The 72,089-nt window shown below is 45.1% G+C and overlaps 1 protein-coding gene and 1 pseudogene across 1 annotated transcript; one reads left to right on the top strand and one right to left on the bottom strand.

The window, feature by feature from the left end:
• Positions 1 to 26,190: 26,190 nt before the first annotated feature.
• LOC118782896 lies at positions 26,191 to 28,234 on the top strand (annotated as a pseudogene).
• A 10,289-nt stretch (positions 28,235 to 38,523) lies between these two features.
• Positions 38,524 to 67,980, bottom strand: LOC118783164 (WSC domain-containing protein 1). Its single transcript, XM_036536880.1, has 9 exons — positions 67,645 to 67,980; positions 50,763 to 51,389; positions 50,281 to 50,395; positions 47,581 to 47,765; positions 43,683 to 43,804; positions 42,240 to 42,411; positions 41,327 to 41,491; positions 40,176 to 40,376; positions 38,524 to 39,810 (listed from the first exon to the last, which is right to left on the bottom strand). The coding sequence occupies exons 2-9, from the start codon at positions 51,133 to 51,135 to the stop codon at positions 39,458 to 39,460; spliced, it is 1,686 nt and encodes a 561-aa protein (XP_036392773.1). The 5' UTR covers positions 51,136 to 51,389; positions 67,645 to 67,980; the 3' UTR covers positions 38,524 to 39,457.
• Between the last annotated feature and the right edge of the window lie 4,109 nt (positions 67,981 to 72,089).

Here is a 72,089-nt window from a genome sequence, read left to right as displayed (position 1 = left end):
AGATATGGTCCTCAGATATATATTTTCTTTAACTGCTGCCTTTGCTGGGTAGTGAGAGTGGCCTTTGAAATGCAGCGGAGCTCCAGTCTGATCTGCTCTCAGTCATCCTGGCTGTTTACTTTTATGTCCCATGATACATCACTGCGATCATATGTGTCTCGCCCTTGGACGCTTCACATGCCAGCCTATAGCATAAGATTGCCATCACAATTAGTCAGTTTAAGTGAGGAGTTGGGTTGAGTTCAGTGGGGCCTTTTGTGAGGCGTTGTGAGGCAGTGGCATCTGGGGGCCAAGGTGGTGTGGGATGCTAATGTGTTAAACCTGGGGGATTGTCCCCTGCAGATAGAGTTTTGAATGATTTATGATTTTTATGCATCACATGCGCTATAAACAGGGGCCTGGACCTGTTTTACACTGGTGATCAAGCTGTCAGGTGGAATGAAATATTGGAAATCTCTTAAGCTATACAGAGGAACTGGGAAAAGCCTGCATTCAAAAGGAGAAACAAATTCTGGCCAGATGTGGATCTGCCATCATCACCAAACTCTTCTCTTTCTACTGCCAGGGGGTGAGATTTGCAAAGAGTAGAAGTACAGTGTCCTGCTGTGTGAGTTTAAGTCTAGCGGTGAAGTTCTGGGATTTGCTGTTTGTGAGTAGATGCCTCTTATCCACTGTTAGGATGGTGGGGGACCATGAGAGAGAGGGGGAAAGCCTTACACACCAGCAGGTAATGTCTGTCTGTATTTTTTACAATCGCATTTCCATTACAAAATACCACCAGTTCAGTACTCTGCTAAAATGGTGTGTACTGTCGAATGATGAGGGTTCAGTACCCTGCTAAAAGGGTATGTTCTAGAATAGAATGGAATAGAATAGAATAGAATAGACTAGAATAGAATAGAATAGAATAGAATAACAGGGGCTCAGTAGGCCACTGAAAGGATTTGATCTGTAGAATAATGAGGGTTCTCTACCCCACTAGAAGTGTATGTACTGTAAAATAATGGGGTCTCCATACCCTGCTAAAAGGGTATGTACTGCTGGCAACAGCTGTCCTGGCCCACCCCACACAGTGCCACTAGGTCCCCTCCCTGCTTTGGAAGGCATTCAGCAATGACGCCCATTGTTTCCAGGCTCATTATTAAGAGCATTATTTGTTGGCATCCTGAGGGTGTGATGGTACTTAAAAAGATGAAACGGGGAGTTTCAGACCAGACCCCCGACGGCTTTATAAGAGCTTCTGGGTGAATTATCTCTGCAGCTGGATTTGATTTATATCAAAGCAATGAAGCAACAGGGAGAGATGGCAGCTGAGGTCTCCTGCAACAAGGACGAGGGAACAGATTCAGCTGGTTTCTCTCCCCCAACCTAAGCTTTGAGGCCTGGCCTTTTTCCAGTGATCCCAATGACACCAGGATGCAGAGCAGGGTAGTGGCTGGAGAAAAGAAATCATAACCAGAGGGTCGTTGGTTCAAATTTCCAGTGAGGTGTGGCAGTTCTTCCTTTGAGTGAGGTACTTGAATTGCTTCAGTAAATATCCAGCTGGCTACTTTCATAGCACATTAAATGGAAGCTGCTGTTTAACAAATACATGATATATTATGAGGTTTCCTATGAGTGGAGGGCCGGCTCCCTCATAAACACTGAAAGGGCCCTCTCTTTTTCTCCCCTGCAGTTTCCAGGGAGCCTCCTTCTCACTCTCTAATGAGAGTGGAGGGGGGGGGGGGGGGGCAGGCATCACATGCAAGACATCACACTTGAATAGTAACCTTTTGGTTTAGGGTTAATGGTTAAGTTTTTATCATGTGGTCAGGTCTGGGCACAAATGAATGTACGGTGAAAAGTCATCTCACTCACTTGGCAGGAGTCTGTTATTTGAATCGTTCTGTGGCAGTTGCTGGGTGGTGATGGGTCTGAAGGCTGCTCTTTGGCTGGGGAGTGGGTTTCCGGAAGCTTGGCTGTGTGTCGAAGGCTCGGGTACATCTGAGAAAGAGGGGAATGACAGAGCAGGAGCCTAATCCAGAGATCACTGAAAAAATGCAGTTATATAACCAAATTCATTCAGGGTGAGAAGGAAGATGATCACTAATATGCTGTAGGTAGTTTTTTTTTTAATTACTGTATATATAAAGCTTGCAGCAGGGAGTGTAACTCAGAATGGAGCTGGGGATGTTCTCACTACCATTTCATCTGTGAAAATCCAAAATGAATGAGACAAAGTTTTAAAGCAGCATGAGTTAGTCAACCGTGGGAATAGAGAACGGTTCTTGCTTTGAACCTTATGAAATCTGTGTCAGGTCAATGTGTCTACCCTTCCCCTCAAACAAACATTAGAAGTAAAAAGATTCATGGCAACTTCATAATTATGTGACCTGTCTGTAAATGCTGAGCACCAGATTCCAGTTTAATGGAGGCTGTGTGTAAACCCTGAGGACCAAAGTCCAGTTTAATGGCAGCTTTGCACCACCTCACGTCATTCAAGTCTTACATTTCTCACACTCCCACCATCCTCTGGGAGTGAAGGGAAGTGACAGTGCAAGGGGGTGGTGATGTCATCGCACCTCCATCCCAGTGCCCCTGACAGTCCCTGCGGCAGCAAGGGAAGGGTGCTGACACATCCAGGCAACGAGGCGAGGAGGTGGGCTGTGTCTGTCACTGTGTGTCAGCTACAGAAAGTCCCCTGGCAGGTCTGAGCCAGACCTCAGAGCACATTTTTATCCATAACCAAACTCCCCATGAGAACCAGTGAACCACACAATGCAATGTAGATACACACCCGAGAGAGAGAGAGAGAGAGAGAGAGAGAGAGAGAGAGAGAGAGAGGGAGAGAGAGAGGGAGAGAGAGAGAGAGAGAGTGTATGTGTGTAAGTGTGCTTGTGCATGTATGTGTGTGTGTGTGTGTCAATGTACTTGTGTGTGTGTGTGTGTGTGTGTGTGTGCATGCACGTGTGTGTGCGTGTGTGTGTGTGTGTGTGTGTGTGTGTGTGTATATATATATGGGTGGGCAGGTGGAATATACCTCTGGAAATAGACTCCTTTAATGAAATGTCAGGTCATGTGGGATCATTCCTTTATTAGATCATTACATCTTTGGGGACAGTAACATGGCCATTAAGAGCATGACCTTTCACTCCCCAATTCACTGTCTCCAGTCTGGACTCAGGCAGAATACCACATACAGCTCCACTGGACTCAGACAGAGAATACCACACACAGAGAGGGAGGATTCAGCTTATAAATAGATAACATGCACAATGTAAGTTATGGAAGTCTCCCTGCAGAGGGGAGAGAGAATAATAACTGTAAAGATGACCAATCAAAGGGCTAGGTGGAGGCAGTTTGTTAGAGGACATTATAATAAGAGGACAATAATTCCCCTTTTTCATTTCATATATTTTATCTTATCCTACTCATGAGTGTTTGTCATGTCCTGCCAACTGTATGAAAGATCTCCCCATGACACAGCTGTGCAGGTAGTCATACATGCTGGGGGTTAGACTACCACCTGTCAACAGGTAAAACTCAAGGCAGCGTTACAGCACAGCTGGTGAGTTCAGACACATCCGAGGAAGAAAGGGGGACCCTCTGTCACACACCAGCACCGCTGGTCTTCAATATGGGTAAACAGATGTTTGAGTGTATGCTCTGTGGCTAAGCCTACAGCATTTTGACTGGATCTGTCAGTTACAGTGACTACATTTAGAACTGTAGATGTCAGTACTCTCAGTCACAGACCATGATGCAAACTGAGCATTAGCTACAGTGAGTGAGGCTGCTTAATGCGGCCTGGCTGAAACTGTATTACTTCCCTAAACACAGAGAATTCACTCTCCTCTTCTGGAGCCATTTTCAGGTAACCATCCCTTCTTTGTTCACAGGTAAGGAGAAATACCCCATTACATTTGACTTCCATCAGGCAATTAAGGGCACTGTCACCGTGCATGTGTCACCACCATTTCATCTGTGTTTCACTCTGTGACATGTGTCTGTGGGAGGCTATGGAAGATGACTGGGTGAGTATGTGTGTGTGTGTATGTGCGTGCATGCATGTGTGTGTATGCATATGCGTGCATGTGTGCGTGTCTATCCACACATTTTTCCACTGTCAGTAAGAACACTTTAACTCCTTTGTCTTCATTTTAGAGTGCATAAGCGTCTGACTTGTACACAAAAACACCAAATGCAGCTCTGTGTAGGGATGGCCCCTGCACCCCCATAGCGGTGGAATGACTAACACCACCCGCATTTTCAGACCACATATTGGGAGTCTAAGTGACACCAACTTAACCTCGGCAGTACTGCAAGCATTTTAACACTTATCTGCTCCATGTCTTTGCATTGTTACAGTTTCAGGCAGTGCAGTCTGCATTTAATAACCTCTCCCATAAAAAGCTGCCAACAGTCAAAATCATTGGCACATACTGGCACATTATGAAATATAATTAGAAGAGTATAGCTCAAGATCTTACACAGACACCTCCAGACTTTCAACACTGACATAACGCAACAAGCCGGACACAGGAGACCAAAATCAGGAGGCTGATGAGTTGAATTTATTTGCATATCCTGTTCAGAATCATGACACAAAAAGCTGGGTTAGGAGGTGAGAGGTGAGGTGGTGTGTGGTTTTGAGCCTGTAGTGAGAGAGCTTTACAGGCTGAGATGGGGGAACAGCAGGTTGGAGATTAGAGCGACAGACAGTGCACAGATGGAGGGGAGGAAGGCCGGAAATGTGTATTCATTCATTCCGAGTGGGGTTATAATTAGCTTCCATTGTTCAGAATGTTTCCAACATGAAACGAAGCCATTTTTTGGCACATCAACTGTCCACGTCCAGTTTACTGGAGACTATATGTTTATTGGATATTGGAGTGTATATGTGCAGTGCATGTCTATACATATATAACTATTACATGTTTTACACAAATAGTTTCTCTTTGTGGCTATTGATTAAATGATTTGATCATTCATCACTGACCTTGGATATGTATCAGGAACGCTGGATGTTTGTATATGTGTGCATGTTCTGTATGTCTGTGTATGAATTCAGACTGATGTAATCAATCCTGAGTTCAGATGTAAACAGTGAGAGTAAGAAAAAGAAAAAAAAAATCCAAAAACTTTGAGTCATTCTGAGCATGAGCGGAATTAAAATTGTTCTGATAGATGAATTTAATCTGTGTTTGTAAAACATTATCCATCTATTCATTCAAAACCCATGAGATTTGTTCCGATAGGTGGACTTAAATCTATTTGTAAAATGTCATCCATCCATTCATTCATAAAATCACATGAATTAACAACGGCAATAATGTAAGTATAATTTATTTTGATGAACAGCAGTGAGAAAGGTAATAGCACAGTGAATAGTGTACCCATCTTTACACAATAAACTCACCATGATCCCCATTAATGAGATTTCTACTATGCTGCCATTAATTCTTTTATGGAATAACATCCAGACTTGTGACACGCTTGGATCTTACCCCTGTTTATAACATTGAATTAAAGGATTCAGCTCCCATCTGTATGCTTTCTGACAGGGTTTTCAGGAACACATTGTTTTGTAAAACCGGGAGCCTGTGTTGGGTTAACGTGATTGGCATTTCAAAGAGCTAAAAACAATTCCCAAAAAGTGCATTAATGGCAGTTTCTGAGGAACAGGGCCTATAACATGAGGTCGCAGATTTGATTCTAAGGGGCACCTCTGCCTCTATGCCTATGAGTAAGGTACCGGATCCTGAGTATGTCCAGTAATAGACATGATCCCTGTCTGTACTGGTCTGTCAGTGGTGGAAAGAACTCCCCACGGAGGTTAGGAAGCGGAATCACTGGCCATCTTCCGACACAGATTGAATACCCACCTCTTCACACTGCATCTCAGTTCCACTTCAATCCTTTCCCCCCAACACCTGATACCTCTAGTATTTGATACTTATTTTACATGTAGTATTGTGATGTATTTTGGATTCTGTGTTCTAGGGACTGTTGTAGTATACTCGGCTGTCAGATTGCACAAGTTAACTTGTGGTAGGGCTTGAATAGTGTTATGTTCACACTCACTGGTCTGGGAGTGTCGTTCAACATGGTCTCCTGAGGAATCGGAATACACACACCGATTGTTCATGCCCTGAAAATCGGTTCACATCCACCTGGACAAGCACCACCAAGGGGCTATTAGGGATTTAACAACCACGATAACGCAAAACAAGAACATGCCAGGCTATGGGTCTTGTCTAGGAGGTGGCTTAAGTTGACATGAACATGACAAATTTGTTACTGAATATCGCTAGTGAGCCAATCTAACAAGCAAAACAAAACAACCGAAACGGTAGCTAGATATGTTAGCTAACTAGCTAGGTAAGTAGCTAGCTAACCAAACAGTTCTGTTTTTTTCATAATAAAATATTCAATGAAAAGGTTTTCTGTAAGTTAGCTTCTTACCAGTGCTTTAGCCAGCTCGTCAGATCGAACACCTGCTTCGTTTCCGATGGGGTGTAGATTAAAGGAACCATTGACGTTTTTTTTACATGCAATTGTATCATTGGCTAATATGTTTCGGGAGTGGGAGTAAAATGTACGACTGTTAGAGAGTTTGGTTGCGCTTCTCCGCTTCTCTAAAACCATCATTTTTAAACCATTAAATGCAGCAGTAAACTGACTCATTACTATTATATTCTGTTCCAAAGGCCGAGATCAGATTAATTCTAGGTCAGTTATTGCAGACATTTACGATCTGAAGCTAACCTGCACGCTAGCAGGTTTACTTGAACTAACCTGGAGTTACTCATCAGAACACTTACCGAGCCTGCAGCATTTAAATTTATTGAAGCCCGAATAATTCGCAGTGCTTTACGTCAAGAGAGGGTGATTAGACCCCGATTATATGTTTTCAGAGGAGTATCTTTGCTAACTTTTTTCTGTGCAATGAATAATTTATTTGAACAACATTCTCCAGCCTCACATTTGAAATATTAAACATCGTGGATTCACCCTCAGTTTGAAACTAATTTTAAGCCTCAGTTTTGGTTGGGGAATTAGAACGTTTAATGTGAATGAACCTCCTCCCTGTCTACCTCGCCACAGCCCCTTGCAGAATAGTTCCTACGTCCCTGCGCTATGAATAGCTGGTATGCAGTGAAAAACAAGTACTGTTAACTTCAACCGCTAGGGGTGGATGTTCAGATCTTGGAACACAGAGGCCATTTTCAGTGGTCAGAACATTCGGTCACCTGTCAGCAAATTAGGGTTGTGACCAGGCTCTGTCGTTAGCCAGGTCTGACACCGTTTCTCATTCAATTTTAATGGACACACTTATGTTCTATTGTGCTGGAAGTTGCTCTGTACAAGAGCATCTGTTAAATGCATGGAATATAATGTAATGAAATATCAAGCTTCATAAGCAGTTAATAAATGTATAATACATAAAGCAAAGCACATCAGGCTTTATAAATAGTTTATTAATTGATAAAATGTAAAGCAGAATGGAATATCAGGCTTTCTTATATTACTTACTTTATGTCTTATGTAATATAAGTTAAGAAATCTTAAATTATTAAATTAAATTAAATGTCTTATATAGATATTGTATATGTTATATAAATAAATGAAATGGTTTATAAATGGATAATACATTAACAGTAATGTAAGTTGGCACTGCAACTACTGCTGTTTCTGTTAATGTATGCCCTCTATATTGTTAATGATGTGTCAGAAGGTGTTCTGTTGCTATTTACAGTCACCATTTTAATCTTCACAACAGTATTTTGCAGTGTATTACCCTTTAAAGGAAGTTGATAGGCCTTTATATTAACCTTTGCTTTTTATAGCAGATTTATATCTTATATCTGTTTCTCAGATAATTGTGTTTTTGGCATATATTATTTTTAAGTTTAAGTTCATATACGTATATTGTTTTTTTTTCTTTTTGATGTACCACATATTTGTTAAAGTTCTGAAATAGTTCATTTCTTGGCACCTTCATAATTCCCGTTTGAAATCTCACTCTGATGCAGGTGTTTGCAGGGTCGTCTCTCTGCATTGCTGCTCAGTCTTTGTTCACTCCGGCAATCTTCTGTATCTGAATTCGCTTTTGAACTGCTCGGACCATCTGTCCTTCTGTGATCTTCCTAACAGACAGTTCAAACAGCGGATGGTGCTGATGAAAGACAGCAGCAGCGGAACATCAGCGCTGCGTGTGGAGAGTGTTTGTTTGCCCTGATAAGAATGCAGGCCCTTCCTGTGTGAAGATGCCAGTTTAAATGGTAGCAGCGATGGTAGTACCCAGTTAGGGCTTGTGCAGGTTCATCTCAGGTAGGCAACAGGAGATGGCTTCACTCTTCGACTGAATGGAAGGAGAAAGCAAACATTTATGTTTAATTCTGAAGGAAATACCAATGATGTGTGTAAGAACTCCCCTACACAAACACACACACATAACATTACTGGCATTTAGCAGATGTGTTTATCCAGAGTGACTTATGTCAATTACAGCTGTTTACAATGTTATCCATTCATACAGCTGGATATTTACTGAGGCAATTGCAGGTTAAGTACTTTGCCCAAGAGTACAGCAATGCCCCCAAGGGTAACTGAACTGAACCTTTCAGTTATGTGTTCTGCTGCTTAACCACTATGCTACACTGCTGCCCTGTAAAGTTCACTTGCCATATTCTACTAACATAGGGACACATATATTCATTCACACACAAACATACACCCACTCATGCCCATGTACAGACAAGAACACAACTCCCTTTCTCTCGGTCTCTGCACAATGCACAAACTGTCACAAACACAGTTGCATGTATACACACACAAATAGAAACAATATCTTTCTCACACACACATATGCATGCACATGCATATGCACACATACATAAACATATGCACATACTACATACACATACACATGCACAAAGGCACACATACATACATGCGCATGTGCATGTGGACACACACAGACAATCTCGCTTTGTCTCTCATACAAAAGTGCGCATACACACAAACACTCTCTCACCCTCCCTTTCCCTCTCTCTCTCTCGTGCATACACACACACACAAACAATCAAAAACTCTGTCTCTCAGACACACAAACACACATGAGCACAAAAAACTCTTTTTGTCTCTCTTTCACACACACACACACACAATTTATTAAGATTCCAAGTGTGGAGCATCTTGTCGGTCTCTGGGCAGTTGTGTGTGGAGGTGGTGGAGGAGTAAAGCCAATAACCTTTGTCTGACAGAGTGGATCTGTCGGCTAGGAAAACACTTCCACTATTTAATTCAGACCTTTCTCAGCCTACTGCGGAAGGCAGCTAATCAATTAGAGGCCGGAGGCTACCAGCCGAGGGACCCGAGGACTTGTTTGTCATTGAAAATGCTGGCTGGGCTGCCGTAAACAATGCCTCAAATGTGCTGTGTTCAATTTTTGCTTCAGCTGATTTAGCTTGTTTGTGGCCGTTCCCCTTGTTTGTTTGTTGTTTTGTGGATATTCCGCTAATCCATACGCTCTGCATCAAGGGGTTAGCAGAAATCAAGCTTTGTGTTTGTGTTTACTGGGATAGAATATTGTATTTCTTGTGGTGCTCAATAATGCCACGAACAAAAGGTACATTTGGTCCAATTTTTTTTCCAAGAAAGATGGTATCAATTTAATTGTAATATAAGCCTATATGAGTACAATGTATCATTTATATTTTCTTGGCAGATGTTATACTTGATGTAAAATACCTTGCTCATGGACACAGCAGCCCGACTGAATAAAGCTTACCAGAGGGGTTCTGGTTATACTTTCTCAAAAACCATGCCGCGTAAAGATAGCACAATGTTGATACTTTCTCAAATTTGGTTTGACACTTTTCGTGTTCAGAAATTTTATTATATTTTGGATATAATGAAAATTTGCAAAAACACAGACATGAAACAGAAGTAAAAAGAGCAACATATTAGATACCATTTTGTTGTGCTAGATAACCCTGCCCACCCCTGCACTGTAGGGTTAGACTTTATTCAGTCTTGCTGTGGTGCTTATTAATTGACAATAATTTTGGAGTCATTTATCCAATAAGCTTTTAGTGCAAGATCTACATAACCTAACATATCACCCTGTCCCCACAACACTTTGGGCTTGTAACTCCTTTTATTTGAAATTGCTTGTATGGTGTGGAGTACACTGAATTATATTAAAATGAATGAGCTGATGTGCTAAATTTCTAGATGATGGATTCAAATTGACAAATTTGACCACATTGTGTCCCCGTCTGGAAACAATCCCACCCTCCCAAGCTTCCTCTCCCATGTTGTTTTAATGGACAATTCATGATTAACCCTTTTCTCTGAGAATATTGTAAATATGTGTGACCACCCCTTGTGAATTCAGAGCAGGGTCAATCCAATCTGTCACAGAATGTCAAAGCAAGGGCTCATTCCAAGCAACCCCATATGCCCTCATGGCTGATCTTAATTTCAAGTACAAAAAATATGAGAAGAAATTTGGTTTAGTTCTTCAGTCAATAGGCCACGTTCCTCTCTTTTGGAGTCTTTGCCAAATGAAATTACTCTCCTTCAGATTCACAGCAGAATTATTAAGAAAATTTCAGGGAGGTTAACCTCGTACACCCCAGGTGTATATCTAATATCTAAGACCAGACCCATGCCTGCTTCTTATTCCAAAGTGATATCTCTCCCCTGCTCTTCACCAGGAAGATGTGAGAACATTGAATTCTTCCTCGAGACATGAGTTTTAGTGGAAGAGCAACACTAAATTATGAATGAGTTTCTCCATTAGGATATCATTTGAGAAATGTACCTTTTTGGTAGGCAGTCGTTGTCTGTTTTGATAAAATGGTGAACTAATCACAAGATAATTGTTACATTACATTATTGGCATGTAGCAGATGTTCTCATCCAGAGCAAATTGCACAGGTTACAATTTTTTACAGGTTACAGGTTACAACGTTTAACCAGCTGGAGATTTACTGAGACTATTCTGGGTTAAGCACCTTGTCCAAGGGTACAGCAGCAGTAAATATCTGGCCATTCAACCTTTTGGTCATGAGCCCTGCTTCTTACCACAGTGCTACACTGCCGCCCTATTATTGAATGAAATGCAGAATGGAGGCCCTGATGCATCACTCTGGGCAATGGCCACCAACAGGTTCCCTTCCTTCTCAATGGAGGAATGATGCAGTGTCGGTCACTGTTGGATCACTGTTGGATCCTGGTCACCACTGGCTGATGACACTGCTGGGCTGTAGTGCTCAGCCTGCACTCCAAATGAGTGCTTTGCCAGCTGAGCCAGCCGAGCCACCCAATCTTACAATTTATGCTGATTTTGAGGGCTCTGGACGTACTGGAAGTGGAAGTGGGCACAGAAAGTCCCAGGCTCTTCCAGCGGTCAGTCCTGATCAGCCTCTGTAAGGCAGTGTTATTTTGTGTTCTGTATAATTTTCTCCATTACGCATGAAGGGAAGTGGAACCCAAGAAAGTGTCCTCATATATACTAACTCTAAAGGGATGCCATCCAGGGCATGAGCAGCTTATGGAAATGCTCTCAATATGGATAGCCCTGCATAGCTGTGCATGTCACTGCTGGCCTCTGGTGTGTGTGGGACAACACCAGTGAACAGGGCTTTTAAAAGCACAGAAACCTGACCTGTTTCTGTCACATTTCCAGGCGTGTGCTCCAGCACACTGGCTCCTGCCCTATCCTGGAATGCCACAGGTTGCCGTAGTGTTGACGATCTAATTAGGTTATCATATGAGCTGCATATAGGAAAGTGTTCTACATGTTCAACTCTTCTGTATCTGACAAGAGCAATGTTTCTACACGCTAAATATTTTCCCCATAACACAGCCCCTCTGAATGTGTTCTGACCTCAGACTTGAAACTATGCCAATTGTAATTATTCCTCTGAAGGGTTTTTGTCCATACCCAACAAAGCTCTAAAGCCTCTGACTACACCTGATGGAGTTTTCATTTTCGTTCCTTTAAAAATCCCAACAACCTTTTGGGAGAGGCTGCCATGTTTCTATCTATGTTTAATTAAGGTCTTGATGGAGTGAAACGGTTACAGCCAGCACATGGTTACAAAACTGAGCAAACGAGGGTGGGGAGTGTGAGCCACTGGGGGGCGGGGTTTGACAGAGAGGCAGGGCTGTGCGCACCCCTCACGGAGCTCTGCCCTCCAGAGGAGTCGTTAGTCAAACTAACGCTTTCCCTCCTTGATGGGAGTGAAAAATGACCCAGTGCTTGGAGCCCCAGTTACCCACGAGGTGACTCCGGCAGGTTAACCCCGCCAGATGCTCTGTCTCGCCGCATCCATTAGGCGGGGGGTTCGCTGCTAAATTCTCTCGCTCCTGACCGGCAGATCAGAGCCCGCGAGGCTGCCTTTCAGGAAGACGGGTGTGCCGGCTCTCTTTGGGAAACACTTCAGCTAATGGTCCTCATCCAAAAGCAGTTACTTTACTGCGGCAGCCAGATTCCGGATTTCACGGCCCAACATGGTGCGCAGACCCCCATGCCTCTGTCTGGAGTATGCACTTGCGTGTTGGGAGTGCGTCGTCTTCAATAGCGTTAAGAAGGGGGGCTGTCGTCAGGAGGTCTCGTTAGCACACACTCACAGGCCGAGCGAGAGGCCATCAGATCACACGGCTCTGCTAATGGAATATTCATGAAAAGGTTGTCATGGTGTCCAGTGCAAAACAGTCCTGTTAAAAGGTCCTGAAAAGCTGCATGAGTAGACCTAATGAACGGTGGATGCGGACAGGTGCGTGTTTTAACAAAGACCCGGCGGTGTCCCACAGGAACATTTGGAGTGGTGCGTAGGCCGTGTTTTATCACGGTTACAGCAGTTAAGTTAAGATGGAGGTGAAGACTGGGAGGCAGCTGCACCAAGTGCAGTGATGGAAGGGCCTTTTTTTGGCACTCCTTCAAACCCAGAATTGAGGGCAGGAGGGGTCAGAGCAGGGCAAGAGGCTTGGAGAGGGGGGCCAGCTCATGATTTTCAGCCTCTGTCAGGGAAACTTAGCGTCCCATTACCCCCCAGAGTGACCGGCGGGGGGAGCCTTGTTTCGGAAGAATTTACGGCCGCTCCCCGAGCCACCACACTGCACTGCGTGGCCTGCCGACGGGCACAGCTGGTGGGTTAAGTGGCGTTGTCATGGAGACCATGGCAGGACTCGTTCAGAGCAGGAGGGCTATGCTGGCTGTGTTTGACGTGGCCGTGATTTAGAGGTCAGGCGTGACTCAGTATGATGTAATAAAATCCTAATACCTTATTATTCATTTTGACATTTTTCAGGGGTTTGGGGCAGGAGTAGTAGTATTTAAAAATGCCAGTGCCTTCAGACTTAACCCATCTGTAACTCGTATGAAACTGAGTTTTTCTAGCTTCATACAGTTCATAAATCCCCTTGTGTTGTTTACAGTTCATTGGTAATGGTGACGGTTGCATAAACAGATCCTTCAATTGGGAAGCATTGTGATTTTAGTCTACTTTTCCTACGCTGCTCTTTGGTTTGCTGTTTTTTGAAAAAAATGTTGTTTTTTTTTAATGAAATCATATTTTGTAAAAGAGGGCAAATTATAATATAACAACATATTAATTAAATTAAATGTTTTATTGTGTTAATAAATTTTATATCCAGTAATGTACTCTTTCTGGTTATGAATACCTTTTTATTTTTGGAAAAACCATTTCCTCCACTTTATGTACATTACTGCTGGTAAGCACATGTGAGGCCTGTAATCAGCAATTAAATAGGCTGGCAGAGATTCAGTGAAAGCTCTGACAGGGCTTGCTTTACATGTCCTGGGATCCCATACAGCAGAACAATGGAGCCCTTATTTCACCTGTTCAGCTGGATATGACTGCATCAGGATCAAACCTGTACCTATGTGCAGCTGGGAGGAAAAGGGAACAGCATCACTGAGGACAATGAAGAGCTGAATCGCCACTGAACCAGCCGCAATCGCATAATCAATGTTTCCACATTAATAAACCGGTCAAGTTTTCCAGTTCAAAAATTTAAATTATTTTACCATATGCATAGAGTATTAATTGATGTTTACTGCAGCTCATTTAAGAATAAAGCCTGATTTATGCTTCTGCATCGAATCGACGGCGTACCCCCGCAGAGCCCTCTGCATCGCCGCGTACCCCTCCGCGTCACCTGACATGCACCTCCAAAAAATTGTAACTTCGCGTTGAGGCGACGCAGACCACAAGGGCTGTGATTGGTCCACTCAGTACATCATTTCCGGCATTTAGCTTTTTCAATTTCTCCCTCCCGCTATACCGCCATTTTTAAAGTGCTCATAGCGGAGTTGTTTTCTGTGCGATAACCATGGATCAAGTTGAGGAGCGTTTAACCAAAGAAGTACAAAAATACAAGCACAAATAAAAGCATTTGTTGTTCTACATCAATCATCTCCAGCTCCAACAACACTCTTTCCCTTTCGGTCGCCATTGTTCACTTTGAGCGGAAAAACGAAGCGGGAAGCTAAACAATCAACGAGTTTCGCGATTGACCCTTCAGGAACCACACATCCCCTAGCGTTATGGTGGTGAATTGAACAGCGACGCAGAGCAACGCATTCAACCCCGACGCAGAACTTTGAAAGGTTCACGACTGAAGCATAAACCAAGCTTAATTTCTATGATTCTATGAGGTGGTTATTAGGAATGCAAAAAGAAACCCCGACTCTATACAACCTGTGTGGATGTACTTGAAAAACAAGAAATGTTTAATCATCTCAGAATGATGAAAATACTCTGTTTGACCACAGCATAAATAAACCATTAAAACAAGATCCTATGGAAAGGTAATTTGTACATGTACCTTCAGTACATTCACATATTCTGGTGCCTCATTGGAAGGGAAGGTAAAGTCAAAGGACAAGAAGGGAGTAAATCATATGAAAATGCCATCTAAATGAGGTTTAAGTTTCACAGCTCCAACAAACTTGCTTCCATTTTATTTAATTGCAAATATCCTCTAGCTATGATAAGTAAACAAATTGGACAAACCGTAAACACATTTATTTCCTGCATGCAGATGAAAGTGTTACAGAGACATTCATGTAAATTAGAAACCAATACAGTGGTCTGCAAATCCTGCCTTGTGCCGTTTGAGCATAATTGGGAGGACGCTTTGCGCCACATGCAGATGAACGTTGGAAAGCTAATATTTTTTCTTTTGTCTTTGAAGGGGTATGCTGAAACCTCGAGGTGCTGAAACATACAGTGAAAGCTGTTTGATATGCTAGACTAAAGCCTTTGTGTGTAGGAAAACTGTCTTGTGTTAATTAGGACTGATTGGAACAGAGGTTCATCCAGAAAACAGATGTGCGACTTGGAATAGATTTCAGTGTTTTCCTAAGAACTTCAATAGCTCATGCCTTGAATAACCTCAGTAGGAATTTTAAAATCAATTTGTGAATGTAATTTGCTTGTGGTGTGGCTCAGAGAAAAGACAATCTCATGGTGTCCTTAAGTAGAAACACCAGACAGAATCACTGTGTCTTCATGTACAAATACTAGACAGTCTTGCAGTGTCTTCATGTAGAAATGCTAAGGAGTCTCATGGTGTCTTCATGCAGAAATGCTGAGGATAGTCTCACGGTGTCTTCATGCAGAAATGCTAAGGATAGTCTCACAGTGTCTTCATGCAGAAATGCTAAGGACAGTCGTACAGTGTCTTTATGTAGAAGCACAGAGAGCAGCGAAAGAAAACTGTTGGCCAAGTAGTTGAAGGGGTTCATGAAAACTTCTGGCTCCAGACGTTTCCTCTACAACTTTACCTCCACCATAATGTTGAATTTATGTGTCAATGTCTCATGCACAGTCAAAACTGACTGTCTGAAGATATCTTCATTCACTCGTAGCTTTCTGAGACTTACAGGCATGGGGAGACTATGGTGCACCACATGGTGCTGTTAGGACGAGCTCTCCAAAGGGGTGAGGGTTGTTGCACTTCTGCTGTCTCCAGTATAGCATAGGTTCAAGTCCCTACACAGAGAAGGATGTGTTGTTCTGAAAATGAACTATCCCGCTAGGCTGTTTTCCAGTTTTATGGATCATTGTATTTTCAAAATGCTCTTTCAGCATTGCAGATGATTCATACCCTGCCCACCACCCCTACCTCCTCCGAGGTTGAATGCCTCATCGATTTTCATGTACCGTCACCCACGTCTCCATGGAACGTGGACAACTCCACTAGAAAGATGTCTAAATGTGACTGTTTTGTTCATTTCACTCCTCTTTTCTGAAGACATTTCCTCTGCCCAGTATCATGTTATTATGACTCTAAATAGCACACAGTAAGGCTCCTTATGGCATTGAATGTTTGATGGATTACAGGGGTACTGCTTTTGCTCTGTCTGGTAAAGACTAATGAAATCCAGTTTGCCAGGGCTGATGATATCATCAACAAGCTTTTACAAGGGGAAGCAATTGGATATACACAGTAGACACTTTAGAGCCAAACAGTATATGAATAATGATGTTTTCTCTGTGTTTTCGTTCTCAAAATCACTCAATAACTCTCCATCGCTTTTGAGTATACTAATAGCATTTACCACTAGAGCTGTGAGGGCAGTTAATTAAACAGCATTCACTTCTTATATTTACAGTAAATTGCCTGTTCGTGACATTTCCTTCACAAGTGTGCTTAACACCCCCATGCTAGAAAAGCAGGAGTGCAGAGAAATAAAAGTACTCATTTTTCCATCTGTCAGGTGCAGTCAGACAAGAGACAATTATTTTCTGTCTCTTCTGTATGTTCTGTTCTTTCATCTTATGAAATAACATTCTACCTTTTTGGTCAATTGTCCAACACAGGAAAAATTGGAAAAAGAAATATTCCCTGACCTCTCTTTGGGATATTGAGTTCAAAATGTCATGAATACAGTGGGATGGCACAAATCTGAAATAATCAGAGGCGGTGGTATTAAGAGGAATCTGTGACAGAGTTGGTGTCCCTTCCCTACACCTCTAAGCCAGGGTTCTCTGTATAATTATGTCAATCAGTCTCTGACAGCTGCCCGTATGAGATACAACACAGCTGAAAACTAATGTGTCTCTCCATCTCAGTCCTCCCTCTCATTTCAGACCCAATAAATGGAGCACTGAGAGAATGGTGTCAACTGTTTCCTATCTGATATTCTCTAGGTTATACATAGTGTGTGTGTGTGTGTGTGTGTGTGTGTGTGTGTGTGTGTGTGTGTGTGCAGAGAGAGAACCCAAAGCACACTGAGTCACAACGGATACTTCATTTCCTCTAAACTGGCGAATATCTATAGATCTATAATCCAGCTAAGATGTGCACAGTACTCCAGGTATTACGTATGTATCTAATATTTCACTTAATTTCAGTTAAAAACATGGACAGGTCCAGTTTGAAGTATGTCTTATATAACAGGACTTCAGTTATGACTATGCAACCCTGCAAAGTCTGATGAGATGTCACCTACCTCTGTCATATTGAGCTCAGAGAACAGCATTATGCTGAAGTGCTGCATTAGCAGTGGTTTGTGAATGGCTGCACTGAGCCTGGGAAGAGTGTGGAAACGTTTCTGGGGCGATGATGTGGGCTCCAGCCGTTGCACATGTCAGAGCTTGGCCGGGTGCCTTACTCCATCTGTAGATTGGAGGTGAAACGCATCACTTTTCTATGCATTCATACGCGCATGTGCAGGTTTGAAACCTAAGAGAAGGAAGAGTCTGATCTTTGAAAACATCCCACTTTTGAAAGTCCCACGGTTTGACTTTCTGAATCACAGGTCAAATATGCCCCCCCCCCCACTCCTATTCTCTGTTTTATTCCTGTTTTTTTAGGTTTGCGTGTGTGTGGTCTGCTGAGAGCACTTGATTCATGTGTTTCTGCTATTTGAATGGCTGCGTGTTGCATGTAGAGCTGGTGGGGGATGGTAGCACTGTTGTTCAGGGTGTCCCTGGGGTCCTCACTTTGAGAGGGTAATGAAGAGATGGTTCTCTGACAGTGCCCCATGAAGTGGACTAAATGTTCTCTCCAGCTGTAAAGCTCATTAGATTAGAAGCGGGCACTCACAGATACACACACAGAGATGCCATTTGTGACAGAGAGAGACATGGAGTCTGTTCTGCAGAAGCACTGTCTACAAAATACCATTAACTTCACTTTATCAACTTTACCCTGTCTTCTCCCCCCACAAATGAAAACTTTACTCTGTCTGCCTCCATCCCTTACCAACCAATCAACACTTTACCCTGTCTTCCTCCATCCCTTACCAACCAATCAACACTTTACCCTGTCCATCTCCATCCTTCATCCCACAAACACACACACAATGACTCCACCCCCACCAACTCTTTGGTCTTTGTGTCTCTGAACCAGGCCAGGCCTACCCACAGAGACAGACATGACCATAAACAACGCCCTTCCAAAACTTAGTTTCTGGTGCCCTTGAAACAGGACTTTGTTAGGTCAAGTCCTGGAGTTGGGTGCTCCTCCTACGGTCCAGTCTTAATGGTGCTCAGAGTGGAATAGCAAAGCTATCAACGCCCATTAATTCTGTTACAACTGATCTGCTCCCAGAATTCATTTGCGCTTTGTTCACAGCGGGGGATAAATTGTCACGCCGGTGAGCCAGCGTGGGCACCATCGGAATGTCATCTGTTTTCAGCAGCATGCCGCCTTCTGCAGTGTGGCGTCACTGACCCCTGAAAACCTCCATGTCTTTGGGAGACATCCTTCTCCTCCTCCTCTGAGCTGCAGCCAATGTCTCATTTGGCCCCTGCTCTGAAGAAACACACTGCAGTACCAGCATTTATCTGCATGGAGGATGCTCTTATATAGGGCATATTGCAAAGCTTGCATTTTCCAATTCAAATGCAAAACGAATTTATTGTCCCTTAGATAGGACATGGAATGGAAATTTGTCTCTGGTTCCTATTGTGGTCCAGTATAAAAGCCGACACATATATTCTACAAACAGCAGCAATATCACCAGTAAAACCATTCTTAGATGACACACCACCCTGTAACTTTCCATCAACATGCCTTACTATGCCAGCATGACATTTAAATACATATGCATGTATAAACACGGACGCACACATACACACACACACACGCGCACACACACACACTTGCGCGCACTTCAAATTTGAATCTGTAACTTGAAACTGACACCATGCTGCTACCAGCACTGCAATAATGAAGAGAAACAGGTCAACAGCTGGGGACATGTTGGCTGAGTTCTGTGCTTTGGGGCTCTGAGGGGCAGTGCTGACCTGTGGTCAGAGACTGAGGCCAAGGAGAGGCCATCGCTCCACAGCTAATCAGAGCGGCAGATGCTTTAATTAAGCCACACCTGCTAAAGGAGCAGCTCTAGGCCCTCAACACCACATGGCAAGCCATGCGACCAAGGGCTAATCCCCCATCACAACAGCAAGCAGAGAGGGGGAGAGGGGAGAGAGAGGTGTGTGTCTGTGTATGTGTGTGTCTGTGTGTGTGTGTGTGTGTGTGTGTGTGTGTGTGTGCGTGTGTGTGTGTGTGTGTGTGTGTGTTATCTTCAACACATCTCTGTATTTAACATATACATACATGTCTTATTTTACCCTATGTAGCTGCATTTACATGTACTATTGTTCATTACTGCTTGGCAGCACTACCTCTGTTTCTCTTGACAATAAAACACTACTGAATTGAATTTAAATGAAACAAGGAGAGTGAAAGAGGAAAAAGAGAGAAAGGATGAGAGACAGAAATAGAGTGAGGATGAGAGAGGAAAGGAGAGAGATGATGAGTCTAGGGAGTGAGAGAGAGAAAAAGACAGTGAAAGGGAGAGACAAGCGAAGAGAGAGAGTATGAGCGAGAGAAGAGGAGAGAGGGTGAGAGAGAGAGAGTGAGAGGGAGAGACAGATAGAGAGGGAGGGAGGATGAGAGGGAAGGGGAGAAAGGATGAAACAGGCAGTGAGAGAGAAAGACAGCGAGAGGAAGAGACAGGTAGAGAGAGAGTGTCTGAAGGGCACCACTGATGATTCACCGGCTAGAAATCTGTGTAGTCGACCTGTAAATATTTCAGTGTTTGTGCAATTATAAACACTTGTGTTCTTTTATATTTGATTACGGGGAGGAACATTCAGTTAAGTAATGTTTGCTTTATCCATTATATGTGTCATTCTCTGTATTAAACTGCTATGTGAATGCAATCCTGTTCATCGTCATGCTAGTAAAACCCCTCTGAATTTAACTGAACTGTGAGATACAGAGAATGAGTGAGAGAGAGAGAGAGAGAGAGAGAGAGAGAGAGCAAGAGAGAACCTAGAAACTGCTGATAGTGGTAGTGGTGGAATAGAGCATCCTTTCTGCTGTTCACCCCTGCATGATCATGCAATCAGTCAATGCTTCTTGAATCCATCTCTCCATAAAAAATTATATATTCAGTAAGAATATTCTGTAACAATTCCTGTGTAGGATACTATGTAAGAGCCTACATAAACATCCACAGAAATGTATGAAAACCCATATGGATCATACAGTATGCTGTATCATAAGCAGAATTAATATAACACTGATTATGCAAGATACAGTATTCTCACTTCTGACACTTTTGTCAGTTTACCTAAGTGTTAATGGATGTTAATGTGAAAATCACAAAGGTGTTATGCTTCACAGGGCTAGAGGATAACTCACAGAAAGCATTGCCAAATGCACTTGAGCAGTTGTTTACAGTTGCTGTAAATATTGTTTTTGAGTGGGGCGGCAGTACAGCCTTGGGGCGGATAGATTTTTCACTGTTGGCGCCAGCAGCAGTGCGCTAAACTGCACCAGCACCCAGTAAAGTGGTTCACACCAGCCTCTCTCCACAGGTTGAAGGTGTAGATAACTCCGTATTGATCTATCTCCTCAGGCAGAAATGGCCAAGGGATCCCCCTCTGTGGTGCTCTGAGGCTCTGCTGGCAGACAGCTGTGAGCTGTCTGCCTCTCAGATACAGCTATGGAGGCTACTCTGGGCCAAAATGCTCCAAGCAAGCTTGATTACATAAACAAAAAACAGCTAATTCATCTTCAGGTAAACATCCATATTGTTCCTTGTAGGCTCATTGTGCTCTGGTAAAGAGGTATTGTTTCAGATAATGGGAAAAAACAGAACAATTGCTATTCCTCAGAGTGCAGTTATTTTTGTGTTGCTGTTTTTGTGCATTTAAAAAGGAGGTTCTATGAGAAAACAAAGCCCTAGGAGTGTAATTGGTGCCTGAAATCACTTAAAAGTTTTCTGGAGACAGGTTGAAGTTTTTGAAAATGGACCCCAGGGAGAGTGTTTGTTTGGACGTGCCAGGCATTTACATGGGCAGCCCTGTGGGGGGCCTACGTGTTGGCATGAGCCTGGCACAGGCTGAACTGAACTGAGCTTTCCCCAAGGGGCTCCTTTCAGACACTTGACTTTTTTCCAGAAAACTTCAAATTATGCAAGCTCCAATTAATGGCAGATATGAAAGTTATATAAAAATGATAATTGTGAACCACTATTAATTTGCACACACTGGTGAGCAGAAACTATCTGGGGCTGTTATGAAATGAGAGAGTAACCTCTTTATGAAATGGACTAAAATAAACTACCAGCATGAAGCCCCAGAAATCCCTGAGGGTAGGGGTATAGGGGGAGGGAAGGGTGAGTGGTGAAAGGGGGGGTTGCTTTGGTGCTCTGTATGGAAAATGGCAGGGGTTCCTGCGCTTGTGGGATGTCTGTCACTGCTTCAGCTGTTAGCTGCAAAACTCCTAGTCAACAGCTCCTCCCCTGAAGCACAGCTCCCCAAGAGCAGAAAGCAGTGACCCCAAGGCGACGGGTTTCCCACTCCCTGCCCCTCGCTCTACTCTGCTCCGGAGAGTGACAGGATTGCTCATCTCATCACTTCCTGCTCACTGGCCAATCACACGCTGTAGTCTGCTCAGAGGAAGAGCAGTGTTTTCTCTCCCTGTATGTGTTCCAGCAGTACAGCGCTCTACCAGCAGCCAGACCACATCTCACAAACCCATCGGCCTCACAGCCAAAGAGTCCTGACTGCTGTAGGTCAGCGCATTGAGTCTCATTATGATCACAAAGCTCACTGCTGGAGAATCCTGTATTTCTCTCTCTTAAAGACCAAGTGCTGTCCTTGGTGTGTGTGTGTGGTTAGTTGTCTCAGATGGCATATCTCCTTTGATGGTGTGACAGGGATAGTTTCTGTGCTTACGGTAGATGATGCTGGGAACTGTAAGGTGGGAATGGGAGACGCCTGACAACATACGGACTGTGGCACACTAAAATAAGGGACTGTTGCTCAAGTAAGCAGTCTTGGGCCATAAAAGACAAGGAATGTGTCCCCACTCCTCCACACCAAGGAACTATACGACAGGATGGGTCACCAGGGGGTAAAGAGAGTCAGAGGGCACGGGATCTTGATGATCCCAAAACTCTCAGGGACCCTTCCTCCTGACCAGTGGTGAAACCCCAACCTGCAACTATCAGCTATTATGTCTGTATATTCTGTTTGGTTCAAGGTACACATGTCTTGTTTGGTCTCATTTTGATCCATACAATGCGAGTAGCAAAGGGGTGATAGTTCTATAACAGTAAAGGGTCTCCTAACCCTTAGTCTAAAAATCCGCTCAGCAAGATAATGAACACTAATGCACATGCCCCAAATAACGGGACAAGAATAAACACCGGCACCAATCAATAGCCAGATAAGGACAAAACCTAGTGGGGCTCTGTCCATGACCCCACCTCATGTGCTGACCAACTCCTTATGGTTTGGGTATATAAAGGGAAAGATTTCTTCACTCAGGGAGCCCGTCAGAACGGCCTCCTGCGCATTCAGCGTATAGCCATGTCACTCCGTGTAGGGAGCCCGTCAGAACGGCCTCCTGCGCATTAAGCATATAGCCATGTGACTCCGTATAGGGAGCACCGTTAGCACGGACTCCTGCGCATCAAGCGTATAGCCACGTGACTCCGCATTGGTAAGCTGTGTATATTTGCCATCATTTGCACTCTGCCATGCTGTTTACTGTAATGTGGGAATTTCTAATTGATTGGAATAATTTTAATTGGAACAGTTTGGATTAATAAAAATATTAGCCTTAACCTTTGTTTGTGATTTCTCATTTGGCCATTTCTAACGACGCACGTAGCAGGATTCGAGGTTTTTCCGTATGTTCTTGCCGTACCGCTCGAAACCCACTGATACTTACGCTCATAGTCAGTCTTAAGTATGGCACTATTCTGACGAGTCTGCAGTCCCTAGGTGGGCCGCCTAATGTATATTCTATAACTTAGAATATAATACGGCAGCGAGTTATATTAAATGTGCTGGTACGGTATCCTACGTCGTGGACTATGTAGCCTGATCACCTACAAGCCAAAGCGAACTAAGAATTCCTGGGATGCTAAGTAGAATTGGGAATTGGGGAACTAAAACGCAGGTTAGAACAAAATGGAGTCAGATTTGAGATATTTGATAGGCAGATTTTAACATCACTACTTCCAAAGACGCAAACGCACGCATCTGCCTTCAACAGCCACCACTTCCCTCATTGGTTGTGACTGGCTGTCCTACAAAGTGGTGACCCCGACGTGATCACTTCAACCTGATTGTCGCTGTCTGCAGCTCCAGTGACCGGTGAGGTGATTGCGTAATCTCTAGCATGTCTTTGGAAGGACATGTGTTGTATGTTGGCGAGCGCCCTGTTCTGGTCTCATCTCCTGAGGTAAGTGGTCTTTTCTTACTCTTTAGTTGGAGGTTGAGGGACATTCAGGGACTCACACCACATACAGACACATTGGTAGAACGGGTCGACATACCCAAGCTAGCTGGGGACCGTAGAAACCCGGAAATTTATTACGAATAATTAGGACTTTGATTGCCTATATAACATGGCAGGTCAAGGACTCAATAGGGAAAGAGTAGAACAGGAAGTCATGGAGACCCTGGCACTCTTTGTGAAAGATGTCCTTGTTAAAATACAAGGCAAGGGCTTAGCTCTTACGGCAGATAATAGCCAAATATTACATTGGTATGCTTCGGAGGGCCGTGGCTTAGCATCCAAAGCTAAATATAAAAACCTCCCTGCAGCCATTGTGTATTTGCTCCGCCGAAATGACCTTCAAACTCTAGAGGAACACGAGAAAACCCTCATTAGCATGCGTAACCTAGAGAAGATAAGATCGGAGGAAATGCAGAAACTTCGCATGCAAATAGACAGCTTCGCCTATGAAAAGCAAAGCTGGGCTAGGCAGGGTGAAGCAATGGCAAGTCAGATTGCTAGCCTCCAAAATAGGTTACAGCATGGCCAAAACTATGCCTCGACTCTTGAGGAATGCTGCGACAATGCCGGTTTTCCTGTCGCCGCAATTCGACAGGCTGTCATGGAATCGGTTAGTTGCAGGCCACAGGACGAGAGTGATGACGAAGAGGCCTTTGTGGCCTCTATAAATAATGATGTTGCGCGTGCCGCTCGGGCTCGTACCCGAGCCCAAGCGATCAATAGCCCGCGTGACCTTGCCACACGGTCAACTAGTCGGAATCGCTCGGTCAGTCCCCAGGACGACCCACACTACTGCCCATCGCATACCACCCGGCGGGAGTGCAGCCCGATAATGGCTAGGCTAGAGTACTAGCGCAAGACCACGGGGGCAATCTGCGCCCAGTTGCGTATTACAGCCGGAAGAAATCTCCCATCGAACAGGGGTTTGACCCATGCACACAGCATGTTCTGGCGGTGCACTGGATGCTTACAACAACGGAGCCCCTTGTAGGCTTTCAACCCATTGTTGTGCATACAATGCACACCCCGGTTCAGATGCTGTTGCAGGGCCGAATTAAAGGAGTGTCAGCTCAAAGACTGGCCAGGTGGCTAACAGACATTCAGGCTCGAGATATTACCACAGTTAATGATAGGATTCTCCCACATTTACTTGGGGATATCGAGGGACAGGCGCACACCTGTGAACCGGGGCTAGAGACCCCGAGTGCAGTCATGGACCGAGAACTTCCCGGGCAGCTCAGAGTATATATTGATGGCTCCCGATTTTGGGAAAATGGTCAGTTCCATTCTGGGTGTGCTCTCTGGACCCCTCAACCTCCGAATTCGGATGTTGGCCACCAAGCACTATTCAAGCTACCACCCTCCATGTCGGCCCAGGAAGCCGAACTTGTCGCATTGTTAGAAGCTATAAAAACGTATTCCGAACCGTTATGCGTGTATACCGATAGCTATACATTCGGAGTTGTGCACGATTTTATAGCCCAATGGCAATTGCGAAAATGTCTAACTTCTGCTGGGAAACCCATTAAACACTTCGGAGTAATCACAGCAATATGGGAAGCAGTTCAAGCCCGCGATAACCCGATCTCCGTAGTCAAAGTGCGGGCACATATCAGTAAAGATCCAAACATTCACGAAAGCAATAACAACATTGCAGATAACCTCGCAAAACAAGCAGCTCGGAACGGAGAGCCTTGGCACCGCATTAAACTATCTGCGTTTGCCGTAAGTGCCGTCCAAGCTACCCCCATAGATCTCAAACAATACCAACAAGATTTATGGGTCTCGGACGGAGAGCTTGCACCGCACTTAAAGCAGGACCAAGCTATCTCGGTAGCTGAAGGCATCGCAATGCGGGACGGTAAATACGTCGTGCCAAGTGCCCTCCAAAATCCTATCACTAAACTATATCATGAATATGCTCATGTCTCATCGGAAAAAACATTAGAACTAATTCAACGATATTTCTGGTGGCCCCGAATGCATGCTGACATTAACCACTGGTGCAAATCATGCTCAATATGTGCGGCGGTTAACCAAGGGAAGCCTGGTCGCACCAAACTCCGCAGACCAGAGCCCCCTAAAGGTCCCTGGGAATCCCTACAACTAGATTTCATTGGGCCATTGCCCAGTGCCAGAGGGGGGTATCGCTATTGCCTCGTGATAATTGACAAATTCTCCAAATGGGTGGAGGTCATCCCCACACGCAATAATACGGCACATACCGTAGCACGAGTACTAGCGAACCAAATAATTCCTCTCTGGGGGGCACCAACCCAAATCGAGTCAGATCAGGGAACCCACTTCACAGGGCAAATAATGAAAGATCTGTGCAAAATGCTAAACATCCAACAGAGATTTCACATCCCGTATAGACCCCAGAGCTCCGGGATGGTTGAACGCGTGAACCGCACCATCAAAGAGCACATTGCTAAGCAGGTAGCGCAGCATAAGAGGCAGTGGACTGACGCCCTGCCGACGGTACTAACAGTGTTGCGAGCTACTCCCTCTAAAGCTACAGGCATTAGTCCTTTTGAGCTAATGACTGGGAGAATAATGAAATTACCCATAGACCCAGAGATCTCACCCGCAGACCTGGGGCCTCTCATACTCGCAACACAGCAAACCGTCTTAACCAACCTGCAAGAACGGCTCAAGGTGCTACACGCGCATGCTGCCCTAAAGCAACAACAGTCCGACCGGATAAATGATACATTGTTTAATCCGGCCACTGAAAACAAATTTGCTGAAGGGGACATGGTCATGATCAGAGTCTTCGTCAAAGAGAATGCTTTTGCACCCCGTTGGCACGGACCTTATGAAGTAAAGGCCGTATGCAACAGCTGCATAGCAGTTCAGATAAGACGAAAACTAAGATGGTATCACATGACCCAATGCAAATTATTTCAGAGGCCATCCACCACATAGCGCATACATGTAAGTCTATGCGCCCATTCTGTCTTACAGACTGGCTGCTGCGATCCCATGGACACCAGATGCCAGAAGGGTCTTCGGGCCCACGTGTATCGAATTGGGACAGCAAGTGCAGCCCATGCACAACCTAGGTTGTGGAAGATGGGTGTGGAGGCATTTTAAGGGGCCAATCACAGAAAATGCAATCACAATCCCAACGAGAGAACCAGCTTTATGGCCTCCCGGTGTAGCACCGGACCCCGATTGCATCGCACAAATCTGCTGCAAATCAGGTTCCACCCGTCTTCCCATCCAGACAATCACAGGGCACACATCAATCGACAAAGTTAACTCTAACCGCACCCTCTGGTACCAGCTAGAGGAGTATAATGATAAAGGTACTGGTGGTCTCACTGTCATACACGACCAAAACAACAACGGCCGAGATCCTAAGAAATGTTATAACACAAAGGACCTAAGGTCAGCCCTATATAAATGCATTCATACAGGACCACATAATTCCACACATATGGAATACACCACACTACTGTTCAACCTGACTTCTTCCCCTACAGTTGAACGCAACTTAATTTGGTCAACATGTTACATTTGCATAGGTGGTTTGCATCAAGCCAGATGAAAACCATCTACTATGCAGAACTCTTTAAGAACTATAATGCTATACAATGGTGATGAATGCAATGGTTGTATAGGATTCTATGCAACCTTTCCCTTTATACATCCTGATCAAGTATTTCTGAATTCAACAACCATACGCTCCCTAGGAGTGGTGATAAAAAATCAGATCATTAAGTGGGATCATCTTACTGGCTATATTGCTATAAAAGGTACGACATCCCTCTTTACTACTCGCAACTGTTGCCATGAAACATCCAGTTATATCATATGTACTTGCAATACCTTACAACCTCTGTCATACAATAACACAAAATTGCTCAATGTACGATCATTGCATGGGTATGCAGATGCTGTACAGGTGTCACACACACAGTGGTGTGTCGTCAGTGAAATGAACTCCTTCTCCTACGGAGGGTTGACCTGCCCAGCCAACCACACGTTCTGCCTCGAGGTGACTGAAGACTTCACCATGGGACAGATAAACATCCTAGGGAGAGTGCCGATGGACACTGAGACCTCCCCTTGGTGGGAGGACACCTTTTATGAAGAAAGTACCCACATCCTAACGGACGCCATGGAGCTTGTCCAACGGATGGTCCAAGAAACGGGCTACCACCTTTACCAAGCGCAGGTTGAAATAAACCTGGCCAAACAAACAGCCAAGATTCTGACCAGCGCTTCCACCCTCTCTGCCCAATACGCCTACACCTGGTGGGATTGGGTGTATAGAGGGTGCGTCATCGTCAGCATCCTCATCCTCTGCATCACAATCATCCAATGCTGTTACTTCAGGCGACTCATCCACTCCGTGCGCACAGCTACACGCACCACCTTGGCTCTAGGTCCCCTACAGCTACCACCACTGTCGCTGCTGGGTTCCTGAGGGGGGACTGTAAGGTGGGAATGGGAGACGCCTGACAACATACGGACTGTGGCACACTAAAATAAGGGACTGTTGCTCAAGTAAGCAGTCTTGGGCCATAAAAGACAAGGAATGTGTCCCCACTCCTCCACACCAAGGAACTATACGACAGGATGGGTCACCAGGGGGTAAAGAGAGTCAGAGGGCACGGGATCTTGATGATCCCAAAACTCTCAGGGACCCTTCCTCCTGACCAGTGGTGAAACCCCAACCTGCAACTATCAGCTATTATGTCTGTATATTCTGTTTGGTTCAAGGTACACATGTCTTGTTTGGTCTCATTTTGATCCATACAATGCGAGTAGCAAAGGGGTGATAGTTCTATAACAGTAAAGGGTCTCCTAACCCTTAGTCTAAAAATCCGCTCAGCAAGATAATGAACACTAATGCACATGCCCCAAATAACGGGACAAGAATAAACACCGGCACCAATCAATAGCCAGATAAGGACAAAACCTAGTGGGGCTCTGTCCATGACCCCACCTCATGTGCTGACCAACTCCTTATGGTTTGGGTATATAAAGGGAAAGATTTCTTCACTCAGGGAGCCCGTCAGAACGGCCTCCTGCGCATTCAGCGTATAGCCATGTCACTCCGTGTAGGGAGCCCGTCAGAACGGCCTCCTGCGCATTAAGCATATAGCCATGTGACTCCGTATAGGGAGCACCGTTAGCACGGACTCCTGCGCATCAAGCGTATAGCCACGTGACTCCGCATTGGTAAGCTGTGTATATTTGCCATCATTTGCACTCTGCCATGCTGTTTACTGTAATGTGGGAATTTCTAATTGATTGGAATAATTTTAATTGGAACAGTTTGGATTAATAAAAATATTAGCCTTAACCTTTGTTTGTGATTTCTCATTTGGCCATTTCTAACGACGCACGTAGCAGGATTCGAGGTTTTTCCGTATGTTCTTGCCGTACCGCTCGAAACCCACTGATACTTACGCTCATAGTCAGTCTTAAGTATGGCACTATTCTGACGAGTCTGCAGTCCCTAGGTGGGCCGCCTAATGTATATTCTATAACTTAGAATATAATACGGCAGCGAGTTATATTAAATGTGCTGGTACGGTATCCTACGTCGTGGACTATGTAGCCTGATCACCTACAAGCCAAAGCGAACTAAGAATTCCTGGGATGCTAAGTAGAATTGGGAATTGGGGAACTAAAACGCAGGTTAGAACAAAATGGAGTCAGATTTGAGATATTTGATAGGCAGATTTTAACATCACTACTTCCAAAGACGCAAACGCACGCATCTGCCTTCAACAGCCACCACTTCCCTCATTGGTTGTGACTGGCTGTCCTACAGAACCATGAGAGAAACACCATGGTTAAAATTTCAACATGTGATGGATAACAATACCCATCATGCCTTAGCATGGTTCTTCATAAATACCAGTTTATGTTTAATATGCATATTAGTTTGCATGCTGTATCATTCTAACCCTCACATGAATTGCAATTGCCTCTATTCAGTCAAACCACATCACATTTAGTCCTTGACTTTGATCAGCACAGTGATGCAAGCATGACTTTATATGCTTATCATACCATGACTGAATTCTTCCTGTGTAAGACATGAAGTGGTAGCCATACTCTGGTTTAGATGTACAGAAAACCTGCTTGTGCAGAGAGGTTTGGGGGAGTTTTCCCTTCACTGTGTTGAAGGCTTTTTGCAGCATGTGGAGAAACATTTTCCTTGATATTGTACTTATTTTTCCTGAGAGTTTCTTCCTGACTGATATTTTCACTGATCCCCAAATTGCTGCTGTCAGGCAGAGACGTGAGATCCTGTGCTTTTCTCTTCCTCAGCACGCTCAATAAACACACGCACTCGCACAAACAACACATTAGCACATTGTGTGCAAATACGGATGGATCCTCTCTCCCCCTTATGAAAGTAATTTAGAGCACTTTCCGAGGCAATTTATATTTGTAAGGCAAGTAGAGTTCTGGCCTGTAGGCGTAAACAGCAGCATACAACATTAACGCTCAGGGAGGAAACGAGCCTAACTCCCTACATTAGACAGGCCCCCAGGCCCACACCACCCTCTCCTTTACCCATCCCCTGCTCCTCTCACGCCTCACTGAGAGCTCTGGGGCTGGTAATGTGCCTGAAACCTTACACGCCCCAAACCACCAGCTTCAGAGAGAGTTGGATTTTACCGTGTCTTTTCTTCTTTGATGTCTGCCTTATTCCATTTTGACTTCATATCACCAGCTTCAGAGAGATATTGTTTCACCATCATCCTCAGAAAGAGGTTATTTCATTGTCATTTCTTTTTTTACCTTCACCTTCTTCTACATCCACCTCAAACCACCAGCTTCAGTGATTATTTCACCACCATCTCCAGTCGTTATTTTACCACCAGCTTCAGAGAGAGATTATTTCACCACCAGCTTCAAAGAGATTATTTCACCACCAGCTTCAGAGAGAGATTATTTCACTGTGCTGTTTCTTCTTTGACTGCCACCCTTTAACATGTCATTCTCTGGATCAGCATCAACCTGCTGGCTGCATTCTTGTGATTGTTCGCCTGTTTGTTCGTTGTAGTGGTTAGGCACCCAGACTTGACCACAAAGTTTCAAGGGCACTGACATAGTATCCCCTGAGCAAGGTACCTCACCTTCATTACTTTCAAATGTTTAGTCATATAAATGGATAATATATGGCTAGACATATTGAGTTACATGTCATGCTGAATGGGCGACATAGGGTGTCTGCTGTGAAGAGAAAAACATAATACATGAGGCTGTGGAGTTTAGAAACAAAACTCAGCCTGTGAGTGATGGATATATCGCCCCCTGGAGGGAGAGTATTACTAGTTCCCTTAACTGGGAACCTTGGTCTTTAGCTCTGGGAGTTAACTCTCATGTAAATCTTTTGGTCTTCAGTTTGCTGTCAGAAACCTGTAGCATGCTGAACCCCGTTAGAGTGGCACCAGACTCCCTCTTGAGATGAACAATAGCAGTTTGCTTTGTACTTGCTTTGTTTCAGCTCTGCAGTAGCTATTCTGCGCTGTTTTTAATACCCTCAATTGCTGTCTTTAAAGATGTAATCTGAATGAGATGACACCAGACCCACTTTGCCAGCCAGTTATTTTAAATTACAGGAATTGTGATTTCTAGTTCAGGCCTTCGGATGAGTGACAGCGGTGGTTTGTAAGCATTATTATGCAGTGCCTATCCACAGAATGACCCAAAAAAATGGACTGAGGATGATGCTTCAGCATTTCCTTTTGGCTGGACATTTGTGCAGGCAGAATGTCTTGGCTTCAACAATATGTGCCAACAATATGTGAAGTATGTGCTGTTCTTTTTTTTCAAACTAGAGCTTTACTAAAATGATGCTAATCTGTGCAGTGTGCCAGTGTCTCCTTAGGGCGCAGATTAGTGTGGAGAATGGCCCTGTCTGTGTTTGGGCTGGACCAGCCAACACCCTATCATCACTGATCTCTCACATTCCACCTCCTGGGGCATTACCCTCTTTTTTTCTTTTGTCATTGTGAATCATTTTGAAGATCTCACTTGTCATTTTCGGAGATGCCAGAGCCAAATGAGCCAATCCAAGTATAGTCTGATGTGTGTAGTCCTGATGAACATAAATCTCAGATGGTGAATGTTTACAGTGTTGGTGGAATTACCTGAACTTAAAGTGGGAGTGGAATTACCTGAACCTAAAAAGTGGGCAAGCGGAATTATGATTGCCTGACTTTACTGAAGGATTTAAACAGTCTATTACCATATGCACATTATTGGGCTTGTTTGAGAAGAGAAGGTTCCTTTTGGCCCACTTGTTCCCACTTGTGAAAGTAATATTTCAACCCCTTGATTCTCCCGTTACTGGCACTTGAGTATATATGTGTGAGTGTGTAATTCTGTCTGCGCCCATGCTTATGAGTGAACATGAGTGTGTGTGTCTGTGAGTAAATGCACAATCTCTGTTTCACATTTTGATAGTCATTCCATACCAAGCCCGATTCTGAATGACTGGATGGGCTGCCTTGTCTCTCCCACCTAAACATCCCATTCAGCCATGTATTTTTACCATAGTTTGTGTAAGTCTGTTTGATCTTTGTTTCGTGTGAAACTGTGCTGGAACTTCAGATTAAATCCATCTATATCGGTGACAAAAAGGAAGTTTTCCAGAAGTCACAAAATGAGTCAATTAGAAAAGGTATTAAAAACTGCATGGAGGATAAAACATTACTATATTTTCTCTGGTGCAAAACCCAGTGTGGATTGTTTTACCATTGGAACAGCAGAGCTTTGTAATGTTTACAGCACTCATCTCTTGAGATTTAGTTTTTATTTTCTTTTGTCTGGAAGCAATGCTTTTTTTTCTTGCAGCATCACACTTTGCAGTAGGAACACTAAAATGCTGAAAACACAACAGCATGCGCGTACCACAGAGAAATTGCCTTTTAAATATTTCAGCCTCTCGATATTTCCATTTGACAGCTCAGACATTCAGGCTGTTCTTTTTGACGATTGAGACTGAAAAGAAAACAAAGAGAAGCTGTTAGAGGGCTCCACAGAGCAGAGTCTGTCTGTGTGCTGTCTGTTTGAGGCTGTGATGAAGCCTTCCTGCAGAGTGCTTATGTACTTTGGTATGGAGTTGGGGTGTCCAACCAAACACTCATTGACATTTCCAGATAGTATATAATTTTAATTCCAAGATGACCAAAATGGATAATAAGAACCTTTGTTAGTGAATGGTGCGGGAATTAGTGTGGCATGCTGGGAAAGCAGGTCTGCTGGTGGCTTTGGCTTGACTTGGAGTCCAGTCCTCCTGGGAAGCCAGTACATCAGTGCAGCCATAGGACCACAGTGAGAAGCTCCCCTTTGGAACTTGTGTAGCAGAAGGGGCCAGTCCTGGCTGAAAGGTAAGACCTGCAGGTAGGAGGAAAGGACCAAAAGGCGAAGAGAGGAGAGAAAATGGGATTTTCAGGCAACTGATGCAGTGGGAAGGAGAGGATAGTAGGCAGTTTATATACATCATTTGCTGGTCTGGATTTGTTTTGAGGAGAGTAGGTGTGGATATAGGAATTTCCTGTACTCCCTTATCAAGTTCAGTTAACCTCAGTATGACTTCCATTTCAAGCTCCAGTTAGATAAATGCTAAATAATTATGTAAACTGCTGATGCTCTTTCAGGGAGCAGCACCAGGTTAACTGGTGTGTTTAACTTATGTGTTAAAAGAATATATAGTAACTACTGCTATGTCTATGAGAATCCCTATGTTTGCAAGGGGTTTTGATACAGATCTCCTTGAGTATTTGATTAATTATGCCTGAAACAAATTGAGTGGAATGGATGAGGTAGAATATGCTTGAGTGAAAATTTGGTATAGAGTTTTTCTGATATTTTAAGGGACACATTACATATAAGCTATATTTATAGCACACTGGATTTGCTTGAGCTAGATGTGTAGCCAGGAGCGGTTCATAAAATTGTAATGATCTCCATTTATACATTTTAAGGATATTGATGGCTACTAAAATGTGAATGTAGTTATGTCTTTGAGTGTTGCTAATATTCCTGTTTGTTTGTAAGGAAGCACACGTACTACTGAATGTGACCTATATTCTATTTCCCTGGATTCATCTGGTATTTTGAAAACATACTCATGAACATTTGTTTTCATTTGCATGACTCAAATCATACTGAAATCATGTCAAATTTAAATCAGGCCCTTTTTTAATGTGAAATTGAGAACGAATGTTGAGACCTTGCCAATAATGCCAGAGGCGAATTTGGCTATTAAGAAAAACTACATGTAAAAAAGCACTTATTCAGAATGCTAAAATTCATTTCAGGAATTGTCCATATTTTGCCTCTGATATCGAAAGGGGAAACTTTGCCCTCATGATGCTATGATTTATTACACAGTTCTAATGTTTTTCATAGGGCATGTTTCCCGCCTTTCTGAGTGCACTCATTAAAGTCCAAGGACCAAGGTTCAGTGCAGCCTTCTCAAAAGACACACTAAGCTTGCAGGTCCATAAATGCTGAATTAACACACAATGTTAACATGCAGTTAGCCATTAGCACTGAGCTTTACGAGGTACTGAACTGCAGGTATGACATCCAACATTAGTCTTACACATCCCTGATAACCTGCTGTCCTTTAACATGTCATATGGCCATTTTGAAGACTGTTATAGGTCTTTAATGATCAGTGAATAAGGATGAGCTGCTATGATGAGCGTGTTCGGTTACGTCTGAATGCCCCTGATGAACGCCAGTGCTTAGTCTTTTTCTGGGAGCCAGATGCAGTCCGCTATGAAAGGGAGGGTGGAGCCGGGACATCAGAGCTGTCAGATTGATGGGGTCCCCCCCCCCCCCTCTGTACATGACAGCTCAGAGCATGTGTCACACACACTGAAATCTCAGTGAGGTTTTAAAAGATTTGCCAAAATGTGTGCAGTGCCTGCACCCAGCAAACAGGGCTGGTGATGGGCACAGATCTGAGGCTTTACAGAGCACCACAGCATCTAAGGAGTGGTGTACTGTAGAGTGGTGTGCTAGAGTGGAGACCGGCCCATTAATGCAGTATAGCTTCCTCCCTGCTTAGAGGACAAGCAGCACGAAAATGCTTTGAGATGCTCTGGGATTCCCTCATCTCTCCCATTTCTCAGAGTGACACACACATGCAGACAAATGCAGAGCAGGCTCTTAAAAAGAGATGTTAACAGACACATGGATTTAGTGACTTATTGTACAACAGACTGCTGCTAAATGAACCGGAGCCCTCCCCTCTTGGATTCGGTGCATGTGTACAAGCAGCATTGGGCTTTCCTCACACAACAAATCCAGTTCATCTGAGCTTCCAGGGAAAGCAGTGGAATGGTAATAGGGTTTGGACACACACCATCAGCAGATCTCAGAGCGGGGCTGTTGTCCCGTAACATCTGAATCAAGTGAGATCTGAATTTTTGTCACTGCGCCCCCTGCTGATCAGCTATTGCCCAGGCTGGAGGGGTGGATGCACAAGCTGTGGCATTTCTGCTTTGAATGTAGTGCTCACACACCTGCAGTAGCTGACTCATGATGGCTGCAGTTTGCCCTGTGCCCTGTCCTTACCAGAATTGCATTGAGATGAATGATTTCAACATGAGTCTGTGGGTTGCTCCATGAGCACTACTGGGAAGTCTACCCATGAGAAATCAGTCAGTGGAAGTAACATCAAGCTGTTCCATCAGGTAACAGAGAAAATGGCAACAGAGGAAGTTGTTTTGAAGACACCATCAACTACAATGAAATGCAATCTTCTCAAAATGAAGAGAAATCACACCTTTATGTGGACGCCCTGTAGGAGGAAGCGGAACAGCTGGAACTGGCCACATGCAAGGCCACATGAACACCTTATCTGTCTCATCTCACCTGTGTCTAGTCTTGGTGATGTACTCCTGATCTGTCTACCGCCAAGACAGTTGGTGGTGTGGAGTGATGGTTTTTTGCCGGGTGGTCGGTGATGTAGAAGGCTGCGTTGGTCGGTCACTGTTCAGTGGTGTATTACATCTTTGAAACAAAGCATGCGATCTGTGTTCTCTCCCTGAGGGGGTGGGGTCAGTTTCAGTTTGTCTGACTAATGAAGCATGAGGAAGAATGATTGTATGCTTGGTACGATTTTGTTTGTGAATTGAACTTGGCCCTTGCGACATTCAGTCAAATGGTCAAATTACGCCCTTCTCTTAACCCCCATCCCCCCAGGCCTCTTAAAGGTGTGTGGTTTGTGTGTGTGTGTGTGTGTGGTGTGTCTGCTTGTGTGTCTGTGTGTATGCCTGTGCGTGTGTGTGTTTGGTTGTGATCTGCATATTAAAAGCAAGGGTTACATTGTGGAGCTTCTGTGTTCAGACATGGCAGACACTGCTTTCGATAGGTGCTGCTTTCGATGGGTACCTATAGCAGCAGTAGTTCACCTTCAGTCTCGTTTCCATGGTTGCGATCACAACACATCAGATGTCATCAGTAAACTTCCACCCATGGCTCCTGTGTAGCATATATAACATCATAATTTCTTTCCATGCATGATGAATAGAATGCTGCCTGTCAATTGTTAAGTCGTGTAATATAGGGATTTGTCACTAAATAATGCTTTGTATTTGTCCATTTGAAAGATACATATCAGCATCCCTAAGAGAGGGGAGGGTGTGTGTGTTTTTGTATGAATATTTTGTGTGTGTGTGTATTTCTGTGTGTATGTGTGTGTGCTGTGGGTGCGAAGTATAGACACATTTGAAAAAAGATCACAGTTAGAAGGTGTGCTTCATAGCATGTATTTTTAAAGGTGTTAATTACAGTGCACAGGAGACATCGAGGGAAGCTGCTCTGCTCACACAGGAAACTGAAGAGACCAGGAACCGGAGCTTTTGTGTCTTTAGTAAAATACGTGTGTCTTTAGTGACAGAATGACAGTTCGATACCCTTCAGTATGTCTGGCTCCAGAAATCAGCTCCACAGTCCTCCACAACAAGAGAGAAAAACCATTTCCCATTCTACACTCAGTGAGTGTCCCCTGAATCAAACCGAACAGTTTAATCTTACTGTAGGTAAAGGAATGAGCTTTACACACACACACAGAGAGAGAGAGAGAGAGAGAGAAACGCAATCTACAACATGTGCTGAATAATGAAATTCCTCTCACTTTGAAATTCATCTGTGTGGGTGGCTGCAAATGGCACATCGACCTAACGCTGGAACTCTCCGTAAGTCATAGAGGAGAAATCGATTACCATTGACCCTGTACTTTGGCACTATATATATAGGAGTGTGGTACGAGTGTGTGGTAGCCACTTTTTGAGTCACTGTGGGAAAACCGTTACCATGCAAAGCCTTAAGCCTAAAATGACAACTTCCTCCTGGCTGAACTTCCCCCGGGGCGAACAGATTCGCTAGCGCCTCCTTCGGTTACACGCAGAGTAAATGAGTTAGATCATGTGATGGTCTTGAGACCAGCAGTATGTGCGGCTTTAAGATGGGTGTTGTGCTGTGTGGATTTGTGGTGACAGACTTTGTAATTTTGACTTCATACCTGAAGCCCAACATCAGAAAACTGATATCATGACTGCATTCACAGGACTGATATCTCCCCTCTCATTTTAACATTGTACATTAAAGCGCCCTTCAACCTGTGTAATGACATATTTATGTTTATAGGATTATATTACAGAATTTATTATGTTTGTCATAGCATTTAATACATATGTATTATATTACAGTATTATCACACCACACCGTCACCCTACTGTACAAGCATACCTTGTGACACAGCACCTACTGCACTTACATCGTACTGGCTAATGTAATTACATATGCAAACCAACTTAATATCTATACTTATTACATAGTACTTACAGATGTAATTACACAGGTAGAGGGTCGCTAATGTGAAGTGAGACGTGACTCTAGCCCAGCAGCTCCAGGCTAAAGACAGACAAAGTTCTAGAGACAGACTCCATTCTCCCTGAAAAATAATAAATAATAATAAGTAAATAATAAGCCCACTATTTATGTTAGAGTGAATGAGCTAGTGTGTTGAGCGTTTCCATCTGAGCACGTGCAGGTACACAGACCCCTTCAGCCCAGCACTGCTGAAGAACACTGTGATGTCACTGCCCAGACACATCTCTGTCACAAGACAGCGTGCTAATCAGCTCAGCGTGAATTACCACTAGTCCGCCTGTGGCCACCTGGGAGGGACACGCCCATCTCACAGCGACACGCACACAAGGGAAGTTAAGGGGACAAATCTCCGGTCTCTCCTGGTCTCCCCCTGCTCACTCCCCCTGCTCACTCACTTTTGCTTTACCTATGACTCTCTCTGTGCTTTCATCTTTTATCTCTCTATCGCTCTCGTCTCCCTCCGTTTCATTTTTTGCTGTGCGCTCTCTCTTTCCTCTCCCCCTCTCATGTCTGCATGTCTCTCTTCTGCCTTCTCTTTTGTTCGATTCTCCTCCTCCTCTGTTTCGCTCTCTATGTTGCTGCCTCTCTCTCCCTCTCCCTCTCTCTGTGGGTCTCTCATCCCTTCTCCTCTATCTTAATTCTGTTCGGTCTCCCTCTCCTCCCACCTCACATGAAGTGTCAGCAAAGCCCAGTGAAGCCCTGCCTTCTGACTGGATTACCCTGCAGGAGCGCGTCTCCTCTCGGCCTCGTCCTCCTGTCACCAGCCCCGGGGGCCGTCTGATGGACTTCCCACTCCACCGGAGCGTTCGCCAACAGTCCTGTCTGCGCCCGTCTCCATCTATTCCCACAGACATCCGACGTTCCTGACAATGCACCGCTCTCATAAAGATCACCCGTCAGGCAGGTTTATTTTCCAGAGCACCTGTACTACAGAGCGGGGTCTTTACCTGTGGGTGCAGCGTCACTACAACAGGCTCCTGAAGCAGCGTCACCTTGGCTGTCAAATTCTGATTCATTACATCATATAAAGTTGCCTACAGGACTGAGTAATACCCACGGCAACTAACCTGTGGTGGCTGTACCGTTCCAAACACACATGCAGTCTCCCTAATAGAAGTGACATTTCCGACACGTGTGTGCTCTCTCTGCAGCAGTGACGTTACAGTAACATGTGACATGCTGCTGTGCAGTGATGCACGTTACAGTAGACTCAGCTGGATGGGGACTGTTATGACAAGGGCATACAGAGTGGATATTATTGTCTTCAAAAAAAGTGAACAAAATGACATCTGTTGGCTGGGAATGTGTGAGGTTCAGAGCAGTAAGTGTTTGGGTGACGGTTTTCACTCGTGCGCACAGTACACAAAAGGACGTGCGAAAATGGAATTTCCGCCTGGCCGCTGATCGGAAGTGTTCTAATCAGGCAATGCCGTTGCCGGGATTATAGACTCTAATTTCTGTTAAATATTCCACACGCTGTTTCCGGCGACGCGACATGAGCTGTGCTGCACGAGTGAGGTGGAGGCATTCTGGAGGAGGAACACAGAGGGCGATGGCTGGTGAGAAAAGGAGACTAACGATCATGTATTAAAAAGCAGAAGCCCTCCGTCCTCTGGTCAGAGCGGTGAGCAGCTCCTCTGTGTCTGAGCTGTTCCTACAGACGGGGGGCTCTCCCCTGCTCTGTGGCAACCCGAATCTGGGGCGGGGCCGAGGCGTAAGCCCAGGGAGTCCTGTGAGGGAGCCAGGCGTGGCCAGGCACGGCCCCTCATCATCTGGGCAGGTACTGCTGAGGCAGGCCGGTGTGGTCGTGCTCCCTGAGGGCACGGTCCACGGTGCGGATGTACCCGTCGATCAGCACCTTCATTTCGGGGGTGAAGGGGTCGAAGGTGCGCTGCCGCGCCCCCGAGCGCTTGAAGTGGCCGTCCTGGTTGCTCTCAGCGCACAGCAGGCGCTCCTCTGAGGCGCTGGCATTTAGGAAAGAGGTGATGGCACGCAGCTGGGGGAAGAGCGCCCCCTGCAGCTCCTCGTAGTGCACCACCAGCACCCGCCGCCCGAAGCGCAGCCAGTCCAGCACGTGCGACGCCCACCAGGAGGCATAACTGCCCACAAACTCCGGCCACTCTGTGAGGGAGGGGGAGGGGCATGGGGGTCACATGATTTACATTTACATTTATTTATTTAGCAGACGCTTTTATCCAAAGCGACTTACAAAAGTGCATACAGCAAGTATAGCGACAGTACGGGGACAGGATGTGTACAGTTCCACAATGAGACAGTTCTCAGCTGAGAGCAAGGTCTGTTTGAGGACACAGTACTATTAGATGATGCGGAGCAAGCTCCCTGTAGCCACATATACATCTATCCACATATACAGCATACCTGAAAAACTGAACCACACCTGCTCCACAATAGCTCTACGTGAACACATACACACACACAGTGCCTCAAAGATCCATAATCTGGTAGGCTTCTGCAGTCTGCAGTACCTTTGCTCCTCCAGTGCTGTTCCGATGCATATCCCAGGTGTCCGGCACACTTGCGGTTGAACTCGGCCATCAGGGAGCGGTAGGGGTTTCGGATCAGCAGGATAGCCGCGTCGTACATCTCGATCTCACGCCTCCCGCTCTCGTGGGTCTTCACGCAGATGGTCCGCCCGCTCTTCCAGTAATCCTTCTCGCCCTTGAAGCCTGGAAAAGCACAGACATGAAATAAACTCCGTAGAGCCAAACTAAATCAGCAGCTGTGGGACACAGGGCAATGGTCTCAGTGCTGGTAGGGCACAAATTACATTACATTATTGTCATTTAGCAGATGCTTTTATCCAGAGTGACTTACAGTACATAGGTTACACTTTTTACATGTTATCCATTTATACAGCTGGATTTTTACTAGGGCAGTTATGAGTACCTTGCCCAAGGGTACAGCAGCGCCCTAGTGGAGAATCGAAATTGGCGAATTGAAAATTGGTTATGAGGTCCTTACCACTACACTACACTGCTACCCATTAACCAGCCCCTAGGGAGCACATACTAGTTGATGCAAGTGTGAGAAGAGGCGTTTCATTTTAAAAAGATGTGGAGAGTGAGGTCGTCATTGACAAAACCCATTCTTTCAGGGAACAGATTAAGTCTAATAAAGGAACGCGGACATCTCTTGAAAGTTTAGCTTTAACAGCATCATATTATCAGAAATACTTGTGTTATGAACTTTATCATTTTATCACATGGACAGTATCACTTTTACATAATGCTTTTACTTTGTGTGGGAACTCCACAGAAAATTGTGTTGGTCCTGTTTCAGTACTGTTGACACTCTGTCTGTGATAATATCTAAGATGCATAGCAGGAGATATACAGTAATCCCCAAACAGAGACTGTAAAAACTAATGGCTCCCTTGTCAAACACAAGGGACTAATTGTCTTTATTATCTAGCAAGAACAATCAAAATTTAGCTCAAGATTCCTATCTTAAAATATAAAACAAACACTGAGGCTCCTGGCGAGTTGGTTGTGGGGGGTCTCTCCTTCCTTTGGGAACATGCCAGTAGCACATAAAACAAAATGAATGGAAAGGAGTGCGAAAAAGAGAGGGATGGATGTTGGATGGAGGCGCACGTGGTGGGGGTGAGGGGGGTAACCTTTGTTGTAGAGGGAGCCGTCAAAGTAGTAGCTGCCCGTGTAGTATCCGGTTGCCAGCTCAATCAGGTGCCGCACCCAGGTATTTCCAGCCCCAGGGAAGCTGGACAGCGCCACCAGTGTGCTCGACTTCTCCGGCAAGAACTTCCTCTCTGTACACCTGGAGTCTGAGACAGGCCATGAGTCAGGGAATCTGAGAGAAGCCTTTAGCCAATGGGCTAATGTCACCTCCCAGTCTGAGAGAGCCATTAGCCGATGGGTTAGAGTCACCTCCCTTTCTGAGAGAAGCCATTAGCCAATGGGTTAGAGTCACATCCCAGTCTGAGTGAAACCTTTAGCCAACAGGTTAAAGTCACCTCCCAGTCTGAGAGAAGCCATTAGCCAACGGGTTAAAGTCACGTCCCAGTCTGAGAGAAGCCATTAGCCAACGGGTTAAAGTCACCTCCCAGTCTGAGAGAAGCCATTAGCTAATGGTCCAAAATGCTCTTTCATCACATTTTTCTAAACAATAAATCACATGCTGGCACACTATGTGGGGGTAACCTCACATATTGTTAGAAAGTGATTCATTGGTAACTTAACTACCAGTAATTGTTTTCAATGATTAGAAAACGTAGTAAACAGGTGAAATTCTAGTTTGAAGCTGTTTGATTATTATTCAGAACACAAAGTTGTGTGCATTGAAATCCATTAAAAATAGAAACGCTATTTAATATTTTGGTTGCAAAAGTGTAGTCGTCTCCTGACTGACAGTGAGCAGTATGCAAGCAGAGGCACCACAAGGTACATCTTACTGCCTCACAACAACTATTGATCTTTTTCCTGATTAATGAGTAGAACCGCATGTTTCCTAAGGATGCAAACAAGCTGTTGTGATAAAGTGGCACACTCTTCTGGGCCCTGACCCCTGCTCACCTTGGACAGGTGTCTGGTACACCTGGTAAAAGTCCTGGTCAGCGGAGGGTGCGGTGTCGCTGCTGTTGGCCTTCGCACACCTCCGCTCCTCTGCTGGCTCATGGAGAGAGAACTCGGAGGATGCGTAACCGCAGTAACAGACGGGTCTCCGTAGAACAGCCAGTGGGAGCTCCTGGGGAACACCGTGACATGAGAAAGAAGTGGGGTCATGAGAACATGTTAAACTAGTGTACCCCCATAGCACACACCTGCAAATGTGTGATAAAACCAGCATACCCCCATGATACAGTTCTGCTAATACGAAAACAGAGTAGCACTGTAACACGCTTCTGCTAATGCGATAGAACCAGAGTACCCCCATGATAGACTTCTGCAAATGTGATTAAACCAATATATTACCATAATGCTTTTCTGCTAACATGTGATAAAGAGAGGGCATTACTGCAGCACAGCAACAATAAAGTGTAATAAAAGTAGTGTATTTCTGTGATGCACTTATTTAAACATGATAAAGCTGCTATGACCTGGTGGGATGTTCTATGAAAAGTGAAAATCCCCCAAATCATTCATCTCTGTTCATCCAATCTCTCCATCATTGTGTTCTCCTTCACTCTGCTCCCCCTCTCAAGAGCCTACAAGGGTAAGCCAGTCTGACACAGAGAACTCTTTGGGTTTCAATCGCCAGGGATGCACCAGAAATGTTTCAGCCCACCAACGCTTGAACTAAGGACGCTTATTCCGCCAAAAGCTTGATAGCACAAAACACTGCTTCCCGTTTATGAAGATGCCCAGCGTTTGAATTTAATTTGCACTGTCCCTTTTGAAGCCAACAACAGACACAGAGCTCCTGCCAAAAGTAACAACAAAATCTCCTCTGAGATTATTGGAAAAGCGACTGCCTCTTGGTTTGATTTCAGTTTACTAATTTCTCTGTGTGAATGTGTGCATATCTATGGATTTATGGGCTTCAGCACATACAACATTTTTAACATCTGGTGTACATATATATGGCTCCACCCCAAAGGCATGCATCATGCCAGCGTACTTCAGAGTCCAGAGTCACTTCTGCATTAACACTTAGTAAGATGGCTTCCAGCTGGACCACAGGGTCCGCGGGGGAGGCCGCAGTGATTGGTGGCATGAGCGGCTCTGAGCAAGCAAGCGGGATCGATTACAGAGGCCGTCGATTCTCACCGGAGGCGTATTAAAGTTTAAACAGCCTGACTGTTTTCAGGGGCCCCAGAAAAAATCAAACCCTCATCAGGAAAGGTTCCAGCCAGGTCATTATCCAGTCTTTGGACAGGAGCACAACCAATCAATGATAATCTTCCTGTTTGGAAATGGAAATTGCTCAGCTGGGATAGGGCAGTAGGAGGGGAGGGGGACAGGGGGAGGGTGGTGGTGTTGGGCGGAGGGGGGTGTATTTTTTGGGGAAATCCAGACCTTATCCGTGCAGACACCAATGCAAGACTGAGATGTCAGGTTGGGCTGGATGGACTGCACCAGGAAGGCGGTAGAAGTGTTGGCTGGCCTCTTGAAACAGCCGCGATAGCGAACATTCCTGTCTGAGAGTGTGAGAGAGAGGGAGGGAGGGAAAAAGGGAGGGAGAGAGATGAAGAGAGAGAAGGGGGTAGAAGCAAATTGACACATAAAATAGGTTACCCACAAGTAGCAGTCCATGGAAGTTTTAAAATATATGAACACATAAGTACCACATTTGCTTCCTCCTACACACCCTCTCCCAAAGAAAAAACCTTACAACAGGCAACATCTGTAACCTTCTTTTTCACACACACACAGTCTTCCCAATATACCAAAAATGGTCTAAAAATGGTCAAGATTGTCAAAGACTGAGCATGAATACTCAGTAGCTAAGCCTGCCAAAGACTGACCATTAAACATTTGCACCACTTGTGCCCAGAGCCTGAATCCTGTTTTTTTCTAGTCAGCCAAACGGCCACCTTTGCCTGCCCAAACAAGTAATTTATTAGACAAAACATTAAATTGTGTGTATAATTATAGATTGAAGCACAATGCTCTCAAGGTTAAAAACACAGCCCAGTGCATTACACACTCCCCTCAGCAGTGTGAACATGAACAAGTGTGAACAGTCTTGCACAGTGTGTAAACAGGTGACTAACACTTTGAATGGACAGAATGGACACCCTCTACCCACTGTCAGATCAGTGTTTGTTAGTGGCAATGGCCCTGTACAGCAATCTGCATGGAAGATGTCCTGATCACTTTGGCAAGGGATGATTTTACAAGACCCTCCACTGACATGGTCCTGTCCCCAACTTCTCCCTGCCATACATGCGACCGGACACCCCTCAGTACTCCCAAATTCTGTACCTTTGTGCTCAGTACATCTTGTCCTTGTTCCCGAAACCACCACTGCTCTGAGAAGCAAAAGTAAGGAGCTGAACGCTTCCCCTCCCACCGTTCTCCCACCGTTGCAGAGACGTGTTAAGGTGGGAAAACAAGATCATTCTAAAACTGCAGGACTGGAGCTTGGCCCTCCGGCCCTTCCCCAACCCCCTCCAGCAAAGCGACTTGCAGTACAGGCAACAGCCTCTGTACAGCTCTCACCGAGGGGAGTCCAACCTGTTGTTCTATGCCCCGTACTGGTCTCCAACCCATCCCCTCCAGGCCCCTGAAATGAGCCAGCCTAAAAATTCCTGCCCTAGCAAATCAGCTCTGCTTGGTGGAAGACTCGAGCAGTTCCAGCTGCAATAGTAGGTTTAAGAACAATGGCTACTCCAGTGTCCAGGAACCAGAGACAACTCCTCCTCCCACCACCCTCTGGTCTGGTCACCTTTAGGAGACACCAAGCACACAACACTGGATCACGAAGGCCAGAGACACCTGTCAAATTCCTTACGCAACTGCATTAGGAAAAGATGGTAGTCAAGCCTTGAGGTCCCCTGCATGTCTAAGCAGGACACACCCTACCTAACTCCAGCAGGTCTTTATACTAAAGAAGTTTCTGAATTGCCTGGAAGAGGATGGCTACAACCCTAACGCTTACCCTAGGGGTACAGGAAGGTCCTGCTGGCTCCAGGACCCACAAAGTAAAATCCTCGCTCTTCCCTCAGTTAACTTTGGCTGTTGAACATCCACATCATTCCTCACACAAATAGCATTACATCATCGGTGTATGCTGACACTACAACGGGTGAGTTTTCCAATGACCCTGGAATTGACATTGCCATAAACATTCCAGAGAGGAATGGTGCTGCTACCAGGGCACAGAGCTGCCCCACAAGGGGGCACCCCTGGTAAATGCCCTTCCCGGCCCCCACTGGTCTGCTTAGGCCCCCTCCCTCCTTTACCAAGCATGACACTCCAGTTTACAGCGGCTTCACTAAGGATATAAACATTCCCACAAACACCAAAGCATTTAAAGTCTTGAACAGATACTCAAGGTCAACATAAAAGAATGCCTTCTATTGATACAACAGAAATAATGGTACAAGATAAGTCCATCATGCCACAGATAAAGGACTGTCTTTGATGGAGTGTCCTGGGATATCATAAGTCTGATCCTTATGAAGCAGCCTGACCAGATGTTTAAGTCTGTCAGTCAGGTGCTGAGAAAGCATTTTATAGTCCATACACAGCAATGTGACCGGCCTCCGATTCTGCGACATTTATTGATCTCTTTTTTAGGTAGGAGTGTGAGCACCACCCACCCGGGAGAGAATGAGGTGAGAGAAGAGAAGGAAAAGGAGAAAAGGAGGAAGAAAGAAAGAGATGAGTGAGGGAGAGCAAGAGAGACAGGTAAAGGGGGAGCATGTGAAAGAGGAGTGGGAGAGAGAGAGAGAGGGAGATGGCCTGCTGTCAGAATAGTCACAGAAATAGAGATGCCACATGCACACCACAGCAGCCATGCGCAAGTCTGGTCCTGACAATTCTCTCAAGAAGCATCCGTGCCTCAGATGCAAGTGTTCCAGTGTCATTTCTGTCTCTGTACCCTGTTCCGTTTCACTCCCAATGCCGCTTACCATGGGGTGTTAAAAGCAACACTGGAAAAATATATCAGTTTATATTTTATATAATAAAATTATAAATATATCAGTTTTTCTCATAAGGCACTTTATACAGCTCTGGCTATGATGATAAGCAAAACATGTCTTGCAATAAACATCACTTTAAGTCTCTCTGGATATAACCATCTGTAAAATCATGAATGATAATAACCATAGACAAGGGGATCCGGTTATGTTTCATTTATGGTTTCCTATTATTCCTAAAATTTGACATATTTCATGGACACTTCCTTGTTTCATTCCAAGAGGATATATTTTCTAAAATGTTGATGAAAATGAATCTCATGCAGTCTCATGATTAAGTAATGCTGAAATGACATTTCCTCTGGGTGTACTTGTTTGGTGCTGAGTAATTATTATAGCTAGCGGTTAGAGTCTCAGCATGAGCTACACTGACTCAGACAGCAGGGGGCAGCGTGCAGGCCCTCCCTTTGAGTCTGTCTCTGCTGTGCAGAATGTCAGAATAACTCTAACCCGGCCTGCTGTTTATTAAGCTTGTAACTGCTCCCTGGGTACAGCGTCAGTCACATTCGTTTGCAGACGACGTGCCAGAGGGTTTTTTCGTCTCCAGCTGCTGGTGCTGGACTTGCTGATGCGGGTGCCTTGGGCTGTGCCCCTGAATCTTGATCTGTGATCTTGCTGAGTGTGGCACATTTCAGAAGCATACACCCCTACCTGCGTGGCAGCCGCCTCCCAATCCTCCCCATGGTGTCCTGCCTAGTGGCATGCAGACATGGTGAGTGATTAAGCCATTCACAGGGCCACCAGGGTGTGATGGATAGAATGCACTGATCTGGAGTCAGTGTCTATTTACTACAGTGCTGGATCATACGTGGAGAAGCAGTAGAGTACACTGATCTGGAATCAGTGTGAATCTGCCATAGTGTCAGCTGAGCAGTAAAGTGTGCTGATCTGGAGTCACTGTGCATCTACCACAGTGCTGGCCCATGTGTGGAGAAGCAGTAGAGAGGACTAATCTGAAGTCAGTATGTATCTGTCACTCCAGGCCCAAGTGTTTAGGGCCAGGTGCAGATGCTGGTATCAGACCTACAGTGGGCTTGTGGCATTGGTACAGATTGCATATCAGCTGCAGGAGGGACTGCAAACAGTGTGCAGTGAATGCTCCTGATGCAAACAGAGAAAAGGACAGCTGTCCCCCTCATCCTACTTGCAGCCCACCTCTTGCATCACCCCCACCCCACCCACACCCCCTCCCAACCACACCACACCGTACACCCACCACCACATCACAAGCCCCCACCGCACCAGCAGTGGGTCAATCCAACACTCACATCTCTTCTGGCCTGGGAGCAGCTCTTCCACCTTGTAGACTGAGAGCCGTCCCACGCCACCACAGGGGGCGCCCTTCTCCCCCTTGCAGTCCAGGTTGCAGTCTTCCTCCCGAGTGCGTGCGCTGGTGATGCGGTTGCTGCAGTAACACTCTGACCCGTACTCCAGCCCGGCAAACTGGTACCCGCTGCGCCGAGAGGGGGAGGGAGAGAGAGAGAGAGGGAGGGAGACCTGTGATACAGCAGCTGCCCTCGGGTGGAAACGCACAGCGGTGCACGTGACAGTGCTCGCCGCGTGCGCAGCCGCGAGGAAGCGTGCCATATGGGCGTGTTGTTCTGGCTCCACCACCCTTGGCAGCATGGTGCGCCCCCGCCGCGGCAGTGCCAGGCGCTGGCGGTGGCGCGGGTGCCCGTCTGTGCCCTCCCGTCTGCGCCCCGCTGCGGACGCGGGCCGAGTGTGAGAAAGCCACAGCTGGGGTACGTCTTGGTGCCAGCAGCAGCAGCCATGAGGCCAGAGGAGTCGCCGTATGCTTATCAGCATGCCAGGGCCGGGGCACTTGAGGTAACCAGCACCCCTGCTGGGCCCCGTCCCCTTTCACCTGACCCCTACTCCCCCCCCCCCCCCCCCCCCTCAGAAGCACCATACAATAAATATCCTCCAAATATGAAACCTATTCAAGGAAATACATCATATTCATATGCATTTTTAAGATGGAAGCCAGGGTCAGAACACATTTTTTTCCACTGACTATCACCTCTTAATTTCTTTATTGCTTCTAATATAGTTGATGAACACTTTATTAGGCATTTAAAACCACAATGTGTTTTATGTGTGAGTGTTATCTAATTATTATAGCTTTTCATGTGGCTACCCTTCCTCCAACAGTTGGCGTAAATATGTTGAGAAAATCCTAATTTAAAATATCACAAATAGCAAAAAAATAAGATGAAGATCATCATTTAAATTTGAATATGGCCTTTAAGGGATATAAAAGTATGTTCACAGTGAGGGGAAGAGATTCACCTCACCCTCCACCACAGTTTACACCTTAGCACACAGCATTTCAGTTTGGGATACATAATTTGGTCTGGAGAGGCACTCGTGTGAGAAAATGTGGTGCTTTTGAGCGTTCCCTCCTGTCACGTCTCCACCCCTCAGAGTCTCCACTTCGACGCAAGTCAATTTCAGCCTCGACCTCGAGCTCTTTGTCATGACCTCCTACATGAGCTGGATGGAAGGCGTCCTGAAATAACCATGTGCCTGCCCGTTTGCCTTATTTCCTGGAAGAGCACTCTGTCCTCCTGCAGCCCCCGATCAATAGCGACACATTTGGGCCGTGTGAAAGGCACAGCATGTCTCCTTGTTGCATGGGGGAGAAGGGCTGCGGCGGGCATTAGGTGTACCATCCCGCTTGACTGAAACCCGCCCCTGTGGCTACAGGTTGCTGCGGCAACCTTCCCAAAGACAACCTCTGCTGTTTTTTGTACTAATTGCGACACCTGGGTGGCATGCATGATCCCAGGGCAGAGAGCACCTGAGGAGACACAGGCTAGAGAGATTCTCATTCTTACAGCTGAGAGTGCAGCTACAAATGAGGAAACGCAGGCTAGAGAGATCCTTTTTCTTACAGCTGAGAGTGAAACTACACCTGAGTAAACGCAGTTTAGTTTTTGGTACTTTATTTTTGTGTGCCAGTTTTTCCTTAAATGTCTCAAGCTAAGACCATTTAACAGAAATCTTGAATTGTTTTGGAAAATATATGAGTGCTGTAGAGAAGCTGTAATGTTTCAATTAATAATATTAACAAGCAATAAAATAATACTAGCAATGTAGCGTTTTGGGAATGCGTGGCTAACATGTCCTCTTCCCTCTGACTAACACAAGTTACCATTGAGACTCACACAACTCTGACCAACGAAAGTTTTTCACTGTGTAGATGTGATGACATTTTCAGCATAATGACTGTAATGCATTTTTCCAAACAATCTAAGCAACTGACTCCTCTACTTCGCGAGTAGCATACATGCACAAATAGTAAGTCATTTTCATATTGCAAGAACAATTTTTTTTTTGTTTCTGTTACTGTTCTTAAAATGCACTTGGCTTTCCCACCGTCTATGTACATTTTCAAATTTCAAGGCAGGGGGTGTTAAGTAATGTACCATTTCCAAGAACAGCTGTCACACGCTGTGAGAGAATGGCAAATTTAAATACAGCATCCGGAGCGGCACACGGGGGGTTAATTAAGGAGACGAGTGCATCTCTCTGCCTCTCTGCCCCTGCAGTCCATGGATGCCAGCGGATGGGGGAGGGGGGAAAAGGGGGAATACACAGGTGCTGACTCTATCACTGCCATCATTGAGTCTCACCAGTCAGAGACCGCAGAAACGCCCCCCCCCCCACCCCCCACCCCACACGTCCCCCCCAAGAGGCCGGACGTGCCGGCTTCGGCACTCCGTTCCGCAGTAATTGGCCCCCTGCCAGATCCCTGCCTGGGTCCTGCCAACTGGCAGCTTTGGGAGTGCAGCCTGCACTCCTCCCTACCCCATTTCATTAGCTCTTAATTCCAGTCAAGTGCGGAGGATCTCCCCAGTCCACTATCTCTGCCCACCTGCCTGGCTGCCCGGCGGGGACCAGCGCTCACAGGGCATCGGGGCTGTGCTTGGAGCCTGAGGGGCGAAAGGGACGGGTACCCCCCTTACCTTTCCGAGCAGGTGTCCTGACACAGGGTGCTGGTCATTTTCCGAAAATCGTAGAACACGCTGCCCTTCATGGCCCGGTCCTTGGCGTCATCCAAGAAGCAGCCGATGTAGGTTCCTTTCCATGAAAGCAAAACAAAATAAGAGAAAAGATAAACCAGTGAAGCATTGGAGAGAACTAATAAGATCAGGTGCTCAGTTCATTAAACCTGAATGGTGATTTTACAAAGCTTTTCTTCACTGGAGAAAGCGACTACCAGGTAGGCTGACAAAATTTAGCATGGATTATTATGAATCATGAGTACTGAGAAAGGTCTCCCCATTCTGTTATGTCTCCAAAATGTCTGTTATGAAAGCTTTAAACAAATGCTTCAATTGTTGTGAAGAGATGAAGGTCTGTCAAGTTGAGTGAATCTGAGCTGCAGCTGAATATGTTGTGGAGCCTGAGTATGAGTGGGGATGCGCGCTCGTGTCAGGGGGGTTACCTTTGTGCCGGATCTTCCGGTGGGGCCGGCCGCGGTCTGCCCCGGGGTTCTCCTGCTCCGTCATAAGGCTGTGGAACCAGCGCCGTCTGAGCTGCCGGATCTCCAGGTTCCGGGACGCTAGCCAGCGGGGGACGGTCTGCTCGCCTGGTGTGTGCCGGCGTGTCGCCCCGCCCCCGAGGACGGGTGGCTCCATAGCGGCAGGCGGCGGGGGCAGCGAGGGCAGAGGGGGCCCGCCCCCCCGCTGGGTCGCCGCCAGGCTGGCGCGCTGCAGCAGGAGCACGCTCCCAGCCATGATATAGGCCACGCCCAGGAAGAGGAGGAGCATCTGCGTCCGGCGCAGGAAGCGCTGCAGCCGGTAGAAGGGCTTGGCCATCCCGCCCGCTCTCTTGCCCTGCCCCGTGTCCCCCCCGGAGTGGAGGGCAGGGTGGCGCTCACAGCGGCATGGCACGGCGACGCCTCCAGGTGCCCCTACGCCCTGCTACCACCTGCTGCCTGCTTCCATTCCGTTATCAAATGCAGCGTGGAGGGCAGGGGCTTTCAGTGGCAGCCCATTACCGGCCTTCTGCTAGCACGTTGGCGCTAACCGCTAACATCCAGGGTGCCACAGACTGGGGGCTTCCGGCAAACCTGCAGTGAAAGCAGAGGTCAGTCAGATGCACGGTTTCAGTGCACGGTAATGAAACACAGGGAGAGACAGCAGAGAAATATGAGCGGGGCTGGACACTGCACGTCGTGGCAGTGTGTCTCTATCACCGGGAAGAACCCTCCCGCCCTCGCCTAGCCCCCTCCCCCCGGCCCATTACTCACGCCCCCTCTAATGAGGTCCGCAGTGGCAGAACGGCATGTCCCACACACCGTTATCCTCATACCGTGGCTGTCAGGTCATGATCGAGGCCGGCGTAATCCCGGTGCTGCTTTGTTCTCATAAAATAAACCCTGAAATAAATCCTACCCCAGCTCCTTCATTTTACACCGAACCAATGACCACCCAACCAGGAAGCTTAAATAATGTTATTCCTATATAACAGCGATGCCACTCCGCCATAAGTCGGCATTAGGAGGGTCACTGCTGGTGCGGGCGGAACCTCGATGCATGTCTATGCATTAATCGGATTTACGGTTTAATACCTTAAATCAGCAGCAGTCATCCTAGTACCTGCGCCTACTGGCGCTGTCATTGCCAGTAACCTCAATCTCTCTGAGTCAAAGAGCACCACATCCTGTTAAATGTTTACCTTTCGTTTGACCAGCCATTTACAACACAAAAAAGAGGAATTGCAATATTTTCTCTGGGGCTTAAAAACAGCAGCTCTGACATGTTCCTTCTGCTGCATGAGTGGCATTATTTCCTCTAAGCCCTGCCCCACAGTCCCAGTTGCATGTGGCAGGACTGAATTCGGGTGCTTTATCAGGAAGAGCAAGGTTCCTGCTGCTGCTGTGAGCAGCTGAAAGCACTGTCACCGCTTCAGCCCCAACTTCCTCTTTCACTTTTTGTGTCTGACGGGAGTCTTGGCCCCTACCAAGATGGTTGCCATAGCTAGCAGCTTTGCATCCACCCCTGACAGCGAGCACACCACTGACTGCATTCTAAGACAAAGTACAGATGAGTGAAACCCTGTGAAGATTTCACCACTGCTGTCCCTCCTCATCTCCTGGGGTCTCTGTAAGACTTGGCACTTTTGAGTTCCTGCTCTAGGGAGTATCTTAGTTTCGGCCCCATCATTCAGGACACGGTACTGAAGGCCGTCCGGTTGTGAGAGATGAGATGGCCTGTGTCTTGGGCCTGTCTCTCTGATTTTTTTCAGAGCTACGGGTCAGGCTTTTTCTCAGCGTTCAAGGCTATCTTTTAATTTCTCACAAACTCTTCCAAGTTCCCTACTGCTTTTTGTAGCCATGCGCAAGATGCAAAGTGCAGTAATTCACTTAATCAGGAAAAGTATTAAGAAAGCGGAGTGGCCTGTTGGTAAGTTTGTAACCACAGGTGAAATCGAGCCGGTTCTGACTGGGAGAAGCTGCCCGTCTCGCCCCAGGGGACGATGGGTCACTTGGCGATGTGTCTCCTGTCAGACCGTTGATGATGCAGCCCCTGGCCTGGCTGCTAACTAAACACAGCTTTTGTAGCATAACCTTGCATCCCTCATTCAGGGCCCCCCGGTTTGGCAGAGGGCCCAGATCCACACAAAGCCCCTGGGATGCATGTGGGCTCTCTCCCGGGACCCATGGCGACCAAAACAAGGTGGCAGGGCAGCGTCCGTGTTTGTGTGTGTTTGGTGGGGGGGGGGTGGGGTGCAGTGAATGGCCGTCAGCTCCCAGCCTCATTACGCCCTGAGGGTTCACTAGACTGACAGGCAGCTCGGAGTTTTTCCTTAGCTAAAGCGACAGCTTCAGGGGGCCATTGGCATGCTGAGCGAATTGCTGGCCTTAACAGCTTTCCCTCTGAAACGGATGCCACATGTTTGCAGGTTGTCATTCAACAAACAAGCCTGTAAATATTAGAGAAAACACTATGCTGCCAGGCAACATCTACACCCGCAAATGCACCATCTTCAATGGGCTGTTTCACGGCACACCAGCCAATGAAACCAGCTCGTTAAGCTTTGCTGGTACATGCACAGATCTGGAGTCCAGTTATCTCTGCCACACTCAACTAATTGCAGTGGGGAGACTGAGTTGAGGTGAATTTCAGAGAACAGAAAACGCCACATACGATAGAATCTCATCTGCATGCCCCCTTGTGGAAGGTTAGCCAATCGCGCATCATCTCCCTTCTCTTACCTTCACTTACAGCGGGCATGACACAAAACACCTTCTAGATTCTCGGAGAGAAAACCTCCAACCAGCATCAAAGCCATTCAAAGACCTCTGCTTGTCTGCCGACTCAAGGGTTTCCCTCAGAGTCTGTTTCTCATGAGTGGATTTCCTGGTGAGACACAGAGAGGTTTATCACAGATACGCTCACAATCACAGCAGGGAACTGTGTGGCGGAACAACGGGATCGCCACCAGCGTTTCCGATGCTCAGCAAGACGTCTTTGTCCTCGCAGCCCAAGCAGAGGAAACGGTCCATGGGGAACAGCAATGTCCCATTTACTCCAGAGCACAACAAGCACACAGAGAAACCACAGGTCAAAGCAGATGTGTCACCACCGTGAGCCCACGGCAGCCCGAACAAATTGGCTTTGTTCCGTCAGGGACAGGGGTGGGCAGGTCAGCTGTGGTTTCCTAGTCTCAGTGCTCTCAAGATGCCTGCGAATCGCTCCAATGATGGCAGTGCAGCAGCACCCATCCTCCAATTGGTGCCCTCTTCACTGTAGTGCACTGTGGGAACTGTAGTGCAAAAAATAGCTGTTGGCTACGTGAGAGTGTATCAGGCTGCATCTGTCTTGCCTGAGTGTCCCTGTGCAACTGCAAAGGTTGCCACAGTGAGATGAGCCTAATGTGCAACTGCGATTCCAAATAAGGTCATAAAGTGTAAAAAGAAACATTAAAGTAATTCAGTTACATTATTCTGGGCACCAATAATCTCTGGAATACACAATTATATAATGACTATGGATGTGAGCCTTGATTAATTTGATATTTAAATATTTTGTGGCTGCCAAAATCAAAAATTCAAATAATCAGACTGTCTTCCCCCTCCCAGTGCTGTACTTCAGCTCTGTGAATATAATTACTCTGTGTAGAGAGCCTTCACTCACACTTTCAGGCAGGAAAATATTCGTCATCAATGAACTCCAGATTCATGCACTCTCCTTCACAAATATTAAAACTAAAACTATAAACTATCTTATCTATTTTTAATTAACAAACACTTTGATAATACAAACAAGATATTAATTATGTCATGGCGAAATACTCAGATAAAGGAATATCCCCTTCCACTGAGGGAACAATACCACCATCTGAAGGTCAGCAGTATTCAGCCTGCTCTACTCACCTGGAACGTCACTCTTTTGAATGTTTGTGCCTGATAACATACATAAACATGCTAATTTGCACTGCTGGAGTCTGGATTGTGTGTTAGTGCAAAGAGATGCCTTGTGCATTAGACAGAGATAGGTGGATGGCCTGCTGCTGGACGTCTCCTCTAGGTGGCGTACAAACGAGGCTCCCACCAGCCATCACCATGCATGAGCCATGGGTGAATAAGGCTTCGTGACCCCCAAAATGGCTGCCCGTGTCCACTGATCTCGAACAATGATAGTGTTTTTTTTGGCGGACAGTCACTTGGTTCATTCATACAAGTGTCAATACAAGTGAGTGACAGCACATGACAGCACCATCCATTAAGGGGCTTTAGGGAGCTTCAGTGAGCAATCACTCGAACGGACAAGGTGTCTCCTGGTGATTACCCAGTGAAAGATCACTAAGCAATGGCCTTCATGTGTCACTTAAGGAATATATGGCCAAAGAAATCAGTCTGCTCTTAATTCAATGGAAAGGAGTATAGAAATACAGTTGCTGCATACGGTGGGCTCACAGTATCACTGGTTCAGTAGCTGAGCAATGGGGGCTCTGTATTCCTTAGCTGTAAGTCTACTCTGCAAAGTAATAATCAGACTAACTGACTCTTTCAAGATGGTTGCACATAAAGTAACAGATCGACCACTATGTTTAACATTCTGGAACAGGCAGTGTGGGTTGAAGGCTTCCTTTGGCTTTGTCCAAACATAAACCTGTTCAGATGTCGATCAGACCATATTACTTTTTCCCACCGCTCAGAAGCCCAGGTTTTGTGCTTATTACACCAGGTTATGTGTTGTTGTGCATTGGCCTTGATTACAAGTGGCTTCTGAAATGAGAGCTTTACCATAAATATCGGCGTTGTAACACTTATGGTGTGTAGTTATGTTGAGACGGGGTCATGGAGGTGTAGATTCAGTTCTGTGGTCATTTTTGAGGCCGTTGATTTATGGTTTTGCATTCCACCACTGTCGACTCCAGTCTTTGCCAACAGATGACAAGGCTGGGGTCAAACCTGCTCTAAGCCTTCACTCAAGACAAGCACAACTGCAGAACTATCACAGCTCTGTAGCAGGGTCACAGATCATAGTCCTATAGCACAGAGTAACACATCATAGCCCTATGGCACTGACTCACAGATCATAGCCCTCCAGCACAGAGTCACAGATCAAACCCCTGCAGCACAGAGTCACAGACTGCAGCCCTGTAGCACAGAGTCACAGATTACAGCTCTGTAGCACAGTCACAGATCATAGCCTGTTATGGGCTCTGGAAGCTCAAACTGTCATAAATGATAATGTGACCCAGGCTTATATGAGTTGCAACCTTTGAATAAGAGGGACGGTTCTACAGTATTGCAGCAGGTTCCTTACTCTTGGTTGACCGGCTGATTTCTCCTTATGGCCTGCATGCTTAACATACACCACACTATGCTTTTCCCACAACCCCCCACACCCTCAAACACATGGCATAGATCAATGCTGTGCAGAAGCTCAGCAGATTAAATGCAGATCAGAGGTAATGACTGCAAAGAAGGTTTGCAAGGGACAGTTTCCCTCTCAGCAAAGCCGATGTTGGCCTCTCAAATCTGCTTGTGTCCACAGAGCGCTTTGATAGCTGTGCTTTCAAACTGAAGGAGGGAGATTTCCTGGCCCTATGCCCTCACCCTTCCTGACCTGTGTGTTTAGGAGTGAGATGCAGGGTGTGTGTGTGCATGGGAATGAGATGCATTGTTTGTGTATGTGTGTGGAGGGGAGTGAGATGCAGGGTTTGTGTTTGTGCGTACATATGTGTGTGTGTGTGTGTGCGTGGGTGTTTACGAGTGAGATGCAGGGTGTTTGTGTGACACGGAAGACATGACTCGTGGAGTGAAGTGGATGTGTCCCACCGTGCTCCTATTCTGACTCCCCACACCTGACTGATGCTTCAGAGAGGACAGAAAGAAAAAGCTTTCACAAAAAGGGAGCCACAATTAAAATCAGCTACTACGTAGACACAGACAGCAAATCCCCTGTTTGTGACATCCCGAATCCCGGCCAGCTACGCCATCAAAAGCCTGTCACTCTTCTGTCTCAGGCTACCACATCCAGGACATAACACCGTCTGAACGCTCCCCCTGTCAATTCCAATCAAGTCCACACCACTCAGGCTTCTCCTCCTCCTTCTGTTCTCCCCTGCTCTGCAAAGGTAACCTGCCTCCCCCCTGTACTGAATGTCAGTGTCAATCCCCTGCCCAAATATGCACGCTGTCACACAGCGGACCCCCTCACCCCTCCCGCAGTAGCCCATAGCTCAACCCGCCCTTTGAAAAGGCCGATCCTCTGCTAAAGTCACAGCTCAGTCTGACGTGTTCCAGATTAACAGCACAGAGCGCTGAATGGAAGAGAAGGCGTATTCATGTTCACGCCGATTCCCCTGGGCTATGAAAAGCAGCACTGGATATGTGCAAATGCAGCAGTCAGCGGAGCCGGTGTGACAGAGCAAGCTGAGCTGCTCTGGGACAGGCACAGCGGTACCGGCTGGGGGTCGCGGTCCCGGCCCGGTCTCTCTCAGCACGCCAGAGTCGCGCAGATGCGCCGAGGTGCCTATGCGTGGGTGTCCGATTTGGAAGCAGACCACAGAAAGCCCGCGTTCTTAGCTATTAAGAGGTGTGCCAAGATTACCACTGAAGTCCCGAGACACCCCGGTGTACTGCAGCAGGGAATAATCGATATGCAAACACATTCCTGCACATCTGAAATCAACCATCGTTTGAGCGTGAAGCCATTCAGGTCACCCTGATGTATGAGGTGGTGGCACAAGCGATGGCCAGCGAGGCACGCAGTCACAAAAGTCCAAGTGAACTTTCAAGAGTAAAATTCTTTCAGGAGTCAGGTCGTACCTGCTGTCAGCAGGCGAGGATGGTCTGGTGTATCTGCCACAGACTATGGAGAGCTGCATCTGCAGTAAGCAGAGAGCCGTCTCACCCCGCTGCTTCAAATGACCCATGGTAAATGCACTCAGATTCGGAAAAGGATCCAACGCTTAACAGCCTCTTCAGAAAGAGAGAGGGAGAGAGAGAGGGAGAGCAACATATATTAAGTGGTGCATTAAAATTTTGTTAGGAAATGGACTGTCTTTAGTTATTTATACTTTGTGTTGCTTTAGGCACGTTTACATTCCCAGATTTATGGCCGGGTCATAAACAAGCCACTATAACTAAAAAGCGGTCGATAAACGCCCGCTGAAAACGATCACAAACGCCAGCCCCCGGACACACTTTTATTGACCACTAAAATAAAATGGAAGTGTGCAAAAAAAAAAACAGGCAAGCTCTGAGAGGAAGCAGGAGGCGGCTGTCTGAGGCGTGGGCGGGAACGGCCTTCAGTAGGCCCGTTTTCAGTCCACCACTCCCACCTGGGGAATGATCCATTACCTGCGCAGAGGCCACACCTCGCTGCCGCTGAGATCCATCCACACTGTGCGGGAAGCAAGTCTGAGCTTTCACTAGGTCCTGCTGCCAGGGATGGGAAGAACCTTCTCCCCTCCTCTCTCTCTCTCTCTCTTGCTCTCCTTAGCAATGACACAGCAATGACGATGGTGGTGCTGCTTATGCTGATGATGGTTACACTGAAGAAGGTGATGACTGAAATCATGATGGCAGTCTTGATGATGATGATTATGATGATGGTCACGATGATGGACGATCACCCACCATTTCCATTAAAAAGTGGTTCCTCTAGACACAGTGGCGCTTTTCGACAGGAGCCAACTGCGAGTCTTTTTAAAGGAAATGGGGAGATGCTATAAAAATCCACCAAGTTTTTCCATCTCTCAGCAGCCCTCTGAGCAGAGTGAAAGCCCTCCACAGTGGCAAATACAAACACTCAGGCCTGGCCAAGCATTCAATGTTAGTGTGAAACTCTGAGTCCACACTGGGTCTGCATGCTCTCTCTGACTCACCCGAGATGCACCGCAAAATCCACCAGAAAGCTGGCCCACAATCCCCTGGGGCATCTTCACTTTACTCAGTGCCCACAAGAGCAGACAAAACACTCCACCTCAGCCCCCATCTCCTGCCTGCCAATCCCTGAGGCCCACTGTGCCAGAGCCTGACTGCAGACCACAATGGAGCCCTTATACAGAGCTTCAACACACACAGTCACATGCATACTCACACACACATATCCTGTCTTCACACTCACATAAACATATACACTGACACAGACATCCACATACTCATGAAAACACACACACACACATACACACACAAAACACATATCACATACACTCACTCTCACAGTCACACACAACCACACACTCTGGTCTCATACACACCCACAAACACATACACACTCTCTCATACACACTCTCACATATAAACACAGTCTCTCACATAAATTCACATATGCACGCACACACACAAACACATGCACTCTCACACACAAATTTATTCTCACCTACACACTCACAAACACACACTCAGTCTCACACACACAACAGTATATAGACCTTCCTGTTCATGGGGTTTATGCTTCACCTCCATAGTAATGCACACAAGAGAAAAACACCATTAACACCTGCAAACCAGGTATGTGCTGTTTATAGCTGATCTGGGCACAGTGTGCAGGTATGTGTTGTTTGGAGCTGATGATCTGGGTCCAGTGTGCAGGTATGTGCTGTTTAGAGCTGATCTGGGTACAGTGTGCAGGTATGTACTGTTTAGAGCTGATCTGGGCACAGTGTGCAGGTATGTACTGTGTAGAGCTGATCTGGGCACAGTGTGCAGGTATGTGCTGTTTAGAGCTGATCTGGGCACAATGTGCAGGTATGTGCTGTTTAGAGCTGATCTGGGTACAGTGTGCAGGTATGTACTGTTTAGAGCTGATCTGGGTACAGTGTGCAGGTATGTGCTGTTTAGAGCTGATCTGGGCACAGTATGCAGGTATGTGCTGCTTAGACCTGATAATCTGGGTACAGTCTGCATGTAGTAATGGGAGCTCTGAGGTAGCAGAAACCCCCACAACGCTTTTAGGGGAATGATGCCTAACATCTGGCAATACTAGGGCTGGGCGATATGGACCAAAAATCATATCTTTGTATTGAATGGCGATACACAATATATATCTCAGTATTTTCTACAAAGTGGGCTAAATGTTCAGTTGTAAGTCAAAGCCACATGAGATTTCACAAGCTTTTTTATTAATTTTATTAATACTTTTATTAAAGACTTTAAATAATACAGACTGTGATCAAAATAAAATGCAAACACAGGGTTTTCCTTCCCTGATTGAGAATATACAGCTGCAAAACATGTAAATGAAAAAAAATAAATAAATAGCCTATATTAAATAAAAATAGGCCATCTCTGAGAATGCTCCTTCAGTTGCTTTCAACAAAAATAACAGACTGATTAAAATAGAGTACAATTACAGGTTTTCCTCTCCTGCTTAACAAAACACACAGCTGTGCAAATAACAATAAAGATGTAAACAGAACAAAAATAACAACAGACCTACCCTGTTTGAAAATACACAGCTGCACAATACATTAACATGTAAATGAAAAAATATATAAAATAAATAGCCTATATTAAATAAAAATATGTTTTTGTTGGTAACACTTTCTGATAAGATATTTCAGACTATCAAAATACACTACCTGTAGGTTTATGTTGGTAGCATTTTCTGATAAGGTAATTCAGACTATCAGAACATTCTATAGTTATATCCTGGTAGTTTTTTCTGATAAGGTTTAGAATATGAAAATATGCTACTTAAAGGTTTACATTGGTATTGATTAGAGTGTGTTGATGGACAAACTAGACTACAAATTTACATGTCAGCATGTAAACTAGACTGTCGAAATACATACAGTTTATGTGATAGATAAATTGTAAGTAGGCTATACCTATTATTAAAATTTACTTTACAGCATTTTCAAAATTGCTGTTGGATGAGTTAATGAAAACAATAATGTAATTAGCTTAGAACCATTTTTTGATAAGGTAAAAAAAAACGAAGAATTACTGACCAATTTTGTTACCACAACCTACTTGCAGTAGTATTTCCCGATGACGATCAATCTATGCTATGGTAGGACATTTCAATAAGGTAGGACAAATCAACACACCAGCGGTGTTCTGCCATTTTTTGTGTCCTTATCAGATTTTGCTACCAGTCGCAGGAATTTATAGCGTAGTTTATAAACTATTGCTACCATGCCAAAAAATGTTGCCGGAAGGCAGAAACTTTCACATGATTTTGATGTGTTACAGAAACAGTAACGTTAGCGATAGGAAGCACATTTTGTAAAATCAGTTAAGATAACTAAATTGTGTAAATTGTGTCAAAGTAACTGTATTTGCCTATTTGCAAATCCCCCCCCCCCCCCCCCCCAAAAAAAGAGAAGGCTTGGTAATGATCGGTAGGACCATTTCATAACTTTGATTTGATTTTCATAAATAATTTTGCGTGTTCTGTTGTCGTGTTGTCCTACCCTGTTTAAATGTCCTATCTGTAGCCATCGCATCGATCTTTGCTACCCTAACTGTAAATACTACCGCAGGTAGCCTACCCTAGGTTGCGTACCATTTTTAGTAGGCAACAAATGGATCTTGTCAGAAAATGCTACCAACATGATATTATACTTATCATATTTAAAACTTCTAAAATTACAAAAATAGTCTAAAATATACCTTCATAAAACGACTGGTAGCATATTTTGATAGTGTAGACACTCATCAGAAAATGCAACCAGTGTTTTAGCTATAATGAACTGTGACATATGAAAACACTAGGCATCTCATTCGTTTTGATCTAGCGTTGCAGTAACGCAAGACAAAGTGCAAAAATGTTAGCTAGCTAGCAACATGTCATGAGCTATGCACAGGTACATCAGTTAACGTATCTGACAAGGTAGCCTGTGCGCGCCATTAACACTAATCTAGCTAACTAAGTTTTAGACCAGTGTTTCCCAAACCTCTCCTAGAGGACCCCTTGTCCTGCATGTTTTAGATCTCTCCCTGCTCAAACACAGCTGATTTAAATGATCAGTTTGTTATTAAGCAGCTTCAGGAGTTCATAACGAGTTGTTCATTTGAATCAGCTGTGTCAGAGCAGGGAGAGATCTAAAACATGCAGGACAAGGGGTCCTCCAGGAGAGGTTTGGGAAATGCTGTTTTAGACCACACAGTCACATAAATGTAAATATCATATAATATGTGAAATGTGTAAACATACTGTATGACTGAGAAACATTAGATAGCTAGATAGATAATAAAGTAGTAACTAGCTATCTAACAAGCTATTGTTTAAAAACAGCAAGTGTGTGAGTGGCTACATTTCCAAAAACCTAACTACATTTCTAAAGACTATGGCTGTATTTGAAACCGCCTACTGCATACTGTGTACTGCGTACTACACAAGCATATACTGTATACTGTGTGCTATTTTTCAGTGTAATACCCAGTATGCAACCATCAATGATTACATTTGTAGTAGGCTATGTTACACTGTCGCGTGAAATCACTGCAAGATTAGAAAGGTCCAGATTTCCTTGTGGTATTTTCCAGTTAGACGCCACTAGCATTCTCGCGAGTGAAAAGTATTGCCAAGTTCACGAAAAGTAATATAGCTGCAAGCAGCGATGAGGGGGCCAAGCAGTCCAGCAGGGCAGAGTCGCTATGGCAACGTGATCTGATCATGTTAAAAGCATGGCTGTAAGCACTGATAGCAAGTTTTATGTCAATTGACCAAAGATGTAACTGAGATATGATCGCACATCCTGTTTGGCAGATTCGCCTCCAAATTCGATGAACTGTGATGGACGAACGCTTTCAGAAATAAAAAAACAGATCTGATAGCTTTTGTGACGCTTGGTCCGAAGATCATCTATGCCAAATTTGATGAAGATTGGACAAAATTTGTGGTCTGTGAAAATTTTCTAATTTCTTCATAAAAAAAAAATGGCGGCCATGTCAATTAAGTTGACTTGACAATTTGTCATATCTCATCTTTGGGATCTCCCCAAGTATCACCTGACACAAGAATCACTTTTGTCAAGGGAACCACATGGAAACCTACAACGCAAAAATATGTTTTTGCTTCTTGCAGCGCCCCCCCCAGTGGTCAAATGACAAAAAAATTTAGCAAAACCTTAGGAAGGCGTCCCAGGTCCATAGATCAAGTTTGGTGTCAACACATGAAAGCATTGCTGAGATATGCCCTCACTTCCTGTTTGGCTGCTTCGCTGTCATGGCATGCGTTGAACTTGGCTTGATCCAAGGAATCCAACGGTACCTCATTTTTGAAAATCAGGCACACAGTTCAAAAGTTATGTGCATAAACGTACCTCCAACTTTACAACCAACAACTGTACAACCAACCCGTTGGTGGCGCTAGAGCGTTCAAGGCACTGACATCAAACTTGGTGAAAAGAATTATGGAACCGTCCCCAATCGTTGTGCCAAATTTCAAAACTTTTTACCTAGGGGCTGCCATAGACACCCTAGCCAGAAGAAGAAGAAAAAGATGATGAATAATAATAAGAAAAGGCAGAAACACAATGGGTACCTATGCAGCTTCGCTGCTTGGCCCCCAATTCGCAAGTTTTGTGGTACGGGCACATAATGTGGCACGAAGGAGGAGAAGAGCAGCTACAAGAAAAAACATTTTGGCTGTGATATTTGATACATAATATACATAATCCCCAGCGCGGTCCTCCAATGTTACAGGCGTCTTGTTGTCCACAATGTTTTTCAGCTTTTTACCCTCAAAATTAGCTGTGACGTCTACAGCAACACTTCCTTATGGGATATAGTAGGCGAGGTAGACTGGTCTGATGCATACTGCCTATATTTTTCCAAATCAGTACATCATCCGGGTATCGTTGGCGTACTGAAAATTTCATTTTGTTCGCATACTGTATACTACATACTACATTTGGTCTAAATCAGTATACACTCATAGTATAGTATGCGGTTTCGAATACAGCCCGTCTCTATCGTCAGAGGAAGCAAAAAATTATGGGTGGACATTTGGTCAGCTGTAGCAGAGCCTCTCTACATGGCTCTGAGCTGTACCGTATTTGCCTACGCATGCGCACTAGCTGTTGGTTGCACATTCTGATGGGTCACAAAAAATGATAGGACACCTGGTTTGCGCGCAGACGCAGAAGGGTAGTGGGGACGGATTTGCGCGGAGAGTGTGAGAGAGGAGAGATGCAAACACTGGCACGGCTTTACAGAAGAAACGGGTTATGTAACGCAACATCAAACTATATTGATATAAACGGTATTGTCTCATCCTATATCGCGTTTGAAAATATATCGATATACTTAAAAAGTCGATATACCGCCCAGCCCTAGGCAATACCACTGGAAAAAGGGGACCCAGCACAAACTTTGTGACACAATGGCAGTGGGTGACAAAGGAGGCCATCTCTGCTGGCAGCTCTGCTTGTCTTAGATATGCAAATAAGCCCCTGTCATGAAAGTGATCAGTCTAAAAATTCACTGCCTCAAACACACACCTGATCACAAAAGCCAGAAGGCATTTCTGCCTCTTTTCAAAAGGCTTCCTGAAGTCACAGCGTGCAGAAAGCTTGTGACTCTTAGAACTCGAAACTTGACGGGCAATGTCTGCGGAAAGAGTGGCGATGTCCCATTGTTGTCATATCTTTCGCACCACAGTATGCTGTTTGTGTCGGACAGACAGCGTGAACCAACTGTACGAAGACAGAGAGGAGCAAGACAGCTGGATTTAACTAGAACTGTCCCAGGTTTATTATTCATGAGCAAGTGTGGGAAACTTTGGGCAAGACCTCTCTAGACACCCATCTTGGATCCTGAGGGGAATCCACAGCATAGCTCAGTCTCATAATGTAGCTCCACACACTCCAACAGCATAATTCAGTGTTCATCTGTCTCCTTTGAATCTGTGTCATCCTAGTCTGGTGTGCAATTTGTAGAGAGACATCTTAGAGGAGAAGTGTGTGTTTGTGTGTGTGAATGTGTGTGCATGTATGCATGCAGGTGTGTGTTTGTGTGTGTGTGTGTGTGTGTGTGTGTGTGTGTGTGTGTTTGTGATCCAACAGCATGACAGTTTGGTACAGTCCAGGCTGATCAACAACCCTGACAAATTAATGGAGTAATTAAAATTAATCTCCTCACAGGAAAACAGGGACCAAACTGAAAAGGATTATCCACAATGCTGTGCCACATCCTAATGCCATACACAGTTTTCATTATATACTGTAGGTAGGTATATATACTGTGTGTGTGTTAATCTGTCTGTTTATTTTGCAGCAAGGATATACATATGAATAAAGAGGAAAAGCAACCCTAATCTCCACATTAACACTGAAAGGCTGAGCCTCTAAGTGAGGCAGGAACATCACTGAAAGACTGAGGCTCTTGGCAAGGCAGGGATATTGCTGAAAGGTGAGGAGGCACGATGGGGATGCTCCCAGTGACATCATCCTACCTGACAGGCTATAACCCCCACAGTATGGAAGTAAATATACCAGTATGAGCATGCGTATATGTTAATACACTGAGGTGTCTGTGTATTCACATATAACATAGACAACAGATAAATCTGCCCCAACGGACAGAGGGTCAAATGCACGCTTGTAAGCTTGCTGCCAACAATCATCAAGCACAGGATGGAGCTGGTTACATTTTCTGGGTTGAAGCAACGTGGAATTTGAGGATGTTTTTTCTTTCATAGACTCTTAATAAGAAGCGCAAAATAGAGAAGCTCACTGCCAGGCAGGCTCGGTGGCAGGAGAAAATACAGTGGGGTGCAACTGCAATCCAAGGGGGTGCACAGAAAGCCAGAAATACTATGTAGACTTTGGGATATAAGGAGACAACTGGGGGTGCACTGAGGTCTGTCTGGGGGTGCAATGCAACCCTAAGCACCCCCATAGCGCCGGGCCTGCTGCCAGGTCTTACATCACTGAAGTGAAACAATGCCTTACAAACAGCTAATGGGAGAGCAAGGCCTCATGAACCCCAAAATAGGTGGAGCTACCATGTGCTGTCAATCACTTGGCTAATTTTAACCACGGATGACCGACGGATGGCATGGAGACCTTGACAATCAGTGCATCATTGATAACAAACCCCCATCACATTTTGCGGTTTGTGTAGGATCACTCTCCCATCACTATACAAATCTTGAGTAATACTTAATACTCAAATACTTGAGTAATCGGGCGTGTCATAAAAACACGCGATGTGTCGCCCTTTGTCGTTAGGAATACGGTGACGTAACAGAGCACGTCACGCCACTCTTAATAGTCAGTAAACAGTCGTGTTCTCATCCAATTCAATTATTAACAGGACACCTTTCACATACCGACCGCACTTAGTGCGAATCGTGTTGAAAGCTCCGTATCAGCTGTGGAGGTGATAACATTCAAGATCGATTTGCGCGAACTCAGAGTGCCGCTTTCTAAATGCGTTTCCAGCCTAAGTCATGAAATATTATTCAATATTATATTAGCTCCATTTTTAAATCGCCGGAGGAGGGAAACAGCATTCTTAAATAGCTTATGCCTTCCCATAACGGCACAGAACTAGGTATTTCTCTTGGACAAGCCTCGAGGTTGGTGAAGTCAAGATATTTGGTGTGGTAGAACCTTTTCATGATATTTTAATAGGACTGTCCATTTTAATACACATGACTTGAAGCGCCTCCCTACCCAATAGAAAAAAACTGGAATAAACTACCCATTACATTATCGGCTATGATGGGGGCACAGTAAACCTCTTAATACAGCCAGTCTCTTGCCGTTATTGAACTACTGTACTCCTGCCTCTTTCTGGTAAAAACATTATCGCGTTCCCATTCTGTAGAGCAGCATCTGCAGCACGTGCACAACTGTACTTTTCGTTTACCTGATAGGCCTACAGTCTTCTAGCTAAACGGTCAGGACCTGCCTCTTTAAGTTCTGTAATATTTAAATCATTTGGCCCAAGCTGTATTTGCTAAACGTGTATTAAAAAGGACCGTGCCCATACATCTACTGTCCGCACTGGCAAAATTGCACAAGCAATAATAAAACATCTGACATCCTTGTAGCCTATGTCTGCGCTGAAGTTAACGGGTCATTTTCATTACTGAAGTGCAACACTTGAGGTAGAAATCAAGGCAACTATACTTCGTTATTCTATTTAGAATTAACTGAATAGAAGAGCGCAACAACATTTATCACACTTCAAATTTTGGTCCTTGCAAGTTACACTGTTAGTCTGATATCACTATTCGAATACATTAAGGCAGAAGTGTGTTTACAAATCACTCACAGTAGATAGGCTACTGTTTGGTCCAGGGAGATTTGTTTTGGTCCTACTTTTTTATTTTAATCTCGTTTTGCCACAGCCCGAGCAAGCAACACTGTTTCAGCCTGGCCCAAGTCAGCTAGCTACAGGCGACATGTATTTCATAAAATAGTATGGGTAAGTGCCGATAGCATCCTTCCCGACAATAGCTGCGTCAAGCGATATCACTTTCTCACTCTTTTGACTGCGTCACATGCCATTAATCTTAAACAATAAATAAATAAATAAAAACGCTATCGCTGCACGAATAATGGAACTCGAAATATTCAGAACATTAACACCTAATCGTTAAACGATAGGTATCCTATTATTCAAAAATTCCTGCACGCCTTCTCCACTTGTTAGCGTACAGACCTGCTCGACACAACTGATTTTCTCTTCGATGCTCGTTCACTTTAATATCTGAAGAAAGCACGGACACTGCCTCAGGAATTCATGAAAACTGGCAAACGACTGCCTCAAGACAGTCGTCTGAATACTACATTTACAGTGTATGTATTTGAGAATGGATGGATACTCTTGATTGGTGGCAAAGAATCCAACTTTACATTCTAAATTGCATCTGCAGGTTATGTACCAAAATCCCTCTTACCTTTTCTTCGGTGACCCGAGTCCAAAAAACAAAAAGCAACAACTGCAAGTCCGTGAAGTGATATAGAAATAGCTACTGTCCTTTAAGTTTTAGACCGAAAAATCCGGTATTATTCACGCTCTTGTCGGAGTATTCGTACATATTATTGTGTTTAATGCATTTCCATCTAGCTGCCTCTCTGTCCGCCTCTGTCGCTAATCCTCTTTCGTTTTCTTATTTCTCGTTGCTTTGAAACCACTCGGACAGCTATAATCCGTACACCCAAATCCGTACAGTGTCTCCTTGGTTTGCTGCACGTTTCTCTCTCGAAGCAAACCTAAAAACCCAGCTGTTTTTAAGTCGGGCAAGGGGGACTCTGCGCGCATGCTCAATAGCACGGAGGACCAGGGCGCTCCGGCGTCCGCTGTCTCCTGGGCGCTGGGGCACATGTCACCCTCAGCACCTCGATAACGCCTCCCCCGGGACGACAGCAGAGAGGTAGCCCGGAGGAATTTGAGGCGGAGTTTTGTATACCAGAGAGAAATACGTTGCGTCGTCCATCCGTGCACATATCAAGATTGTGTTTATCAGGGATCCGATCCACTTTGTTGACCTTTATTGTAGCAGTTTGATTGTGTGTTTACTGTAAAACGTGAGTTGCGCATTTTATAAGAGCCCTGGAAATGCAAGAAACAGTCGGCGCTCATCAAGTTGATGAAGTAATTGCCACACGTCAGCGCCACACTCCTTCTTTAACGATATGACTGCCCTCGAAAGATCAGAGACGGTGACAGCAACTGTCCCCATACGTAACTCTGAGGGCATAGTGCAAGATTTTTCATCTTTCGGAGATGAAGATTAAATCAAAGGGCAAACTAATCTCTGAGCAGAGATAAGGACCACGTCTGTCAAGTATGTCACGTCAGTTCTAGTACATCATCAAGGAGTCTCTCTCTGCCCGATCCAGAGTCAGTGAAGCCACGCCTAATTCCAACCCTAACAATAATTTTAAGAAAAATTACATTGATTCAGGATCAGTATTTGGTTGTGGAATCTTTCCAGTGACAGGTAGTTATAATAAATTAATATGTGATGTGGATCTATCACACTAGATCTGTCGTTTTGAACGAATATATTCAATATTTACCGTTCACAATAAGCATAAAAATCTTTTTTGTTAAATGCGGATTTAAAAAGAAATTTATCTTGCATATCTGGGGAAAACGTAGAACACAATATTGTTCTGTGTTACATTTGATGCGCCATAGATGTGATCGTACCAGTTAAGGTCGCCAGAGGAGATAGGTCGTTCATCCATCACCTATTTTAAAAATTACAGTTGCAAAACCCTGCTTTTTGTCATTATATAGAAAACAAAGTGTGTCAGTTTGTGCATTCCCAGATGGAAATTCAATATATATTGTAATACATTTACAAATATGTTTTCAGCCCAAAATGTATTACATACAATATAATTAAAATACACTAACTCAACACAAAAATTGCAATATACCAAATTGGCCATAATTTACATTTTTATTGACTGAGCTCAATGGTATGTGTATTTTTAATATATATTGTACATTATAAAATTTTTGTATTGGTTATCCACACTGACTGATTTAAGCACTGGTCTTACAAAAGGCATTACATCAGTAAAAACACACACATATGCTTAAAAGAGTTAAATCCAATGTGCTACACCAGTTATTCTCCAGGAGTTACATTCTGGCAGAGGCAGAGATAGAATACGTTAAAAATGTAGGATATGTTCCTGTTGCTGAAGCACACAAACAGGTAAGGCTCCTCTCTCAGGGTGCATTGAAATGACTCATGGCTGGCTGTCCAAACGATTGGCCCAGCATTGCAATTGCAGGATGGATTAAAACATAATAATGGAACTGCAAAGGAGAGAGGACTGTTAGAATGTATGCTGGTGATTAAAGCTGCACTTTATGGCTATCGCAGATTGAGTTTGACTGGGGCTAAATGGGTCAAAAGAGTGCCAATTTTCAAATGTTGGCACAATAGTAGGACTGATTGTCATTCCGTCGGCTGTGATTTTCAGGTCCTTTTCCAAATGTGTGGGATAATTGTGCTGCGCATCTTAATGAGCTTAATTGCAGCATCTTGATTATTCTGCTGTGCAAATTGCAACGTCTGTTTAAAATATCTTGCATGGAAGCAAGTAACTTATTAACTTTCTATATCTATGGAAATGTCACTTCTTTCTTTGAGCATTCCAATGTATCACATCCTACTCCATCATTATCTATGTGTTAGTGATGTCAACTGTGAAGTCATTCCTTCAGTCAGACAGGGCTGGATTGTATATGTATTAAGGCTGTGCTTCTTTTCTCTGAGGCCAATCAGAGACTGGCTATGGATCTGTGAAATTCCTGAGCTGTGAGAATGATATCACTGTTTCTCTGGTGTCCCTTGCACATTTTAAGCCATTTGAGGGGTGAGATGAAAGTTCACCTTGAAGCAGGAGGGCTTGACTGACAGCTTCAGACAGCACGACGAATAGAAATATTAAAAGCCATTTGGTGGAAAAGCTTCCTGTGCATATTACCTTATCGTTTGGCAGGGTTATGTAAGGCGTGTTCATCAGAAATGCAGCGCTTTCAACATTTCACTTATGTCAGGAAGTGGCATGCTCTCACTTGATAAAGTTTTGAGGACATTTTATTATCATCGAACAGCGGCCTTCATGGAAACATGGCCAGATTTGTCCAGGAAAGGAGATGAAAATGATTCCAGCTTTGCTGTCTAATGATCCTGCAGTGATGGAACTCTAAAGAAACATGGGGCCAGTTTCCTTCCAAGCTGAGAGCGAAGCCATTAGGGGATTTCTAGATGAGAGTGTTCCCTTAAGAGGTTTAAATTAAAAGTGGGCGATTGCATTACAGTCAGTTGTGTTCTCCTGTCAGCTATTGTTATGTGATAAAAGGGTGAGGATAAAGGGTGAGCATAATTCAGGTAATCTTGAGGCCACAATGCCCCCCGTTGTAGTGCAGTCTGAAGGGCAGGATTTTAACAGTGAAGAAATGGGATTTTTCAATGACAACCATAAAATGTCTCATTGCTCCTGTGTTTTACACGCTTGTGACATTTAACATGACGGGTAATGAAGATAAAGTGTACATACATTGGATGGTACGGAGTGTTGGAGAGGAATGGCATACATATGGCAGACGGGTAGTAAATGTATGGTAAATGTACCAACAGATGGTTAATGTACTGATGCATTGTTAACACTGTCTCTGCTCTGCTCTGCTTAGATTTACCACCCTTAGAAAACTTCACATAAACTTGCATTGACTCTCCAGGCCAGTACAATATGCTGCTCATAAGCTGACAGTAGATGACTCTGTGTTATCTCCCCTCAGTTTCAGACACCTGAAGTGAACATCCTTCACTACACATGTCTGTACTGCACCTTCATGTAGTGGAAGGCTTGTCTGTTAACATGGAAACTACAAGTATGCCATCATCAACTGACACATTGCCAATGGCCCCACACAGAATTACTCAAAAATAAACCTAAGCCTAAGCCTTACACTGACCGCACAGGATAATCGATCCATTTATATCTCCCTGCTGCTAACTGTTCCCAGATGAAAAAAAAAGGAATGTCATGTAGAAGAGTCATGAGCCATTCGCACAGTGTGTGTGTGCGCCTGTGTTCCTGTGTCCGTATGCCAGTCTGCCAGTATGTGTTTTGAAAGCACCCCTAAAGTTCCATCTCATTTTTGCAGCAGCACTGCATCTCTGTAGTGTCACTCCTCTGCTTTCATGACTAATCCCAGCAAGCGTTATTTTGATTGGCTGGAATTCTACTGCGCTTCCCCCAATCGCATGCTGTGTGTAAGTTGGCCTTTGTGGCCCACAGAGAGGGTGGCCTACAGGAGAGGAAATCCTGATTGGCTGTTTGTCTCTCTCAGCTTTGACCCACATCTCACAGACAGGCCAGACCTATAAGGCAGTAATAATAAAAGTCTAAAGGAATCATGTCAGTGGTAGGCAATGCTGGCAAAGTGCACAGTGCATGCAACCCTCCTCTTCAGCAAAGATACATTACAGTAATATCACACTCTTGGGACTTTACATTCAAAATTCTATCCCCACCACTTAACATACTACACGGAACTCTATTATTTCCCAGCAACTTCAATAGTAGTCTGAACTGCCCAGTGAACCAGGGGGGTACACAATATTCATAGTCGGCATGACTAGCAGTGTCTAATGGAAATATAATTCCATATACATTCTGTATCCATTTCTCTTTGCTCTCATTATTATTAATACATTCTGCACTCATTTTATTCTTAATGAACCACCATTAAAAGCTTGGGATGCAGTCTTTCAGCTCTGCATTAATTTGATGTACACTTTTCCAGCCTCTCTCTCTCTCTACCTCTCACTCTCTCTGCATTGATCCTTTCAGCTTGAATGAGCAATCA

The sequence above is a fragment of the Megalops cyprinoides genome, chromosome 9 (genome assembly GCF_013368585.1).
Source record: "Megalops cyprinoides isolate fMegCyp1 chromosome 9, fMegCyp1.pri, whole genome shotgun sequence".
Taxonomy (NCBI): domain Eukaryota; kingdom Metazoa; phylum Chordata; class Actinopteri; order Elopiformes; family Megalopidae; genus Megalops; species Megalops cyprinoides.
The sequence above is the reverse complement of the archived record's forward strand: the minus strand, read 5'-3'. Positions and strand labels throughout refer to the sequence as shown.

What these genes read in the sequence shown, in the direction of transcription:
- LOC118783164 (XM_036536880.1), bottom strand. Translation starts at nt 51,135, where the DNA reads ATGGCCAAGCCCTTCTACCGGCTGCAGCGCTTCCTGCGCCGGACGCAG. An exon ending in CCGGAAGATCCGGCACAAAG is followed by an intron (nt 50,396 to 50,762) that starts GTAACCCCCCTG and finishes TTTCATGGAAAG; the next exon opens with GAACCTACATCGGCTGCTTC. An exon ending in CAGGACACCTGCTCGGAAAG is followed by an intron (nt 47,766 to 50,280) that starts GTAAGGGGGGTA and finishes CTCTCGGCGCAG; the next exon opens with CGGGTACCAGTTTGCCGGGC.